The sequence below is a fragment of the Lynx rufus genome, unplaced genomic scaffold (genome assembly GCF_022079265.1).
Source record: "Lynx rufus isolate CCGP_SWC_20201006 ecotype Redwood Valley unplaced genomic scaffold, mLynRuf1.p SCAF_1, whole genome shotgun sequence".
NCBI classification, from domain to species: domain Eukaryota; kingdom Metazoa; phylum Chordata; class Mammalia; order Carnivora; family Felidae; genus Lynx; species Lynx rufus.
The window spans coordinates 15,179,678-15,251,766 of record NW_025814823.1 but is presented as its reverse complement, the minus strand read 5'-3'; the positions used below and the strand labels follow the sequence as shown (position 1 = coordinate 15,251,766).

Here is a 72,089-nt window from a genome sequence, read left to right as displayed (position 1 = left end):
CAACAATAGCACAAAATATAGGAGTGGAATAAAGGAAGTATGCTTTATTTTAAGTCTCTTACTATTGTGATAAGTCATATAATCTTACCTGAGGCTAAAATGTGACAAGTAAACTATGTGTACTATAGATTATAAGGCAACAACTAAAAAAAAAAAAAAATTAACAAAACAAAGAGTAACCACTATTAAGACATCAATGGAGGGGCACCTGGGTGGCTCAGTCTGCTAAGCGACGGACCTCCGCTCAGGTCATGATCTCGCGGTTCCTATGTTCAAGCCCTGCGTTAGGCTCTGTGCTGACAGCTCAGAGCCTGGAGCCTGCTTCAGATTCTGTGTCTCCCTCTCTCTGCCCCTCCGCCACTCACACTCTGTCTCTCTCTCCTTCAAATCTAAACATTAAATTTTTTTTAAAAAAGACAACAATGGAGAGAAAATGAAATAATAAAAAAATGCATGCAACTAATCCAAAAAGGGAAAAAAAAAGAAAAAAAAAGGAAGCAAAAAACAGATAAGACAAATAGAAAATAAATAAAATATTAGAGGCACTCCTAAACAAATCTATAATTACACTCAATGGAAATGGTCTGAACATCCCAACTAAGCTACCAAGATTACCAAAATAAAACAGCAAGACCTCACTATATGCTATCTATAAGAAAAACACTTTAAATATATAGACACAGACAAGTTAAGTAAAAGAATGTGAAAAGATATATTATTCTAATACTAACCAAATGAAATCTAGGGAGGCTACAGGAATATCAGATAAAGTAGATTTGAGAACAAAGAATATTATCAAAGATAAGAATCGTCTTTTCAGAAAAAATAAATGGTCAATTCATTAAGATGACATAAAAATCGTAAATGTTTATGCACCTAATAACAGAGCTCCAAAATACATGAACTGATGTAACTGAAAGGAGAACTGAAAAAATTCAGTTACAGTTGGAGATTAAAGCAGCAAAACAAGAAAAAAATCAATAAAACCAAATGATTCTTCTGGAAGATCAATAAAATTGTTGAATGTTTAGCCAAAATGATCAGGAAAAAGGAGACACAAATTACTACAATAGGAGTAGGAATGGTGAAAAAAAAAAGAAAGAAAGAAAGAAAGAGAATTAAAGAAAGAAAGAAAAAAAGAAAGAAAGAAATCAGGGGAAAAAAAACCCTCAGAAACACAGACACAAAAATTCTAAACAAAATTTAGCAAGTAAAATTCATTAAAAATCCATTATAACCAAGTGAGGTTTATTTTAACATTCAGAATCAATGTAATTCATATATTATTAACTAAAAAAAAAAAAGCATGTGATTATCTCAGTAGATGCATATAAACCATTTGACAAAATTTAATAACCATTCCTAATAAAACTGTCAGGAAACTAAGAATAGAAAGGAATTTTCTCATCCTTATAAGGGGCATTTGTGAAAAATTTTAAACTAGTATCATACTTAATGGAGAAAAACTGAAAAATTTCCCCTTAAGATTAGGAACAAGACAAGAATTCTACTCTCATTACTTCTATTCAGTGGTGAACTGAAGGTTCTAGCCATTGAAATAACATGAGAAAAAGAAATAAAAGACATCAAGATTGGAAAGGAAGAATTAAACTACCTTGATTTGCAGAAATGTGACTATGCAGAAAACCTAATGGAGTGGCTAAAGACTGTTGCAGAATATAGGATCAATTTACAAAAAATAAATATATTTCTATTCTAGCAATGAATAATCCAAAATTGAAATAAAAAGTAAAAAGCTACTTACAATTTCATCAAAAAATATTAAAGATAAATCTGGCAAAAGATATGAATGACCTATCCACTGAAACCTATAAACTATTACTAGAAGAAAATAAAGAGGACCCAAATATATGGAGTGACACTGTATCTGTGTATCAGGAAGCTAAAATTTAAGATGTAAATTCTTAATAATAATTATATATATTGATATATCAAGTTGATTGTTATATAGAGTCAACAAAATTACAATAAAAATCTCAGGAGGCTTTTTAAAAATAGAAATTGACACACTTTCTAAAATTCATGTGGAAATGCAAATGACTTAGAATAGGCATTGTTGAATAATCATTCAAACAACATTGAAAAAGAAAAGCAAAGTTGGAGAGCTAGCAATACATGATTTCAAGAATTGTTACAAAGCTACTATAATCAGAAAGCATGGTTTTGGCATAACAGGCAAATAAATCAATGAAACAGAATAGGGTCCAGAAATAAATCCACATATACATATACAATTGATTTTTTACAAAGTTTCAAAAGCAATGCAGTAGAGAAAGAATAGTCTTCCAACAAATGGTATGGGAAAATTGGATATCCAAATTAAAAAAGAAAAACAAGAACTTGGATCTGTACCTTGCACCATGTGGAAACTGACATAAAATGGGTTATAGACCTAAATGTGAAATCTAAAACTTGAAAATTTCTAGAAAATGCATAGGAGAAAATCTTTGCAACTTTAGGTTGGGCAAGGATTTCTAAGAACAATAAAAGCACAATCCATTAAAAACATTTAATTGAATTTTCTGTAAATTAAAAACTTCTGTTCCTCAAAATATACTTAAAAAATGAAAATTCATGCAACTAATAACTAAGATTGTTGAAGAGCATATATCTGATAATGTACTTATATCCAGAATAAAGAACCCTCAAAACTTAACAGTAAGAAAACAACCCAGAAGAAATGGGAAAATGATCCAAACAGACATTTCACCAAAGATATACAAATGGCAAGTAAACACATGAAAAGGTACTCAACACCATCATCCATTAGGTAAATGCAAATTAAAGCGGCAATGAGATACCATTACACATTTATTAGAATGGCCAAAACTAAAAAGATTACACACATCAACTAAGGTGTTCAAGAGACTGGAACTCTCATCAACAGCAGGTAAAAAACAGATTGTCAGTTTCTTTGAAATGTAAACCTGTATCTACTATGTGATGTAGCTGTTCTAGTCCTAGGCTTTTACTCAAGAGAAGTAAAAACATCTGTCCATCCAACAACTTGTACTTAAATGTTTATGGCTTCCTATGTAATAGTCAGGCACTGGAAAAAGCTCAGATGTCTATCAACAGGTGAACAGACAAACTATGGTATATCCATACCATATGGATATGCATTCCATATGGATACCAATGGAATACTGCTCTGCCATATAAATAAATTAATGCTTAATATATGTTACAACATTGATGAATCTAAAAAAAAGAAGCCAGACCCCCCCCAAAAAAGGGGGTGGGGGGTTACCTACTTTATTACTCCATTTACATAAAGTTCTAAAAGATATAAAGTAACCCTTAGTTTATTAAACAGGTTAGTGGTGAACTGAAGACAGGCAAAGGAGATGATGGGAGGATTTGAAAGTTTACAAGGAAACTTTTGTGGGTGATGGATATGTTCGTTATCTTAATTAGGTTATATTTTCACGTGTGTATTCATATATCAGATTATCAAAATTATATGGTCAGGTATGGGTCATTTATTGTGTGCCAATTATACTTCAATAAAACTTCTTGTAAAAGTTGGTCCCTTAGTCACACTATCCACATTGCAGGCTCTCAGTAGTCACATGTAGCTGGTGGTTTCCAATGGGGCAGTGCTGATGTACAATATTTTCACTGCCACAGAAAGTTAATTTGGAGAGTGCTGCCCCTAAGGTCTTGGGAAGGGGCTTTCTGAAGACAGAATGGAAGCAGATAAAGAAGGGAACCTGAGAAGAGAGAACCCCATGCTGTGCAGCTTGGCAATCTTACAATGCAGCTGAGTAACTTGAGTTACCGTAAGTCAGCTTCAGGACTTCTGGTTCCTTCTATAACTTCTCAGAACTCACAAATCAGCATTTATAACAAATACTCTTGGTCTCTCAGTAGCTCAAAGTACAGCTATCACAACCACTGCAGAACTAGGCAAGAATTATTTGGGTAAAGTTCCATTACTTCAGAGATGGTGTGATGGATGCAGGAAGAAGAATGTGGGGTCCTAGATCTAAGGAGACAATTAAACTCCACAAATTGATAGTCTTAGAGGATAAAGCTTAAGGAAACACTGCTGTGATTAGCACTGTAAATGTATACTGGCAGGAAAACATTTACACACTTTGCCTAAACAAAATTCCCAAGTTTCCAAGACCTGGTGCCAGGTGGCACGTAGCAATAAACTGACATGCTGAGAGACCAGGAATAGCTCAGCCTTTCAATGTATAAGTGATAAATCTGGATTTCTGGGCTGCAGACTTATTTTGATATATAGTTTGCTTCCTCTCTTCAGTCCCTTGTGCAGATTTACTTTCTGCTTGTCAGTATTTTTTTCCAGTTATACCCAACCCTGGAAAGTTTCACTGAAACATCACTACTTAAGGTCTTCCTGTTATCACCTGGGGTCTGAGAGGTGTAGAGTCACGTAAACTCATTTGTTTCCCCTCAGAGTGCAACCTTCTCCCTGAACACTAGCTCCTTTAGAACCCCCAAACCACTGCTGTTTACCTTCCCGTGGCTTCTTCTCAACCCAATCAACCCAAGAACCAAATCACCAATCCTCTGAGAAAGAAAGGATAAGTTATACCTCTAGCTCTAATGTGTCCTTCTCTGAAAAAAATGCTCACTCTCATTAATCAACAGTAAACATAATTGGATGTGGGAAGTGATGTGGTGTATAAGGGACAAGTTGAAAGGAGGCAGACAAGAACGAGATAATTGTGATTTCTGTCCTAATTAACAGAGATAATAAACTTCAGAATTAAAGTTCTCAGGTTGACTTAAAGCTCTGAGTCATTAGATAAGAATTCAATTAAAGGATGAATTCTGTTCCTAAATTTAATGAAGAGATGGTGCTAGATTTTGCTACATTTCATTTCTTGGCGATGTGGACGTGAAAGAACGTGAATGTGTTCCTTGTCTCGTCAGAGTCCATTAGAATGCTAGAAACCTGCCTGCATACTAATGGGGAAGGGAGAAGGTTCTCTGACTCTGTCAACTGAGGTGAAAGCTTTCTCCCTAGTGGGGAGACATTAGGAAAACCTTAATGTATTTTTAACAAATAATTTAAAATTTTAATACTCAGAGTATTTCTGAATCTTCTTCCATTGAAAAGTAGATTCAAATTTTTACTTTGTGACTTGACTACTTTCAGCAATGGCAGTAAACGCATAATAATTTCTGAGGTGTCTGAGGTAAAAAGTTTTTTAAATATGTGTAACTAGCATTTATTGAATACTTATTGAGTGCTAGGCATTGTTGTAAACACTTTATTTTAATTTACTAAATTCTTACAGTTTTTCTTCTTCTTCTTCTTCTTCTTCTTCTTATTATTATTATTATTTTCATTTCAATAATGAGAAAACTGAGGCACAAAAGGTTAAATGACTTGTCCAAAATCACACAAATAGTGGGTGATAGAGCCAGGATAAATTAAATTCTAGTTCTAGTTAATCTCTCCTAAAAATCCAAAATTGACAAAAATTGGTATTAAGCTTTAGATATATTCTGAACCACTTGGAATATCACACCATTTCTCATGACTTATCTGAAGTCCAACTTTAAAAATCCAAGTAGTTTTTCTCCAAATACTTAAGAAAAAATGCACAATAGAGCCAAAGGTTTTTTTCTCCCCCTCAGATATGGACATTACTTGCACATAAAAATTTAAGAATGCAAATGATAAAAATATTGCATATTAAAAAGATTTCATTTTAGTTCAGAAAAAAATCATTGAGCATACAATAAAGACTAGAAATACTCTACAATGTTAATGAGTATATTAAGATTGTGTGACTATTGATAATTTCCCAGTGTTCTGAAATTAAAGTATATATTTAAATGCTTTCAGGACACTCTAAGTTTTTTAGAAATTTTTTACCTAAAACATTTTTTAAAAATCAGATATTAGTTGGAAAGAAGAGGAAATTTTTGACCAACAGAGTTGGAAAACAGTTGGAAAGAATTATAAAAAATCTTGGGAGCCCTCTCGATTCCCAGAGCTCTTCAGGAAAAATACAAACTCTTCCGTCTGTTTGTGTCAGAACTGAGACATTCTCTTCTAATACTACAGTTGTTTTCTAGTGGCTGTGGACATCAACCAGGGAGAGTCATTTTTAGCTTCCGTTGGCTCATGCTAAAAGGCTGATGGAAACAGAGAAATTGCCCCACTGAAGAATAAATTTGGACCCCACTTTTTACTCACCATTTGTTCCACTGACATTAAGCTTCTCACAGTTCCCAAATAAACCATGCCCATCTTTCCTCAAAATACCATTTCTCTTCTCTCATATCCACCTTGAATTTTTCTCATCTTCAAAGCCCCCGTCATATGTCACCTTAACCTACGTGAAGTCTTTTCTGCCTGCTCAAGGCAAAGTTACTCAGATCCACATCTAGGAATCCTCCAGGTCCAAGATCCAGTCAAGATCCCAGGAGACAATATACCAGGGGGAAACAGAAAGTGTACAAAATAGTGGGAATCCAAATCTAGCAAGAGTAGAGAAATTGGGAGAAAATAGTCTCTAGAAACCAAGTAGTGGGAATGCTGAAGTCTATATTAGATAGTCCTAGGAGAATTGCAGAAGTTGTAGAACAAGGGGCCAACATGTCAATGGGAGCAGGAATAAGTGAAAAGAGAATGTCAATTCAATTCACACACACACACACACACACACACACACACACACACACACCCTTACCATAGCATGACTGTTAGTTATTCAGACTCCAATGGATTGTGACTTGTTACTGACCTTAAAGCCAAGGCCTCTGATTCTTGTTGATTGGGTCCTTCCCTGAGCCCCTGGTACTGTGCCTGATATCTGAGTCTCTGGATCTTAACTTTGCTTTACTAAGTCAGAAAAGCTGCCCACACTTCGCTTAGAAAGTCTCCTTGGACTGGAGCTGGGCCTGGACCAACTTACTGTTTGAAGGATGCTTAGCCAGTCCCCCTCTGGACCACCCCTGACATTTTCCCCAGGGTCCTGGTTTATTCTTAAGAAAAAATAATACATAATGTCTGAAAGATTTCTATAAACCATGTGAAATAAATACATAAAGGAAATAAATCCAGAAGATTCCAAAAATACTTTTGAAGAAGTAAAAATATGTAATCCTCCAGTGACCAAGTTCTGTCACCATGACCAAAATATCTTGCCACTATTCTTGACTCTCCATCTGCTTTGCTATCATCTTTTCTTGAAGACAGTGTTGCAATAACTTACCAACTGGTCTTCCCACCTCCAGTTTGACCTTCTTCTGATCCAAGGGTCTAGTAATTCAGATACTTAAGAAGAAGAAAGAAGGAACACAAATGAATGACCAGAGCTGAGTATAATTACATATGCAAACAGTGCAAATGGGTTGGGGCCAAGGAGAAAGCACTTGTGCCATGTATAAGGGACACCCACTCCTCAGCTACAGCTTATAGTTTTCTTCCAGAAATACAGGCCAGTCTTTCTAGAATACCCTATTAAACAAACAAACAAACAAAAAAGACCAAAAATTCAGATTTTCATGTAAAAAACAAATCTAAATGTTGACTGCCCCTCTTTTCTTGATGTAATAAATTCCTCCGTATGCCTGAAACTGTTTGAAGTTGAGTTTCTATCACAAGGAAACCAAGAGTCCTGACTAATAGAGTTCTTTAATGAGCTGTTTACATGACTTCCTCCCAGGGTCACCTGGGTGGCACAGTTAAGTGTCCAACTTTGGCTCAGGTCATAATCTTGCAGTTCGTGGGTTCAAGCCCCATGTCTGACTCTGCTGACAGCTCGAGCCTGGAGCCTGCTTTGGATTCTGTGTCTCCTTCTTTCTCTGCCCCTCCCCTGTTCATGCTGTGTCTCTATCTCTCAAAAATGAATAAACATTAAAATTTATGTGACTTCCTCCCAAACTCGAGGGCAAGTTAGTCACTTCTGTACCCCTGGTGCTGCACAGGGGCTGGCACCAAACTGGAATTTAATTATTTACAAATGAATGGAGAGATGCATAAATACATGCTCTCTGAAGACCTAAAAGCAGGGAATGAAAATTCCAAAATAATAGGCAGTAGGAGATTGATTCTTGAAATTGCAGAAAAAGCTTATAAACAGATACTTGTGTTTCTTATTCAGGCTCTAAGCTCTTTCAGGGAAGGAGGGCTCGCACCTAACTCCTTAAAGACTGCCATCCGTTTTGACCCCTCGTGAGAATGGACAGTCAGCAAACCCAAAAGGTCAATGTGTTCAAGCAGAAGGAACACAAACTCACATTTCCTTAGGGTACACATTTACTCAGAGTAAACAGGCAGATAATGACTGAGTCTTTTTAGATCCAAGGACAAATCAAAGAAGCTTTAAGAAACAAAACAAAAAAGCTTTGAGGTTACTATTTTGAATAATGCCTTGGGTAATAAGAGGCAATTACCCACCTGAGCCATTGTCAGGGGCCACTTCCATGCCCTAAGTTGCTCTTCCATTTTGTTAACATTCATTTATTCATTGCCCACAAGGAAGTGCCTCTATATCGGATGACCCTGTACAGTTTTGACCTTGGACAGTTACTGCCAGACATACACATACCCTTCCTCTGTGTGTGTGAGACATAAATATCTTCTCCATTTCCTTCCCCAAGCCCCAGTTTCCTGCACCTGGCATACCAGAACAAATAGACAAGCACCTTTGGAAAGGTGCTGGCATACAGTTTGTTACAGTGGGAGGGCAGTTATCAATTATCTGGTTGAAACTTCAACTTTAAAATGATGAAACCAAGGTCCAGAGAGGATAGCATCCACCTAAGGCCCACAGCTAGTTAAATGGCTGTGCCTGACCCAGCCTGGCAGTTCTCGGTGTATAGTCACAAAACTGAAACTCTAATTACACAGTTTTGCTGACCTTGAGGTATAAAATTGCCATTCCTCTAAAGGGCGTTAGATACATTAGCCAAATTGGAGCAGTTAATTTGCAAATGAGCAATTTTGGTTTTCAGATCTCGTTATGGGGGGGGGAGGGGAGACACAACTGAACCTTAAAACCAACTGGCCTTAAAACAGTCAAGTCACGAATTCTCTTTTTCTTGTATTCAATCCACACACTTCAGGACATTGCCCTGGGAGGTAGGAAGTCCCCCTGCTCTGCCTGGAGCTCAGAAGCACTCAGGACTGAGGCAATTCCTGCCTCAGCCTGCTGAACCTTGGGGGTGAGAAACAGAAGATTGTTTTCCAAGCTGAGATTATTTTTCAGCACACTGAGTAATAAGGACGGCTCCAGGGAGGCTTGGGAGAACTTTATGAAAGGTTTTGTTTGCATGAAACCCGGAATCATAAGGCACTGGAAAAGGCAGGGTTTCAAAGGCACTGTTTGCTGCTGCTTTCTGTATCGGCCACCTCCTTCTACAAATTTGGGGCATTTCATTTTCAAAGAGGTTATGAACACTTGCGATGTAAAATGGAAGCCAGGGAAATGCTATTGTCTGCTAAGTCCTCAAGCTATTATTTCCGAAAAACAAGATTTCTGCTCGGCTACCCTGCTTGTCAGTGAATTCTCATCCATCAGTCTGCCATAATGCCTTTGGGGATGCCTGGGCGCCTTTGCAATAGGCAGGTACCTAAATCAATCCAGTCTAATGAGTGTCTGTCTTAAGTACAGAGACATCTGCAAAGACATATTCCTTCCTCATCTAAGCTGGCCGTTCACCAATGACAAGAAAGCCTGCCATTCACCGTCACACCATAGGCAGGCCAGCCCTGCACAGTTTAATGAAGAAAGAAGGATCTTTTCCTCTATGTCCCATGTTGTGACCCACCTCATCTTCTATGCCCCCCTGTGGCCCTAAAACATGTGCTGACATGTTTTATCAAATTTCAGGGACCCAGAGACTCAATGGCACCCGCATAATCTAACGTCTCCCCAGCTCTACTCCCACTAACCATACTAACATGTCTTTCCTACATGCTTTCTCTTTGAAGTAACTAATTAATCTGATCAACAAAACTGGTGTCTCCCAAACTTCGGTCATTTGTCAGCCATCCTCACAACTTTTGCATTGTCTGTGAACCACCTGCGCTGTGACTTACCTAACAGTTTTACTTAAATTCACTCATTTTTAAATGTAGATAATTGCTTTAAATTTAACCAGCTATATCTGTGACATTGCAGGTTTGATGCACTATTTATTTTAATGTATATTAGGAACAATATATATGTAGAACTTTTTTTTGTATGTGGAACTATTAAAATAAAAAATACTGAATGAGAAATCCCTTAGGATTTATGTACTTATCTGTATGTAGATTCTAACAATATCAGTTTAAAAATTAGAATAAGAGGGACGTCTGGGTGGCTCAATTGGCTGAGCACCCAACGTTGCCTCAGATCATGATCTCGTGGGTTGTGAGCCCTGCATCAGGCTCTCTGCTGTCAGTGCAGAGCCAGCTTCGGTTCCTTGGTCTCCCTCTCTCTCTCTCTCTCTCTCTCCCTCCCTCTCTCTGCACCTCCCCTGTTTGTGCGCTCTGTTTCTCAAAACTAAATAAACTTAAATAAGAATAAGAAATAAAGCTATAAGTTTTTTGTTTTGTTTTTTTTAATGAAAAGATGATCACTATGCAGGGTTAAGCATGCTTCTCAGGTTGCAGTAAGTATCAGTGACCTGGAGAGCTTGATGAAACACAGATTCCAAACACTCCCTAGAGAACCTGAGCGAGCAGCGGTGGACTGGGGCCCTTGGATTTGCATCTCTCACAGGTTCCCAGGTGATGGCCTTGCTTCTGGTCTGCAGATCTCACTTAGTGGTGTTGAGGGAAAATAAACTGAGAAAGCACCATCCATTTTTAGATTGCCTTGTGTAAAAATACATGAGGTATAAAAAAAAATCTAGAAATAATTTTTTTTTAAAAAGGAAGAAAATATTTCCTACTCATTATGCATTTACTACAAGCATACCCTATCAAAACAGAACTTTATAAAAAAAATTTAAGTTTATTTATTTTGAGAGAGAGAGAACACGTGAGTGTATGTGCTTGGGTGCACATGAGCAGGGGAGGGACAGAGAGAGAGAGACAGAGAGAGAGAGAGAGAGAGAGAGAATCCCGAGCAGACTCCATGCTTAGCACAGAGCTGATGCTGGGCTTGATCCCACACAGATCATGACCTGAGCCGAAATCAAGAGTCAGACACTGAACCGACTGAGCCACCCAGGCACCGCACAGAATTTTTTTTTTTTTACTTTTAATTTTGAAACAATTTCAAACTTAAAGAATAGTTGAAAAGTGTAAAGAGCTCCTGAATAACCACCAAAAATCCCATTCAGATTTCCCCAGCTATCCCAATGACGTTGATAGCATCTGACAGCTGAAGGACCCAAAGTGGGATCACACATTGAATTCAGTTGCCACATTTCTATTTTCTTCTCAGTGACTCTGACCCTCCTCACTTCATGACCTACAAGGTTATATGTAGGTCATTTTGTAGAATGTCCTTCCGTATGAGTCTGTCTGACATTTCCTCATGTTTTAACTTTGATTAATAGGTGAAGAAGGTTCTGTCAGGTATCCCCACTGTGAAGTTCTGTTTCTCCCTTAGTAACTATCTTTCATAGTAAGGCTGTAAGATTTTACCATACTTTCAATATATATATATATATATATATATATTTCAAAATATATATATTTTATTATATCTTGAAACTATAATAAAATCCCTTTCTCCACCCCCCTTGTGCCCACTAGCTTTAGCATCCTCAGCATTTCTTGCCTGAATTAATTATTATTATGATGGTTAACAAGTGGTGTTTCCTTAATTCTGTCATTCCTTTTATATTTATTAGTTGGCACTCTTCTTCAAAGAAGCTTTCTCTTTTTTCAGCCACTGACTTATATCAGTGTGAATTCATGTTTTCTTCTATTATTTAATGAATTATAATCCACTGCTGTCTTTACTTATTCTGATGCTGAGGTTGTCCCAGTTTTGACCAGAGGACTTCTTGACCTTCAGGAAGTACTTTGTGTCTTTTCGACATAGCCCCATCATTCTGTGAGCATTTATTTCCTTAACTTTCTGGTACAAAAAGTTGCTCCAAGCTCTTGTTCTTTCCCCTGCCCAACTCTGGAGTCAGCCAATTCTTTAAGGAGTGCTTCCTTTCAGTGTTTTAGTGGAGAGTGCTATTTAGAAACCAAAATGTGTCCATTGCTACGGGAGCATCATTGCTACCAGGTTCTTTCTTTGTGTATAGTTGTACTATTTAATTCTAGCCACTGCTCTGAACAGTATTCCAGTTACTACACAATATAGTTAGCTTTATGTAGGGAAATGTGTGGCTTTTGTTTGTATTTTTTTAGTATGGGTGTTGGCCAGATCTAGGAAATATAGGTACACACACACACACACACACACACGTAAATACATACACATATACACATTTGTGTATACAGATGATGTGTGTATATATGAGTATGTGTATACACACACATCCATGAGTTCACACAGATACATCTGACTGAACACCACAGGGTTCATTCTAGCTCTCCTCCCTTCCATACTTGTACCTTCTCTAACAGTGATAAACCTGGCTCCAGTGTCACCAGTATATTTACTCATTTGTTTAATCCCCCTCATGTAGCCAGTCTCCTGATCCCACCAGGCTGCCTCTCCACAACGTTCTTGTGTAGACTCCAGCCCCGCAAGGCCCCCTATCCCCTAAAATACTCAGCCATGAGGGCTCCAGCCTCTGCCCAACAGCCTTCCCACCCTGCTTGAAAGGAAAAAAGGAAGAGAGGAAGGCCAAGAGGGAGGCAGAGAGGGAGGAAAAGAGCAAAAGAGGCAGGGAGAGCAAGGTAAAACTCAATTGCTCTCCGCTCCAACCAAATATCCAGCTGCTCCAGATGCTGGAATCGTCCTTGAGTCCTCTCTTCTTCTTGCACCACGTCTTCCCAAATGGATCTCGAGTCAGCTTACTTCGCACCATCTCCTATTCTCCCACCATCATCTGTCACCTGGATTGCTGAAAAACCCTCAAAAGTGATTTATCCACTTCATTTCTTGTTCTCCTGGAAGTATTCAGTTTTTGGTTTAGCTTCAAACATTAGGATTCCAAAAATGGATTAAATGTGCCAACAATAAGGAAGTTTAGTATCCTTGCCATGCTAGAAATAAATTTCTTTTCAATGGCGTATACTCTCCAATCAAATGTCTTTTCTCATGTCTGAATAGCAGAGTTAAACTCTTTTTACTATGTTCTCTTTTCAAGATCATGTTTCTTTCTATTTATATAGTCTCATGCAGTTAGGATAAGAACCTAAAAGTAATGGATCAAAACAATAATACAGCTCCCAAGATGCAACTGAAAATAATCTGTTCATAAAGTTAAGTGTGTATATCTGTTTTAACAAGCACATATTAAATATCGTAGAATGCAACCTTTGTTTCTTATGCTTAGGTTCTCTTATTCTTATTACTAACTTCTTGTTCATTCAGTCAAAGTAGTACAGTTAATGAAAAGAAAGGAGAAAGGATCATTTATCCAAATAGCAAAGATCTAACAGTTGAAGCTCCTTTCATCTTAGAGAGTGGTTTAGAAGTGAGCGCTACTCTTTGGAATGAAATGGATGGCTAGCTTAGGTGGGTACAGTTTCCTGTACATGGACTTACCGTTTCCTTTCTCAGCACAATCTTCTTATTTTTAGTAAAACTCCAGAATGGCTTCCTTCCTCCTCGGAACAGTGTTGCAACATTTGCACTATTAGACTTGTCATCTTATGAGACAACCCTTCTCAGATAGTATTTATATCTGGCAGCACGATGATTGGGATCAGCATGTAATTAGTTGTGCATATTAAACAGCTGTAATCACACATAGATTCTATTAACCTGGAAGGCTGCTGGGATGCTTACTATTTCAGAAGCCTAGAATAAAAAGAATGCACAGATGTCCCATTTTATTATCTCATTTTCAAAGATAACATTTTAAGTACTTTTAAAATGTGCTAGAAGCATAATTTGTGAAGTTAGATCAGTTTTGCTCTTATCCTGACTGGAATAAAAAAAAAAAAACAAAAGAAAAAAGAAATTTGGAACGCCTGGAATACTGGGAGCTGTATATAATATAAACAAAATTCCTTATCACACATATCCCTTGCCTTGCCTCAAGATCTAAAAAGTTATTCAAGGGAAGAATAGAGCCTTTCCTGAGAGGGCATTTTAAATTTTGTCAAAATACCAAGTGCTCTTCAGTGGTTATGGCAGTGGCTTTCTTACCTCATGTAATTTCTCTGAACAGCCACATAGACCTTTATCACAGCTTTCAGTACATATTAAACCGAGTCACTATAATTCCCTGATGTTTTGCCCTCCACAACATAATTGTGCTGAATACTATATCGTTATGTGTGTTAGCAGGTGGCCTCCTTTCAGATCAGGCTAGGACTTGAGTAGACAAAAATTTGAGCAGCCATCTATCCACTGCTGGGGTAGAACCTGGTAGAATCAGAAAAGCCTTCTGGTAGATACTGAGGATCAGAATCCTATGCCTCTAAGGATAAAATCTGCAACCTGGAGTCAAGAGGCAGACGATAGGCATAGACAGAGGAGACTGGACTACACACGTCTTTCCCCCTCTCATTTCGTGTAGATATGGAAACATATGATAACATCAGCTTTGACTCTAGAGCATCCAATCTATTCTTCACACTGCAGCCTGGATGAGGTTTCAAAACAGATGCAATCATGTCCATCCCCAGTTTAAAATTATTCACTGACTCTCCACTGTCCTCAGGACAAAGTCCAAACCCCTTATCATTGCTTAAAAGTATTTTACCACTTGACATGGCCTGTGTCACTGGCCTCAACTCTTACTTCTCCATTCCAGCCAAACAGAAAAACTCGGGGTTCATAAACCTAGCCAGGTAGGCTTTTTACCCAAATTATTCATGTCACCTGGAAATGCTTCCTACAATCCCATGTCTCTTGCTAGGATAACCCCTGTTTATCCTCCACATCTCAACTCTTCCTGACTCCCCAAGCCTGAGTTTGGGGCTTCTTCTCTGCACTCTGTATTTGTCCTTGTAAGAGCAAGGATCACATTGTATGTAATTCAGCCTGTTCAGTTTTCCATATCCTTGATGCAGATCTCATCCTGCCTGTGTAGTCTAGCCCTCTGCACAATAGTAGCACATACCAGGTCCTTAGTCAGTGTTGACTGAACGAACGGAATGACTTCCAAACCCAAGAGCATGCCCACCAGTATCACCTGCAGTGATAAACATAATGCCCTATTCGTTTCCCATTCAAAATAGTCTGATCCCTCCATCAGAACACTGATGTTGAATAAACAGTTTGCTGACCAACTTTCCAAAGTTTACCAAAACTGAAGAGATTTTCACCTGAAGCCTTGAACTCTCCCTTCTCCCCCTTCACTTATCCAAACTGTCTCTGTCTTTAAAGGATTCTTAAAGCACTCTCTTCCCTGACTATTGACACCATATTACCTGCTCTCTTTCTTTCTTTCCAGTCTTCACAGGTCTTCATTCTGCATCTGTAACTTAGCTCTTTATAGTATCCTACTGTTCTCATTGTTTTATGTTTAGTTCATCTCCCAATTAAACTGCAATTCCCTAAGCACAGAGATCAGTTCTCATACTTCTTATTAAATGTATCAAGACTCTAGGATAACATCCACTAAAGTGGCTATTCCTATCACTCTTACTGTATAGTACTTCCTGTTGAAATTTATGTGTTGTTGCCTTTGAATCGTATCTGTTTTCTCGTACTAAAGTCTAGATTTTTGATCTTCTGTGCCCTAATCCATGTCTTACGGTTCTTTTGCCCTTAACATGGGTAATGTGTGTGTTACGCACACAAAATAAATGTTTGTAGTTGATGACAATGATGATGACGGTGTGTCTTCAATATATATTTGTTGATTATTTCGTTGATTTTCCATGGCAAATACATTTCCGGTTTGAGGAGAGAAAATGCATCTTTGTGCCCACTCATCTGGTTAGTGGAGCCCCAGGAGCCTGAAAATTTCATGTCCCATTTATCTTTCACATTTGAGCCTGAGCATCTCCATCTGGGAAGCCAGGGACCCTAGGGATGGTACCCTTCCTGATAAGTTGCTCCTTGGGGCAGAAGGAGCAACATTTCTACTGTGGAACATTTACCTGTAAAGAATTCTTTTGTAATGAAGAGCACATATTCTGCTTAATGCAAGTCTCGGCATAGCAGAAGGCAAGTCGTATTTAATTACCCCAGCTGCTGATGCTTCCTTGTAATTATTGTATTTATTTTGAGATTTACAGCTGTAACGAAGACATTAAGAAATGAAATCCTGGAACTCTGCTGCAGTCCCAAGATATTCAGGATTAAGTTTATGATTAATAATATTCACGCACTGACAGCCTAAGAAGATAAACACCATCATCACTCTATTGTTAGGTTATCTTGGGATCTAAAATTACTTGTCCTACATTGATAATGAAAACTAGCAATATTCCTCTTCCCATACTAAACACCTCACCTTCTCTAGATATATAAGCCCTTTTGTGGAGGAGACAAGCAGATGCAGGATGTGCTTACCCCACAGAACATGACAGCAATGACAACTGTATCCTTTATTGATGAAGGAGAATGTGCCCAGAAATCCTTGATTAGTATTAGTGTCAGTATATTATAATAGCAATATCTGTTCTGAGAATAGTGTTGACATTTATCTATAGCACTGATAATTCTTTTACTTCTTTGATAATTATCCTATAATCATTAGGGACCTCGAAACCCGGGTTCCTGGTCATGCCTAAAATGGAGAACAAATTGTACCTGATTCCTCCCTACTCCCCCCATCCCCCACCCATCAATCATGTAATACCAATAAAGACAGCAGCAAGTTATTCAGTATTCCAGTGTTGTGCTGTTCCAGAAGGGACCATTCACGCTGAACCATTAGTGTACAACATAGGATACTGTATAATGTGAATTGACCCCCTCAAATTGTGTACCATGGCAGACGTGGACATCTCTTTCCTCCAGGGAGGTGAGCCTCAAGCTGCTTACATTGTAATTCGGAACCAAACCTTGAAAATGTAAACAGGATAAGGACTCCAAATTCTCCCTTTTTTCAAGTTAACAATGAAATTTCCCACGTTTTCTTGCTAGGTTTAGGAGACTCAGAGCAACAGGAAGAGATCATAGAAAGATATAAAGAGCTGACCTAAAACAATGATCAGTACTGGTCAGTGCAGTGATATTAATATACTGACAGTGACTGGTGGGAATGATGCATGCAGTATAAGTTCGTGCTTGTGTAGAAAGTCAAAGAAACCAGTGCTTGCCATGTACCTACGAAGTATCAGGCAGCTTAATGTATGTTATCTTACTAAATGCTTAAAAGCACCCTGTAAGGAAGGCACAATTACCCCTATTTTAAAGCCAAGGAAACTAAGACTCCAAAAGTTTGAGGAACTGGGATAAACTCTCAGAGCTTTTTCCACAACACACTGTCACCCTAGAAAACAGAGATGTTTCAAGGGGATCACGAGTATGCTGTATAACAGAGCTGCCAATGGCAACATAATGCAAGCCACGTATGTAATTTTAATCTTTCCAGTAGTCCCATTTAAAAAATTAAAATTGGCCGGTGATAATTTTTATATTTTGTTTAACCCAGTATATCACAGACATTAGAATTTCACCATGTAAAACAATTACTGAGATTTTTTCATACTAAGACTTTAAAGTACAGTGTATATTTTACACCTATAGCACATTTCTGTTTGGACCAGTGAACATTCCAAACTTAGACCACGTTTCGAGTGCTCAATAGACACATGTGGTTAGTGATTGCCATGCTGGACAATGCAGCTCAATAACGTGCATAGTCTGCTGCACAAAAGGAATATTAAACAACAATAATAATAAATGGTGAGAGGTTGTCTTTACCATGTTTTACTCGTTCATCCATCTCATATTGGCCGAGCACCTGGTGCACAGGCAACTGTAGGGGATAGACGGAAAACTAATCATGCTCGCAGGGAATTCAGAATCAAGCAGGAGAGATTGGAGAAGCAACAAATAAGAATAATTAGGGTGGGAAAGCTAAAAGTGCCACAAGAAAAGCGCAGATAGATAAAATGCTGTGGAGCTTCAGCAGAGGGAGAGGCTCTTTCTAGCTGGGAGATCAAGGAAATTTTGGGTCATTTAAACTTAAAAAAAGAAAAAGATGGATAGAGAGCAGGCACGCAGAGTTATAGAGAAGGGCACTCCAGGCAGAGGAAACAGCTTGAGCAAAGGCGTGGAGGTGGGTCAAGCATGGGGTATATGTGAAAAATGGTGAAAAGTTCTGTCAGCTTAGAGCTTAAAATGAGTGAAGAGGAGGAAGAAGGGGGGAGCTTTGAGGAGTGGGCAGTGGGCAGTCATTACAGCTTATGAGCAAGAGACTGAAGTTTAATCCAGCAATACAGTATGTAATTTGGAACGAATACTGTAAGATGGTGAGGGGACTTCTGAAATCATCTGAGTGAGAGGTAGCAAAGCCATGAACTAGAAGGAGAATGAAAAAAAAAGAAGGAGGCACAAGACGTACTATTAGAAGTCCCATTAGCAGGACTGGCAGCTGTGTAGAACGAGGAGGAAAGTCCAAGATGCCAGGGTACCTAGTGCAGCGCTGATACCAGTAACAACAGAAAACACGTGAAAAAGAAAACAGAGGACCAGGAGATTTGGGAGAAAAGATGGTGGTCCAGTTCGGGACATACTGAATTTTATTGATAACCTTGTATTGGAGAGATAAATAAGTAAGTAATAAAGTATAGATACTTGTCTCCACAAATGCCACGTAGAAAATGAGCCAGTGTTGAGAGAAGTTGGAACGTTTAATTCTCCACACTGTAATCTTGGCAAACAGCCTCACACCTCCATGTCTCAGTCTCCTCAAATGTAAAATGGTGATGATGGAAACTCCCTCTTGGAGTTGAGTGACAACCCAATGAGCTGGCGCAGGTAAAATTTGAGGACAGAGCCTGGTCCAGAGTAAACACTCAAGAAATGCCAGATATTACTATCATAACAATTTTTCCATTTGGGAGGTAAGTCAAGCCCCAGTGTACCTGTGTCAGTGAAGGTTTCCATCATTACTATGTGGAAGGCAGAATCAGCAAAAGCGTCTTAGATGGGCTCAGGGCCTAGGATTCCTGGTGCTCTCTCTGCTTTGTGGGCAATTCCAAAAGGCAATTCTGCCTCTGTGGTAGAGGAGTCAGTGTTAATGTGGGAATCTCAGCGTCAAGAGCTGCAGTATACCCTAGAATATTAAGCGCTACATTTAGTGGTTTGGCGAGGCCAACTTGTACCAACTTGCAGAAGCCGATTGTAAAATTTCTGAGAATTTTTCTAGTTGTTTGTTGCCATTATTAAAAGTGAAATTATATAATCTTACAAATAAGTTAATAACATAAAAGTAAGGTAACAAATACCCAATACTCAGAATTTCTAATTATTTTACTATTATCTATGCTCTTGAGGTTCTTTTTACCTATTGTGTATCTATTGGGTGGAAATACATAATGTTGTACTACTCCCCATCTCTTCCCAACATTCAGTGGTATCACATTAGCGTCTTGAAATCAGCCATAGTAGTAATTTTTATGCCACGGGACTGGCAAATGCTACAAATCAGGGCTTGAGTTACTCTTTTGTTGATGGACAAAAGTTTATAAACCAAATCTAGCCCACTGCCTATTTTTGTATGACTTAAAAACTCCAAAAGGCTTTCATATTTTTAATAGTTGAAAAAAATCAAAAGAAGATTTCATGATATATAAAAATTACATTACATTCAAAGTTCAGTGTGCATAAATAGAGTTTGACCAGAATACAGCCACGCTCATCTGTTCACATGCAGCCTGTGGCTGCTTTCAGACTGTGATGGCAGAGGGTCGTACAGATAGAGAGACAGTTAAAATAGAGACCTTCTGGCCTGTAAAACGTAAAATGTTACTCTCTGGTCCTTAGCAGAAAACGTTTTGGCCAATTCCTGGTTTGGACTTAAGAACATAGTAGAGAAAATTTAAATAATGCAGATCAAACTTTTTAAATGTATCATGTGTTTGGCTATTATATTGTGAATAAAAACATGAGGAAATAGTCTCCCAATATTCTTACAGTACTCAAAGTCATTGACAAACAAGTGAGTTCCAACATACACAGTTGTTGTTTTACTTAGTCTTACTCACTGACTTGAATGAAAACATCTACTAACATTCATGTAAGAACCATATCGGGTTGTCAGCTGCAACTATAGATTGGCTATAGATACAACAGTTTGGCAAAAATCAACAAAAGTATTCTGTAAGAATCAATTAACTATATGGGATTTACAACAAAAGGTGTGTATTTTATTATTATTGATAAATTGTGTGCTACATATTCTTTACAGCAATATAATTGACAATAAACCTATGTACACAAATATAGTAAAACCTTGGATTGCGAGGAACTTGTTCTGTGAGTGTTCCGCAAGATGAGCAAATATTTCTAATAAATTTTAACTTGATAGACAAGCGATGTCTTGCAATGTGAGTAGTACATGACACTGAACATCCCATGATCACAACTGAGCCAATGGTTCCTATAATTCATTTCGATATACAGTGCTTTGGATTACAAGCATGTTTCTGGAACAAATTATGCTTGCAAACCAAGTTTTTACTGTATAGGCATACTCTCCCACCCCCTCACTGAGCTAATTGTTACACATTTAGTAGCACATCACTGGGTTAAGTCTTTTTCTCACCTCCTCACATTCTTACCTCCCCTAGGAAATAATGGGAAAATCCCAGCTTATTCAGTGAGCTGTAGCAATAGCAGTTTGGTATTCTACAGTGACAACAAGGCAGGAGTCTAGGGACAAGATAGGTCTAAAATGAAGATTGAATCATGGCTCCTCTGAGAGTCTTTAAGACTAGGCTTAACAGCAACCTATTATCATACTTCACACAGATTTCCTGAACTGTACCCTTGACTTTCCATCAGGGCTTTGGCCTAAATTATTTTCATTTGGATTTTTTTTTCATTCTTTATTCTCCTTTCTCCAAATTGGCCTACAATCCAGGCTTCCAGGACCCCTGAAACATGGAACTCTTTTGATGGTCTCCCAGGTGATTTAAAAGCTTAGACATCTTGGGACGCCTGGGAGGCTCAGTCAGTTAAGCGTCTGACTTCAGCCCAGGTCATAATCTTATGGTTCATGAGTTTGAGCCCCGCGTTGGGCTCTGTGCTGACAGCTCAGAGCCTGGAGCCTGCTTCGGATTCTGTCTCCCTCTCTCTCTGCCCCTCCCCTCTGTGTGCACACTCTCTCTCAAAACTAAATAAACATTAAAAAATTTGTAAAAAGAAAAAAAAAAAGCTTGGCATCTCTTAAATCTGCCTGATGGGGTGCTTCTTCCGTCTTTCTCTTACCTCAATCAAAGTTACATCGACTGAGACCCCAGGAGCTCTCACTCAAATGAAACCTAGCCTCTGGACAAACATTAGGTAACAGACAACCAGAAGGATTTCAAGCAGCTCTCGTTCTCATTGCAAATTCCTCTAACCACACGGTGAAAGAAGGGGAGTGCAGGACTCGGGAATTAATGCTTTCAGCATTTCTTCTGAGACCGAGGGTTGTTAGAGTCGCTCACAGAAAATAAATGACTTCTTTTTTTCTCGTAGGGCAGCTAATCCGGTATCAGAAATCAGGTGATAATATATTTATGTAAAGAGAAATGGATTAAAGCTTTGGGTCGGTAGAGTTCGTAAGAGAAGAACATATTGTCTTGTTATTTTCTAAAGTGAAGACAATGTATGCTGCGCATTTGAACACTGTTTGCTTCACCTGAATGTGCTTTCTGAGCACATGTGTTTCAGGCACCCAATCAATGCTTTTATGTAATCATTTTTAAATTGGAGAGCCAGTTTAAATTACAACCATAATCAAAATTAATGGCATAACGTGTTTTGAAACATGAGGTGTCTGAGAAAATTATCCCTCGACTTCACCATGGGACTGTGTTACCAATTGATTTTGAAACTACTCCGATGATCTCATGGTTATCTTGGGCTGTCATTGACTAGCATGTCACATCCCACCTTTCATCAGCTAACTATGCTCTTGCCAAATAATGTGAAGTCAAATCTGCTTATATTTTCTCAAACTAAGGAAATGCAGGGGGTGTGATGTTTTAAATTAAGCAAGATTGTTATTCTCATAAGGATAGAAGAACTTAAAAATAGTTGTACCAATCCAGAAAGCCTTTATTTGTATTTCACATATTAAAGTAGCTCTAAATCTTATATCCCATCCTTTTGGAAGTTTCAAATTGAGCAAATCGCTGTTTCACTTTTTCCTTCTCAAGGATGGTGTGCAAAAAATAGCAGAAACGGTTTTTTTCAACATATTGTCCAAAGCAACACGATTTTGCTGTGATCTGTTTAATGAATTGTTGCCCTGAAATACTCCCCTAAGCTTATGAAATTCCTTCTCACAACTATTTAACTTATTAGAATGGAGGTCCATTTCATAGATGGCTAATGGTCACGATATTCAATGCGTTGTGTACAATAGCAGTAGCTAATGCTTGGGTTAGGGTTATGACCTTTACTACCTCACAGTAAGAATTTGGAGTAAAATAACACCAGTTAAATGACAAGATGGGCTTGTATATCAAGGCTTCGCTACATAGGATGAAAATGCATATCCACATGTGTATATATCTCTGTGCATTCATACATGCATAGTGTGCAAATCTGAATTTGACTTGTTCAAATACAACTCACTTTCCCCAAATTAAACAAAGCAAAAATAAATAAATAAAAGGCCACTCTGGGTATCATCTAGTGGTTTAAAGTCAGAGTTTCGCGCTTCCTTTTAAGCACCTGACATTTTCGTCTTGTTCTGGCAGCCCCATTTTTAGTTCCTCCCTCCTGTTTGGCCAGAAATGAAACCTTAACAACAAGCCACATTCTCCTGAAATCTGATTATAAAGCGCATCTGTGTGTTTTCTCAGCAGCAGGCAGGAGCTTCATATTGGGTTGTAGAAATCTACACAGCTGGAGCTAAACTGTAATTTTATTCAAACTCTGCATGAGAATTGGAGAATTATAGACATAGATCATAAATAGGCCTCTAGGAGAAGAGGTAAAAGATAAAAAGGCAAAAAAACACAGGCAGAGGGATACAGTATGGTCTTGGCTGCAAAGACTGAATGCAAGACTGCTTCCTATCAAAGTTCCTATCAGTGAGCCATACTGGAGTTCAGATTAACAAACACTGTGCTTACTATGTGCTGGCAGTGATTTAGCTCTGGTGATACCAAGATGAATGAGGAGGCATGGTCTCAGCCCTGAGGGAACTTAGAGTCGGTGGATTCATACACAACGTGGAGAGCTAGTGATGTACCGAATGCAACTGGGAAAGAGAGTTGGGGCACTCTGCCAGGGAAAGGATGGGATCAGAAAATGCCTCCTGAAGGAGATGATGCTGGAAATGTGCTGACGTATAATGAAAAGACCGTTGGACTTAGAACATGAAGAAGATGGTTTGAGCCTAGGCCTATTAATTTTTTTTTTTTTTTTTTAAATTTTAAAAAGAGGCTCCTGGGTGGCTCAGTCAGTTAAGCAACCGACTTCAGCTCAGGTCATGATCTCATGGTTCATGGGTTCGACCCCTGTGCCAGGCTCTGTGCTGACAGCTCAGAACCTGGAGCATGCTTCAGATTCCATGTCTCCCTCTCACTTTGCATCTCCCCTGCTTGTGCTCTGTCTCTCTCTCTCTCTCTCTCTCTCTCTCTCTCTCTCAAAAATAAATAAACTGAAAAAAAAATTGAGTCCTAGATCTAATGTGGTCACACATTAGCTGTATGATCTGTCAGTAATCATAGTGGCTAACAGGTATCACCTCTACCTGTGTGCAGGCAGGCACTAAGCTACAGTCTTCACGTATACCATCTCCCTTGTGGGCAAGACCGAATTATTTTCCTTCTCATTTGCAGATGAGGAAACTGCGTCCCAGAGACATGAAGTTAGTTAGTTGCTAATGGTCAAGGAATGAGTGGAGTGAGTGAATTTGAGCCACTTCTGTCAACTACCACCGCAGACTCTAAACTCGCCAAGACTTGTTTTCTGTAAAATGGGGCTGTAATGACTGCCCTATTTACTGTTGCAAAGTCTTGTGAGGATCAAATGAGATAATATAATTGAAAGTGCTTTGGAAAGTGTGTATCCAATAAACGTACAAGATACTAATTCTTTTCCCAGCATTGAATTGCCATGTGCTGTTGCCTTGTCAGCACATGCAATGACTATCTTCCCCACCCCAGAGCTACGAAAGCTCAGTGTGATAGTGTAGCATGTTTAACACTCAGAAGGTGTACTAATTGTTGACTTCTCCAACCATGGGTCGCACATCCGTAGATACAAACCAATCTTGCCTAGATACCTGGAGCTCATATTAGTCACAGGAACCATCACAAGGGGGGTTGCTCAAGGAGAAGACTTGCTGGAAGATTCCATATGAGGCCTATTAATCCACCATCTCTCTCAGACCCAAGCAAGGTGCTGTTCCAGGAGGAGGAGCTGGGAGTGCTCCTGGATGTGAACTTGATCTTTTTATGGTTCCTTTCTAGTTAAGCATCCTCCTAGAGGAGGCAGTTGGGTATATAGTACTGTGATATGGCCAGATCTGGCAAGCTTGGCCTCTGAAGTTTAATGAGAGAAAGAAAGGGAAGGAGGAGAGAAAATCTTTGAGGACCTCCCATTTGTAAATTTTTTTTTAACGTTTATTTATTTTTGAGACAGAGAGAGACAGAGCATGAACGGGGGAGGGTCAGAGAGAGGGAGACACAGAATCTGAAACAGGCTCCAGGCTCCGAGCTGTCAGCACAGAGCCCAACGCGGGGCTCGAACTCACGGACGGCCAGATCATGACCTGAGCCGCAGTCGGCCGCTCAACCGACTGAGCCACCCAGGTGCCCCGAGGGCCTCCCATTTGTAATCAGAGGTCTCACCCATGGTCCTTCACCCTCCACTGAGAAGTGGTAACTGGAGACTAAATGCTGACCTTTCTGCACATTCCTCAGAGTTATATTGCCACACAGAGGTCATTAAGCGGTCAGAGAAAGTGGGAAGGTGGCAGAGATGGCTCCATCTTCAAATTAAGTGTTTGTTCTAAGTGCAAGATAATCATATAGAAGGTAACTTTTTAAAAATCCCACTTTAAATGTATGTAAATCTTGGCTCACTGTTTATTTCCAGCAGATGTGTAACGGTGAAGTCTAAAGTTCACAGCAACCCTGGAGCAAAGAAGTTAAATGCAGCTATCAATTTTTGAAGGTTTCTAATCTTACAAACAAACAATAGCCAAACTTTATTCATCTCTGAGTATTTCTGAGTTGGTGCTGTAGGACAGTGCTTCTCAAACTTTAAAGTGCATGTGAATCGCTCAGGTGTCTTATTAAAATGCAGGTTTAGGGGTACCTGGGCGGCTCCCTCGATTAAGCGTCCGACTCTTGGTTTCTGCTCAGGTCATGATATCACAGTTTCGAGAGTTCAAGCCCTGCATCTGGCTCTGCACTGACAGTGCAGAGCCTGCTTGGGATTCTGTCTCCTTCTCTCTCTGCCTCTCTGCCTCTCTCTCTCTCTCTCTGAACAAATAAACAAACTTTAAAATGCAGGTTTATATTCAGTACACCTTACAATTTTTAACAAACACCCAAACAATGCTGATGTTGTGACCCATGAGCTACACTTTGAGCAGCAAAGCTGTAAGGGATAGAAAGATAAAATAAAATAGATAAAATAGTATTTCTGCTTTTAAGGAGCTTGTATTTTGCCTCAAGCTGGACTAACCATATGATTGCCTAAAAGTATCATTGTAAAGCTTCTCAGATTACAGATCACTTATTTAATTGTGGGGAGGTACACATGTAAAATTTACTATGTTAACCATTCTTAAGTGTACAATTAGTGTTAACCATATTCACATTGTTGCCCAACAAATTTTTTCAGCTTTTTCTGTTGTAAGAAACTATATCCATTAAACAACTCCCTGTCTTCCCCCTTCCCCCAAGCCCCTGGCAGCCACCATTCTCCTTTCTGTTTCTATGATGTTGACTACTTAGATACCTCATAAAAGCAGAATCATGTAGTGTTTGTCTTCTTGTGACTGGCTTATTTCACTTAGCATGATGTTCTCAAAGTTAATCCATGGCGTGGCATGTGTCAGAGCTTCCTTCCTTTTTCAGGCTGAATAATATCCCATTGTGTGTATAGACCACATTTTGCTTATTCTTTTATCCACTGATTGACATTTGTATTGCTTCCACCTCTTGCTACTACGAATAATGCTACCACCAATACACATGTATAAATAATTCTTCAGGATGCCGCCTTTTAGATAATTGTAAGGATCTTTGAATAATTTCCGAAACATAACGCCTGAAGGATTCTCTTATATGCAATACTAATAAGTGCTTTGGGGGCTCAATTCTTTTCAAAAAGCCAGTGCCATGGAGTTATAAATTTTAGCATTCCATACTGTCAGATGTTAGAAACCAAAACTTCAGTTTCTCCTGAGTGCGATAATAAAATCTCTAAATGCCTAATAACCTAGTAGACATTCTTAAAGATTCCCCAAATCCCTCTTGCATCAATATTTAATATATGGTCACTAACTTGGTGATTTGCATTAACAGCATTCAATAGAATGCGCCCAGGGGAAGCAGAAGGCTGCTGTTTGCCTGGATTGGTCCTGCCCTAGGCCCCCGGGGCAATAACTATGATGGTGATTGGGTCCTTAATAACACCTGAAGGATTATTTTAATCCAGAAAACTGAAATAATAAGAAAAGACTATGAAAGACTTACACAAATTAACACATAATTTAAACATATGTGTACAAATCAAATTATAAATAACATACAAATTAAAGTGTAGATGGCTTAATTATTAATTAACTGCCCTTTTCTCTAAGGCAGCATTTCCAATCGTGTTCCTTGAGATATTAGTGGCCTTTTTAACATGACAGGTTTGTGTAAAGAACGTTTTCTCTGGCCAAGTGCATCTGGGAAATACTGTCTATCCCCTCTTTTGGGGGGCCACCCAAAAGCAGACACCAAGGCAGGATTAAATGTGCAAGAGATTTACTGGGCAAATTGCCTGGGAGACAAAAAGGGGATGGAGTTGGAGGAGGCCGGGGAGCCTTCAGACCACAATGCAGGCCCCATGAAGGAGAGAAGGGAGATAGGAGGGTCGGAAATGAAGAGACTCAGACTGTGGCGTGATGCTAAGAAAGTATTCAGAAGACTGTTAGGAGTCCTGGAGCCCAAGTCAGCAGTCAGAAGAATGCCAGATCTCTTTGTAATGATCTTCCGTTAGTACCCCTGCTGTGCCCAGTCATGGGGAGCAGCCAGAGGAAAGGGCAGCCTTCCCTGCAGACACAGCAAGGGATTGCAGAGCACAACAGCTGGACCCTGGGTCAGCTATGTTCCTCTCAGAAGGAGATGTGAGGGGTGCATTATCATGGCCAGGTAAAGACTGCGAGAATTCCAATAATAGAGAAATCATTTAAACTGTTTAACCACCAGGCTTATTTGACTGAAAAATGCCTCCCCACCACACACATGTTACGCTTCCCCTCCCGGCCTTCACGGTCTTCGTCTCGAGGAGCATTAGGGTCCCCCAGAACACAGCCTGGGAAATAGCACACCAGGGTAACTATTCCATTCTTGTTCTGATTCTTTTGTTGTTCTTGCCTACCATCCTTGTCTGTAATAGTTCAAAATTCCATGCTTGAAGAGTAACCTTTTTGCTTTAACTGCAGTTCAGAATGCAGTTTTACTGCCCAGGCTGTTTCTGTTTCTAATTCCTAACTCTCAAATTCAACAGAGAATCTCCAGAAAGATGTTAACTGTTATAGCCCTTGGTATGTGTTCATCTAACCATTCTCTCTTCCCAGGTCAAAAAGTTAAGCTACTTTTTCCAGCCCCTGTGTCAGCAGAAATATGTGCAGTTCTAGCCTGAGGGTGGTTGAGTTCCTTTGTGTCTTCTCCGTGTTCTCTTACCCATGGATGCATCTGAAAGCATGGATGCATCTGAAAGCAGGTTGGCGGAGCTGAAAGATGGAAGCAACCTGGAGCCCTGAGTCGCTGTTTAAAGCAAGTACACAGACAAGCTGGCCAACTTGTTTTAAGCCACTGGAATTTGGGCCTTATTTGTTATTTCAGCATAGCTTAGCCTAAGCTGACTAACATAACAATCCATACAATACAGGATCCATAGGAAGATGTCGGTTCTGCAAAGCTTCTTTCAAAAACCTAAAAGCTTAGCTCTATGCTGTTATGGCAAGAAGGCCTTTCTCCACCTCCCAGGATTTAGGGAAGAGGTAATATCTTCCATGATGAATGAGCTCTAGAAGAATTTTCCTTATCGCTTAAAAGTCCCTTTGTCTGCACCTATTTCCTGCCCACCCACTATCCCGTACCCACCACCCTCGCTCCCTAATCTGAGCTCAGTACCTTTGCTTTGGCCTTAGCTACTGAAGTGCTCCATAAGCACAAACAATCTTGCATTCATCATTGTTTCTGGTGGGCCTTGATGGTGTTCCCCTATCATTCTGCCATAAAGCCAAAGTTTTTTTTGTTTTTTTTTTTTTAAGGGATCAAAGAATAAACCCTTCCATTAAAAGGGCTCTTCTTTATGCATTTCAAAAGCAAATATGATTTATGATAGATCACAGCACATGCAAAATAAAGCTGTTGTTGCTCATTAAATGGCAGCTCAGGAAGACCTCTTTTGACGGCAAAAATCTTCCCTGTAAGACAGATGGAGAAATATGTAAAGGCCAAAAAGATAGCAAAGCCCTAGATCTGTCTCTCAAAAAGCCACTGTATTCCCAGTTCTCATCTAAGAAATGCCTTTGTTTCAAGACCCTAATGAAAGTTTTCCCTTTATGTTCTAGTTTCTTATGTTACAATAAATGAAAGAATTATGAGGAGAATGAACTTTGTATGACAGTACATTGACGCCATCCACTCTTACCTTCTGTTGAAGCTTCTTCTTTTTTTTTTTTTTAATTTTTTAATGTTTATTTATTCTTGAGAGAGACAGACACAGAGAGAGAGACAGAGCATGAGCAGGAGAGGGACAGAGAGAGAGGGAGACAGAATCTGAAGCAGGCTCCAGGCTCTGAGCTGTCAGCACAGAGCCTGATGCGGGGCTCAAACCCACGAACCGTGAGGTCATGACCTGAGCTGAAGTCAGACGCTTAACCAACTGAGGCACCCAGGTGCCCCACAACTTCTCCTTTTAAATTCATTTTATCCAAATGTACTTTGAAAGGTTTTATACTTCTCAGCAATATCACTTTATACTGGATTAAACTGAGGGCTAGTGACTTTCTATAAAAAGAATAATGCATTCATTCATTCAACAAAATATTATTGAATCTCTAGCATGAAGCCTGATGCTAGGAGTATAGGGATGAAATGTGTACTCTAGGGGAAGATAGACAAGGGCAAACAATTAATAGCCAGTGAGAGACACTTACCCTGAGGCTGATGGGGAGGTAAAGCCAAACACTGGTTCTGAAAAATCACCTCAGAAGTAGCCAAAAGGTTTTGGGAAGTGGGAAATGTTTTTCAGATAGAGAGTAGTCTGTGTGGGAGAATACGGGAAGGGAGAACATGGCCTATTCAGGGAACCACAAGTAACTTGGCAGGGTTAACTAAAGCAGAAGCTGTTAGTTAAGGGTGGGCAGTGTCCGGCTAATGAAGGGCCTACATGCCCCCTATTTTACTCCAGTGGTGATGAGGCATTGAAGAATTAGATGCAAGAAAGAGATACCGTCAATTTTACTTCAGAAAACTCTGGAAATGGAAAAGGAAACTGAAGAGCCATTAGGAGGTTGCTACAGGGATGGGTGCATTTGAGAAATGACGGGGGCTCAGCTAAGGCAGTGACAGCAGGGGGATAAGGACAGAGATGGATGCAGGCATCGGGAACATAATCCCTATTATGTTTTATTTTCGTGAGAAATTCTAGTGTGATGTATCATCTCAACTTTAGGCACCTTTTCCAGCCCTTTTCTTCCCCTAAATGTCAGAACTGCCACATCAAAGTGTTCATTCTAAACAGATATGTCAATCTTCCGACTTCCCTGGCTCTTGCTTTTAATGCTTGAGGAGGAAGGATAGGGTAAAGGCTGAAAAGAGATGCTATCCCATTATTGTAGAGGCCTAAATCCATATCACCCCTCTCTGTGGCCCTTGATCATCCTAAGATAGTGCCATTCTCAATGCAGTTCATGACCAGCCTTCATATTTCCTGCCCAAGTACCATCAAGTTTAAGACACATAAAAAAGTGAATTCTTGTTGGCATTTACTTTTTGAAGCATTACAAATTTACCACAGAACTGGGAAGAGTTTAAGATAATTGAATTTGGTGTTTCCCAAGAGGTGACATAGCACCCAGAATTTTAAGTGACTCACGTTCAGTAATTATATATTGAGATGCATATTAGAAAATACGTAACTGGCGTATCACATCCATTATTAAGAAATGTTACTGTTCAGAAGTGGTTGGTTTAAAAGGTCAGTCATTTTAAAGGCCATATTCAGATTGGAGAGAAATAGTAAAAATGGATAAGTCACTCAAAATCAACAAAGACTCATCCAATCAAACTCTGAGTTCATGATGGGATTAAAGTCAGGACCCTAAGTAAAATGCCCACAGGCAAGGACTGATTGTTTATCCACACGCCCTTCCCCCAGAGTTTACAGCTCAATTACAGTTCCCAGGCCTTTGCAGTAAGAATAGGTATGTTTTCTCCATGTTTCTATTCCCTCACCTGCTGAAAACAAGAATTCAGTGGGTGACTCCAGGGGAAGGATGGTCATGTGAAAACAAAAGCCCCCTTTTTCCTAATACACACTGGAGAGTGACATGAGAGAGAAACCCATCGTGTGATGAGCCACACAGGTTTGGGGTGGTTAAAGCAATCAATGCAGTCAACTTACCTAGTACCACCAGCATCACTCAGTTAATAGCCAAATTGGAATTAGGACCCTGGTCTCCTAAGGGTCTTTGTGAAGGATAAATTCCTGGGTGAAAAGAGAAAGGCAGTACTGGCCTTTCACTGCATTTGTCTGTGTCTTAGTTTCAATTCTTATAAAAGAATGAGCTGCTGTTAATCACCAGAAGAGCAGAAAGCACGTTTTTAGATGACAAAAGTTTGAAACAAGTTGTCCGAAGACTGACATACCCAACACCACAGATTGGTATCTGGTTGTAGTTCTCTCTCATTGTTAATTAAACTGAGGAGAGAAACCCCTTCCCAGTAGGTTAAGCTTAGTCTGATAAGCGGAAGCCAGCCCCATTCCCTCCATCTGGCATCTGTTCCAGACATTTCACTCACTGCTTATCTCCGGTTCAGTGTGGGACTGGCATAGCAGAGCAGGGACCCTGATAGCACTTTCCTTTTATTTTTGAGTCTGTAACTGCAGCATCAGCTGCTTGGAGAAACAAGGGGGTACAGAAGACACGCACAGCTCCTGCAGCTGGTGGTTCCAGAATCCAGGCTTCCACTGTGGGATTTGAATGTGATAACAAACATGTCCCGACCCACTGCCTCCATGAACTGAGTCAGGGCTTTATCAGAGTGAGTTCAGCTGTGTTCTGTTTTATGTACTATATATGCACTGTCCATGCAGCTAAAAGGAAATCCGCAGGGACTTGGGCATGTATATAACAACTGCAGATTCCCTGCTGAGATTGTGGCTTTTGGTATCCTCTTTCTCCCTTTGCCTACCAACCAGTGGGGGGAAAAGTTGGTTGTCTTTGAATGTGATAGTCCATGCACTGGGCATAAAAGATGGGAGGTTGGCATGGATGTTACATGGAGGATGCCTCTACAGGTAACTCTTGATGATGCAGGGAAAGAGCAATCGATGTGAAGATCAACCATTGGGGAGGGTGGGAGGACATATACGATGAAAAGTTAATAGGATTATGAATCAGTTGAGAATATATATGTATTTGTAGCGTGTGGCTGAAACTAAATAGTAACCAGCCAACATTCCACTGTGTTCACTGCAGTGTGTAAACAGCCACACCAGTCATCTGGTTGATCAAGTTTAAAGGAGCAAATAAATTGATGCAAATAATAATATCTTGATTGATGTAAGCAGGAAACCTAGTCAGTGAAGGAGAGGAGTGAAGGGGAGGAGACAACTAAGGAGAAGCAAACATGTATAGCCTGGGTGAACACCTACCCCACAAGGTGACTAGGACCATGGGCCCAGTCACTCAACTACCTGCCCCAGTAAGCTTCATCCTCATGACAGACATTCAATCCACAGATCCTGGTTTGACTTGTTTTAACTTCTCTGTGTTACCTATGATCTCCTTCCCATAGCCCCTTTCCCCCATGCCTTTCCCCGTGTGCCTCTTCGCATCATTACACTAGTTAATTGAGCATTGGCCATTCAGTTTTTTAAGAATACCATCAAGTCCACAATCACTAATAAAAGTCATTTATTATTTCTAAGGGAAAGTCCTCCCTGAAGTAAAACTTTAACGGTGGACCATAGGTTTTGCATGCTGGTCCTTGCAGGAGGCTAAATGGGGTCACAGCCATGAGCCCCAAGGAGTATGTCCCATCCCCTCAATCTGGACATAGGAAACAGAAAGCCTGAGAGTACCTAGGCAAGGGAACTCTCAGCCAAACAGTGTGGACTTCAATTTCAAGGTTTTAGTGCTAAATCAGGTCTAGATGTTTTAACGCTCTCATGGGGAAAGCTTACTGGAATGACAGAAACAACAGAGCAGCTTGGGTATATTCAATTTCTTTCTTTGGCTCCTGATAATGGGTGGGCAAATGTGGTTCCCATTATCCTTTCTCATGGCCCACTTCAACAAAGGCCCCTCAATTTGTGGGAAAGGCCTGAAGCCACAGGCCAAAGAGACCACAGAGACGGGTGTGATACTCCCACATCCACAGCCCTGTCCCAACCAATTGCCTTCACTGGCTGGCAAGTAGCGGGTGGGGTGGGGCAGGGTAGGGAAAAAGATGAGGGAAAATCAAGAGAACAGAAAAACCATGGTATATTCATTTAACCTTCCACAATAGTATATAAATAACTAGGATTCTCCAGATAGTCTCCAAATACAGAGAAGCCTAAAACACTTATCACTGAAGGATATGCAAGATAGTCAACAATCATTAAATTTTAAAAGGAAACGTTATTGTTTATGCACACATTCTTATGAAGTATAAAAACCCTGTGTGACCAACACCAAATTCAGGGGAGAAAAAAGAATGGGATGAAAGGAGGGCCACTGAATGAAGGCTGCTATTCTCTCTCCGGCTGGCTGGGAGGGCCACAGGCGACAGTTGTATTCTAGTTTTAAATAAAGTATTTCAGGGACACAAAAAAGTAATAAGACAAGCAAGTCAAAACTGAGAACCAGTTCTTTGCAATTGGCGGGTGTGTGTTGGGGGCTGGGAATGAGTGTGTGCAAATCGCTGGCAGCAAAGAACATAAGAATTATGGGTTCAGACCTCTATGTCCCTTAGTATGGTTTTGTGACCCAAAGTCAGGGTTAAATTTTGGACCCAGTTAGCAACAAAATCCTCCTTTGCAAAATAATTCATAAGGAAGGACTATTTCTCAGGTCTCTTCTAGGTGAAGCAAAACATTCCAGAACAAGAATATCGCTAGCAAAAGAAAATGTTATTTTGTCAGGATTCCACATGGCCGCAGTTCGAGACAGGCAGGTTTCACAGGGAGTTGGTTGGCCCGTGTAAACTGGCAGAGGATGAGAGGAAGCTTCCCTGGCCAGGTCCCTCAAATCTTTAAGGCCCGAAAGGGACAAACACGGCACTTCTACCACGAAAGTCTTAGCCTGAATTAGCCTCCCCCACTGCCTCCTCAGGAGAGGGCAATATTATGGCTCACCTAATAGTGCATGTCTGTTACGCTGCCAAGTCCACAGGGTAGTTGGAAGGTAAGCACATCTATGCAGTGAACAGAAAGGTGCCCAGTCATAAGTCAGGACGTGACATGACAGGGGCGCCCCGGTGGCTCAGTCAGTTGAGTGTCTGACTTAGGCTCAGGTCACGATCTCACGGTTCATGAGTTTGAGCCCCGCGTGGGGCTCTGTGCTGACAGCTGAGACTGGAGCCTGCTTCCGATTCAGTGTCTCCCTCTGTCTCTGCTGCTCCCCTGCTTACACTCTGTCTCTCTCTCAAAAATAAATAAAGATTTAAAAAAACTTTTTTTTAAAGAAAAAGAATGTGACATTACAAATTGTGGATTATAGAACATAAAAACAGAAAACTCGGTAGTGATATAGGTCCTGTATCCCCTTGGTGAAACTCATGGAAAATAATTCACAGAATACTTAGGGAAGTGTTGATTTCTTCAGTGGAACCAGAAATGGAGACACCTTGAGAATGTTTATCTGCAGAGGGAAAAAAAGGCAATGCTAAAACCTTTTTAGAGTTTGTGGGTACTTGAAACAAAAAAGTCTTCACAAAATTTGAAAATACGGCTGTATTTCTATACTAATAATTTCATTAGAGCTTGAAACTTAGTATTTGGAATTAATTTCATCTACTACCATTTTACCAAAACTTACCTGGGTCTAATCTTCTCTATGTAAAGGGATCTAGAAAACACAAGTTTCCTGTCCTTCTTGCCTCCACAGAGCCATGGGGACTGAGCCCGGGGACAGGTCTAGAGACGGGGCACACAGCACAGAAAGCTCATGTGTGCCCACGGCCTCCTGGTTTGACATTTACAAAAGTTACATTCAGTCCCCAGTAAGTACCACCCTGCATCGGGTCAAGTGTACTCTTGATTTTCCTTCCAATCTTTAAAACAAAGTTGCAACAAATGGATGTTTTGGCAGTTTTCCTCACCTTGCATACTATGTGAGTGCTGCTGCAAGGGGCCATATAGGACTGTGTATGAACTGTAGGATAATTGGAGCTATGGCAGAGCTTAGCACGGACATCTCCCCAGGGACAACTATGAGGGGTCAGCTTCATTGTTCTGAAGTCCCACCCTGTGGTGAAATTTGCTTTTTCCATCTCTCTGAGCATCTTCTAAGGCTGAAATATATGCTTGATGGGTGACTAAATCAAAACTACACACTGACATAACCTACAAAATGAGTGTCACGTCCTTGGAGTAGAATTAAACGTAAATCACCCTTCAGAGGTACCTTGACCACACTCAGTCCTCAACTCACTGTCTTTACTCCATAGGGTCCAGGAGGGAAGCTGGAATAGATAGTGCCTGTTTATATCCCTGAGCTTGGGGTTCCTTCCTTTTCCCATTTATGGAGAGCTATGTGAAAAGTAAAGAGACAGGAAGGAAAAACCCTCGGGGTAGCCATTTACCAAACATGAAAATCTCTGAATTCCTCAGAACACTTAATCCTAATAGCAGGCCAGATTTATGAAACCAGCTTAGGAGAACCCTTGAAATAGAGAGGACATTTAGAATGCTCCCCACTAAAACTCCAGGCAAGTACATCAGCCATCCTAATTAGTAAATAAGTCTAACTCGTGATCATAAGGCAAGTTCTTTGTTTATTCTTTAAAAAATGTTAGATGACAGTACAAGCTACCAAAGTCTAAGAGAACCTAAATACAATTACATTTTTAAAAATATGTCATCTATATTGTAGCAACACTAGTTGATCCAACCTGCAGAAACCTATAAAAGTTAAGACGAATTCTGTTGATCTGGAGATTAAGTTCTGAAAGTGCTTCAGTAGGAAACTTATTGCAGAGGGAGAACTGCGGGTGGTTCCATGAGAGACACATGCATGTACCTGAAATGAGACCCAAAGGATTTCAGTGTTGTAAAATCTTGGGCCACAGAAAACTTTCAACAGTAATTGAACAGAAGTAGTTTCAACAGAAAGGAAGAAAGCTGTCCGACTGTATGTACTACAAGCTGACAAATTATACATCTGGACCTCTCTCAACTGATTTCCCCTGATTTAACATGCAAGCCTAGTACTAGAGATCCGACTTGTTCTATTTTTAATTCTGACATTCCTATAACCTATTAAAGCTTTAAATCAGTAAGCCCAGATAAGAAAATCTCAGAAACTTACTTTGAAGCCTTATACTTCTCCCTAATTGCTTGCTGAGGTCGATGGGGTATATCGAGGCATGCTTTATGTAGCTCACTCAGGCAAGGCACAATTTCATTTAATGAATAGCCTGTAAATGCAGCCAGGGTTTCTGGCTAATCAAGACAAAAGAAAAAACTGCATCATATAACTTCATAAGATTATCAGAAAGCTGAAGATAAAACTGTGAAATAAAGGAAATTGATCACTTAGGAAGTATCCACATTCATCTCAAAAGAAACTGTAATCCTCCTTCAGTGACTTTAGAAAAAAAATATTAGGAAGAACACTCAGAGTTCTCAATTTGCTCATATTATATTATTTATAATGCTCGGTTTGGGACAAGTTACTTTGACCTATTCCCTCATGAGCAGGATTTTTACTGGTCCCTAAAGAGCCTCTACTTACCAGACACCATATTTACATAGAATATGAAAGATTCTTAGTGAAAAGCAGGATAGTAAGTAAGTATTCTAGAAAGTAAAAGTAGACATGCCACTTCTTTCAGCACAAAAGGAAGCCTTCAGAAGCAAATCAAGGGATCCATTTTCAATCTTGCCTCTTCTTGGACCGACAGGCAATACTAACTGCCCTGTTTCCTTGAAAACTTGCTACAACCTTCTGACCATTCTAAGTGGATCCAGGTTGTTTTACACAGAGGGGAAAAGTCAACAACTTTTGCTCACCTTGTGTGAGGGGGGCATTGGGGGTTCCAGGCCTGCTTCTTTTCAATAAGCATGCCAACACCATCTCCTTGACTTCCTGCAATCTCTACTCCAAGTCACTGAGTCAAAGTCATAAAGGCTGACCTGTAAGACTCAGTGGCATATTGGAATCTGCTGGCATGACAACCAGTTCCTTATTAAACCAACTCTCCCTCACTCTAAGCCTTGGGAGTTACTGAACAGATTTTTACATAGGCCTTGAATCTCATCTAGAAAGAAGTAGAATCTTACCCAGAAGTGCCTGTTCACAGTATAGTTTGCCAGGCAATATGCTGCTGCAGCTATCAATGAAGGAAGATATTTCAAGAATGGGTCAGCTTCAAGTAGACTCAGTTCTGCTACATACTAAGCACAAGAGAGAAAATCCCAGTGGAATTAGAAATGTGACTAAGGTTACACGTAAACCTAGAAATGTCAAGGGAAAAAAAATTGTCTTATCTCTGTTCATCCTGTATCTAATGATGAGCAGACAAAAACAGATGCTCAAAATTATTCACTTTATTAATTACTCAAGTTATTAATTGCTATGTCTTTCCATAACCGGAATAACATTTATGTTGTAGTAAATGTCAGTATACAAGTATTTGGTCCACTTGCACATTATATATGATAGATTAACTTATCTTATACTAGTACTACAGACTTATGCTAGTCAGGTAAAGTAGCACTGATCTGGCCACTAGTGTGGAAGAGTCTTTGGCCAATGGCAAAAACACAACCATATTGAAGCTATTAATTTGTCAGGCAAATGCATTCAGTTCAGAGGCTAGAACAGTACCTCTGAGAACTTGTTAGATTAGAAGAAACATACTGTGAAACTTACACGTACCCATATTACTTTTTGCATAGCATATACATACCGGATATACTAGCTCATAGTATCGTGGTTAGAAAGCAAGTTTTCTAAATCAATACTTCAGTGCCTTCAACTCAAGTACTATAACCTCAGGTGACCAAATAATGCTTCATCACTTAATACGTCAGGATAAGATCAGAGCCAAATCAAACCGCATTTACTTTGTTCCCATGCTGTAAACCTAAGAAGAGGTATTGCTCGCATGTGGTCTGTATCCGACAAGGGAACAGCTTCCAAACTTGAATTTCTTTAAGAGTTGGGTGATTAGACAATCCATGCCTACCAAACATGATCAACCATAATGTCTTGGAACCACAAATCATGGTCCTAAGATTAGCTCTCTTGAATTCCTAAAGAGTTTTTCTGTGCCCAAGACAAAGAACTAAAAAAGAAGGAAGAACTGAAGGATGATCAGGAAAGACTACTTTTTACTCTCCTTGGCTCCCAAGTTCCTGGAAGTCACGTGGCCTACCTTGGCCAAATTTTCAGTCCTGACGCACACTCCTTGTCTCCTTAAGTACTGGAGGAGAAACTGGTTAGTGGTTGGCACGGTCAGATCAAAAGCTAGGACTTTCAGGAGCAGGTGTTCCATCCTTAACAGTTGTCGTTTTGTGTAAGTGTCATCAGTTATATAGACAAACTCGTCTACTTCAGGTGGATATATTTCTTCATATTTCCTGTGAAAGGTAGAGAGTTTTTGGAAGTAAAGCTTGGAACCTGCATTCTCACCACCATGCCTCTTGTGTGGCCCTCGCAGACTTCTTTACTTTTTATCCAGATACCCACTTAAGTATCACTAAATGGTACTGGCCTGGAAAATATTAGGGCTTGGTGCCAGAACCAGAACATGAGTATTAATGTTGTACTTATCGCTAGGAATAGTAACAGAAACAATTTCTAACTGAGGATTTTAGGTTTTGGCCTCTGATAGGCTGAAAGATTCCGAATGACAGACACACAGATAAATTCGTCTTAATTCTAGAGACCTCACTCACTCATCTTGTGGGAAAGAATGTTATATTGAACACAATAGTTGAACAAAAATTCCTTAGAACTTAGGTCTTTAAAAGGATCATGTTCAGAATTCCCTAATGAATTAGCAAGTGAGGCTATGTATCCAAGAATAAAATAATGATATAATTTCATTATTACCAACTTTTGTTTTTGTTTCTGCTTTCTGTAGGGGAATTTTGGCAAGTTTCTAGGCATATTAAGTAGAATATCTGAGACAAAAAGATAGAAGAAACTACCATCCACCACAGGTCACTTAATTAAAGGCAGCTCAGCCACAAGCCAGCTCTTTTTTGTACATAATGAGCTATTATTATGAATGACTGATAGTAACAGGAACAAGCTGAAATTGTAACCAAATAAACTGTGCTATTACCATTTGCTAGATCCTGAAGATGGCTTTTCTATAACCAAAATCTTCTATATAACCAAAATATTTTTGTATTAGAATGCAGTCAAAAGACCACCCTGCAAAAGTTAAATTGGATCTTGAATCTGAGCTGATGGCTGCCTCAGTCATGATACTGACCTTGTTGCTATAAATCTTAAATACCTGATTTGAAGAGTTAAGATTCAGTTTGTCAGTAAATACTGCAAAAAATGATGATACTTTATCAAGGAGGTATGAGTAAGCTTTAGTTATAAAGCACTGCATTTCCTCAATAAAAGGGAAACAGAATCAAGCGTTTTGACAGGCTGCAGTCTTACATTAAGCTGAAAGAACACTTACGAAGCCAGAAGAATAGCTGCCGTTCCCACAAGCTGCAATTTCCCTCTCAGAACAGACATGCACGAAAGAAACCTGTCCAGGAAGTTGACGGCCAGGTAGAGAGTCTCTGCTCGAAGCTTATACTCTTCGCCGACCTCAACCAGCCAGTCCACCAGAATTGTTCGCATGCCTTCTGTGATGTCTGGTTGCTTCCTCATGTAGTATGCTTTGGGCCTGTGTCTTATCTGTGTGGAAAAAAGAGTTTTGACACTTAAATCGTTGCCCTATCATAACGATCACTCCACAGCACAGTTGCTATTTCAAAAAAGAATCTCGTGAGCAAAGGTTAAGAAGACACTGATCAAGAGCCAAAGAAATCTTTACTATGGAAAAAAGTATGTAATCCAATTGATAACAAATAACTTAAAGGAGGGGTGGAAATAGCAATATGGCTTATTACTAAGAGTGAAATACTTAATGTACAACCCCTCTGAATCATGGAGAAATAGTCCAGGTAATTGCTACTCGCTTCACAACTGTTATTTTTCATAGATCTTCCTATGTTTAGATGTCGTAAGAATGCTCTTCACTAATGGTTATGGCCAAGAGTTTATAACTATCTTATTATTAAATGTTTTGGGTGCTGGAAATTGAAATAGAATTTGGAAAACTCACTTCAGCTTCTCTAAGGTACTGATGAATTTCTTCAGCATATTCAGTCACATTTATCACATCTGTACCAAAATCTGATGCATCTTCAGACTGGGAATGGAGAGATGAATCTACCAGCATAGGGGAAACTGTGGGGGTTCAACATTATCAGGTAAAACATTGAATTTAAAAATTCATTCCAACCACTAACCCTCCACAGGCAGTTGTGAAAATAAGTCATTACATCATGGATTTCTCCTGCTAGTTACATGCTATTGAATGCTGTAGGCAATTATGAACACGGGGTACCATCGGCCTTAGGTGAGTCAGATTACCTGTGCTAAAATCCAGCACGAAGTGAAGGTCTGACTGGAGTGTGCTGGTATCTACCTCATACACATCCTCAAATGCCATCCCCTGTCTCCCTGTGCAGCTGTCTCCGTCCCCCTGCTCAGGCTCATCCATGTAGATATCAAATCCTTGCTTGGCTGGCACCTGGCCCCCGTAGTCAGCGAGCACTTTCTTTCCAGCTGGAGGGAAGACATTTTCTGATCCAGAGAAACACCTGATTGTTGTAATCCCCTAGAAGAGAGTTAAGTTTTTTGTCAGAGGTCACCCCAAAAATTGTATAGGTGATGTAAGCCTGTGTGACTCAAACCAGGAGTCTGGGAAGATGAAAGGAGGCTTAAATTGAAATATCTAGGTCTGCAATTTAATTTCAGAAAATGAAGCTTCGAAAGTATGACTTCTCCCTTATCTTTGTCTATATCTGACATTTGGGAAAAGAGCTACCTGTAATTTGTCATCTTCCTCACGTATTTATCAAAGGGGACTCAAGATTATAGAAAAAAGGGAAAGCATAGCTTTCCTCCAAAATGAAATAGGTATTACAAGGGGAGAAGGGGATTGTTAATTGCCTTTCATACTTGTAGCTTTATGGGATTTCGTAAGTACCAGCAAAGCTCTCACACACAGTCACTGAGTTCCTGTAGTCTTCCTCCTTAAATAGCTTTTAGTCAGTAAGCTCCTCTAAAGTTCCCATTTTATACCCTGTTATTTAGAAACATGATCATTTTAGAAACTCATACTACTAACTTCTCTTACAAAGCCATAGAATCTTTTGTATGACATAATGTAATGTAATTACCTCGGGGAAATCTATCTCTCAATCCCTTTTCTTTATCCCTGTAGCATTGCAGTGTACAAACCCTCCATGAACAAGCACATTACCGTGAGTCATGCAGGAAGGCCTGAATGCAGCTGAACCAGGGTAGGTGGGCAAGGTTTATGAATCTGAGTTATATTTATGAAAATGTTAGGTCTAGCTACTGTATTAACATTTTATTGTTTATAATTAATCTTGGTGTTTCCTTTAGAGGCTACTTTCAAGTTAGTATGTGTTTTCCATAACTTTCCCTTATATCTAGCAAATTAAATATCTGGCTTATTTCTAGTAAGAAAAAAAAAAAAAACTCCTTAAGATAGTACTAGAAAAGAGATAACGGAATATATAAAGGACCAAAATCATAAGTTACTAGAACCATGACTCCAAGTTACTACCAAGTTTGACTTTTGCTCAAAGATATATGTATGTGGGATGAGACATATATTCATTAAATAAATATTTACTGATCATCTACTATGTACCAGACACTGTTCTAGGTGCCCAGAATTTAGCAGTGAACAAAATGTTCAAGAAGGTTTGCCCTCATGGAGTTCATATTCTAGCTCAGAGGGTAGGGAAAGATAAGACAAGATCTATTATACTGGATAGCGTTAAGTGCTTTGGAGGAGAAGAACACAGCGAAAAGAGAGTCCTTGCCATTTTAAACAGTGTGATCATGGAAGGTCCTAATGAAGAGGACAGAGTTGAGCAAAGATATGAATGAGGTAAGGGAGTAAGTCACACAAATAGAGGGGGGAAGTGCATTCTGAGCAGAGGGAACAGCATGGGTAAATGCCTGGATGTTCAAGTATGTCTTAGAGACACAGCAAAGAGCAAAGAGCAAAGAGCAGCAAAGGGCAGGGTGAGAAAGAGAGTAGTGTAGGTCACAAAGTCAGAAAGAAAAGAGAAGCCAGATCAGGTAGGCCTTACCACAGACCATTTAAGACTGTCTGCTACTCAGAGGTGGGAAGCCACTGGAGAAGCCACTGGGCAGAGGAGTGGTATCATCTGATTTGTTTTAATACGACCACCCTGGCTGTGTATATGTACAGAGAACAAGTAAGATGAGTAAGATGACCAGTTATGAAAGTTGCAAATTCTCAGTGAGACACAAGAGGGATCTGAACCAGTGTTGACAGCAGTAAAGATTAAGAGGTAAAGAGATTCCAGACATTTTAAAAAGGAGCCAATATTATTTTCCCAGAAAATCTGATGTGAGGTGGGAGAAAAAGAGTCAAAGATGACAAAGGTTTTGGGGCTGAATAATAGGAAGGATGGATATTCCATTCACTGAGATGAGGAAGACTTTTGGAACAGTTATTTGGGGCTAGGGTTAGTGTTTGGTTTTGCACAAATTTGAGATGTCTATTACATGGTCCAAGAGAAGATGTCAAGTAGGCTACTAAATACGTGAGCCTATAATATAGCTAAGAGGTCCAGACCAGAGATAAAAGTATACGTCATCAACAGATAGATGGTACTTAATGCTAACAGGCTTGAGAGATTGCTTAGGGAGTACATTGCAGATTCAGATCAAATACCAAGCCCTGAGTATTCTTTTAGAGATTGGATAAAGAAGAAACAGGATATTGAGGCTGAACAGCCAATGACCTACGTAGACAACAAGGAGAGAGTGGTGTTCCCCAGGCGGAGTGAGAAGAAATTACCTCAAGAAATAAAGAAAAATCAACTATGTCAAATGTTGCCAGATCAGTCAAGTAAGGACAGGACTAAGAACTGAGTCAAAAGAGAACAAGTGAACTTGATATCCTAATCCTCCTCCTGTTGGAGTTTATAGTCTAGCAGGATAGACAAACTCAAGAATTATTGCTATAAAATGGGTAGTCACTACAAAGAGCTGTGAAGTTGAAAGGTTAAGATGGAAAAAAATTACAGTATATTTGTATGCTTGAGTTTAACCGAGTAGACAAGACTAAGGATAGAAAGATGAGTTGCTGGAATGACATCCTAGAAGAGGCAAGAGGGCATAAGGTATACTGCACATGTTGGGGGAGTGGGGGGGAGTTCACCTTGCATAAGATCAGGGACACATAAGTCATACAGTAGGATGCAGATGGCAGGGCACACTTTTTGAAGTAATTTCGCCTAGCCTTATCCCATCCGGATTCTAACACCATCTCCAATGAACACAGCAAAGATTTTTCAGGATTGCCTCAGGCACAACCTATGTCAGTCTGAACACCACTCTGATCTGGAGGAACCCCAGTTCCATAATTTATTTTGGTGCATCAATATTTCCTCTTAGCCCAGTGCTTAAATGGCTTTACGTATACTTAAAAGATTCAAACAGTTCCTAGAGCTATTTCCTTGATATTAGAAAAATAATAAAATAATTCACTATTTCTGGTTGGAAAGGGGACCAAAGTGATCTTTAACAAAATCAATGTCCCTATCGTCCAGATTCCAGGGCTGGAATACTCATGGGTATTTGTTGGCAAAACTGCAAGAAAAACCCACCTCCCACCATGATGTAATAGCCCTTCTCAACAACCAGCTTCCACAGCAGTTCTCAGTCATTACCTGGCCACAGGACCTCCTGTACTGTCCATTCTCAGTTAGCACCCCTAGCACTGTTCTTTGTGGGGGATCCTGGCCAAGCTGGGCTCTGGTTACCATCTGACAGCCATCAGGACCTCGAGACAGTGGAACTAGGGCTACTCCGCTTTTGGAGCCGCTGCAATGCATACCCTCGGTCTCCACAGGGTGCAGCTAGAGAAGCAGAAACAGACAAGCCAACGGTTAGTAACCTATTCCACCTTGGGCTCCAAAGCATGCAGTGAATATCTAGGAGGGAGAGCACTAAGATATATGATTTTCCCTACAATTATTAGGGCTGAAAAGAAAAGCGTGAGCCACTATGGAAGTGATCAAAGCTGCTTTGAAACAAAACAGTGATTTGAATCTCTCAAGGCTTTCTTCCAAGACCTGGTGTGACGGCTGGAGGGAGAGATTAATCCTGACAAACCTCCGAGCCAGGATACTAAACGCCAGGTTAATCGGGAGTCTGAAACCACAAGCTCGAATCTTCGAGTCTTTCCCGACTGCTATGCTTATCTTATCCCGCACCACCCCCCACCTCCCTGCAAACAAAAGACCCAGGATACATCACTGCGGGAAAGTACGTCCCCTTCCCAAATGAGAAGCAGGGTTCTCCTCCGCGGCCCTCCTTACACCAGATAGAAGGCCCCAAAACCTGCTTGGAACCCACAGAGGGCCTTGCTCTTCTCAGCTCTATATCTTTATATAAATCTCGAACAATTAGCAAGTGCACACGAGGATTGGGAATGAGGGGCCGCCGGAGGGGGCGGGGCGGGGGCGGGGAGGGGGCGGGAGGGACAGAGGTGTTAATAGATTCCAGCGGGGGCGCTGGCCTCCCAGCGGCGGCGGCCGGGGCGCTCAGCGCTAATTACTTTCAACCCCCCCCCTCCCCCGCGTCTGTTGAATCGGCCAATCAGCGGCGCTCCCGGGCCCCGCGGGGGCCGCTTCCATGCCAACCGCAGCGGGCGTGCGCGCTGTGGGGCCGCATCGCCATGACGACCTCCTCACCTGACACGCTTCGGGCGGACGCGCCGCGACCCCTGGGCGTTCAGAGCCGGGCGGGGCCAACGGGCGGTGGTCCCCAGCTGCCCCAGCACCGCCCTGCCCGGGCGTGCTAGGGCAGGCGGTCGCGGTCTGTACACGCGCCCCTTCGGGCCAGCGCCCCCGGCCTGGGAGGGAGGAAGGCGGCCCACCCCGCGATGGCCAGGGCTTTGGAAGGGACTGTTTCCGTGAACCCGTTCTTCCAACAGCCGCTAACTCCTCCCGCTAACGTCTTTTCCCCGGCCCGCTCCTGAGAACCTTGGCTCGGGAGAGCGACGCGGGGCCCTCGGGGCTGCGCAGGCTGTGGCGCCCTGACCGTGCCCGCCCGAGGGCGCGGCTCGCTCCCAGTCCCCGGCTCACACACCTACGCTTCCTCCTAGAGAGAGGCCGGGAAGCAGCGGGCTGGCCCCAGGTTTCAGCCGGGGCCTCCAGTCCATGGTGGCGGCTTGCCTTCGGTCATTTTGGATCCTCGTGCACCAGAGGCCGCACCTGGCCGGCTCGGTTCCGGTGCATGAGACCCGGCAGGGCGAGAGAGATGGGGGTTTTAGGTTCGCAAGTGGTGTTCGCAGTCCCCTTTAGAGGTGTTCCCAGTCGGGTTCCGGCAGGCACTGCGTGAAGCGGGTCTAGGAACAGCGAACTAGCGGCCCAGGAAGAGGAAGGAACACAGGTGGCAGCACTGGGGCCTGGGACGTTGAGAGAGCCTCGGAAGTGGGGGCTAGGCAGGTGGCCTGGGCACGTGGGAAGAGAAGTCCCTGAACTGGAAGCCCATGGCCAGGTAGTGAGAAAGCAGAGGACCTTACATGGGGAGAAGGGGGCCTGGCCACGCAGGAAGGGAGGAGAGGGTCCTTGAACCCGGGGAGCTCTGGCACCCAGCAGAGGTGACTGGCGACTGGCAAAACAGGTAAAATAACCTTAAACTTTATTATTATTTTATAAAAATGCGTGTACACCCAAACATATATTGCATAGTGTTACTGCTTTCGTCGTTTTTAATTTAAACACACGTCCCAAATTTCTAAAGCAGACCCCTAAAGGCCATTTAAATGACCACTTTACGAAATGGTTAATTACGGCTTCCTCCTTATTTTGAATGGAAATGATGGTTAATCTTACCAAAAAAAAAAATCTTTTAAGTGGTTTTCATTAGCGAGCTGGGTATGCATTATTTTAATAGGAAAATTGAAGTATTCTACCGAAAGTGCCTCCGAAAGCATTTTATCCAGTCAGCTGTGGAGGAAGTTGGAAAGCATCTTGGAAATCCGTGCAAAAGGAGCACGGAAACTGCCCTTGCTTAGTATGAAACTAGTTTTAATCACGTTTATCACCCACTCTCCACTGGGAGGCAGCATTCCCCTCGAACCCTGGAATTCCTATGTCTTTGAAAATGAAGGCAAAGCAGGATCCCTGGTAACCTCTTGATTGTGGCAATGGACGAGTCAGATGCAAGCAGAGACCAAATGGTCCACTTTGCAAGGTGCCTCTACCTGGTGGAGGAAAAGAGCCTTTCTGCCCTCTTGGGGACACTGTCGTGACTTCTGGGGACACTGAAGGCCTCATACGATGAATTCTGTCTGGGAGGGGGTAGTTGGTAGCAAGTCTTGCCTAGAACGATGGTTGCTTTGGTAGATTCAAGAGTTCCCTGCACTCATGTGACCTGACCTTAGGTATGCCCCTTCTGGTTTCTTAGACAGAATTGACCAAAAAACTTCATTCCTTGCCTTTCTTCCTAAACAAAGGAGCCAGTGCAGTGTTTGTTCTGGCAGCCTGTGGTTTTGATCCTCTCTTCTGATTGGAGCTTGAGCAGGGAAAGGGTAGTGCTAGGCTCTTTCAGAGGCAGCTCTTTGAAGTTGGGTATACCCCTGACCTTAATCTAGTCAGGACAAGAAGACAGGCTACTAAGGTGTCTAGTGTGTCTTAGCTGTCCTGGGTCTGAAAACTGCCGTTAGATAAAGAAAATAACTTGTAACAAGGTGGAATCCTCGAATTATTTTCATAATCCTTTCCCCCTACCTTTTCTCATGTGAGTAGCTGCAGCCTAATTCTGCCTTAATACATATGAAATATTATTATCATTACATCTTACCATCCTCTCTTTCCACTTTGATAAACTTGGCAAAGGGAAGTGACACGTGGCTTATGATTTTATTGTGCTGCCTTAGAATTACATATTAAATCACGGTAGTCTTCTGGTCAGATCTTGAATTGGGGAATAATTTAGATGAACTGATATTTATATATATTTTTTATGTGTAGGCATATAAATCCAAACATTTGTATAACTTGTGCGATACTATGGCTTTCTTGACCTAAATCTTCAGTAAGTATTTGAACAAGTAATGATTTATGGCATAAAAAACAAACAGCTGATAAATAAGAGCACAATTTTCATTAAAAATTTAAACAAACAACTTGGCCTTGTAATTTAGACAAATAGGAGCAGAGAGAATAGAACAGACTTTCTCACAAATTATATGTTTTTTGTGAGCTGTGTAGTTACAATTTTGCTGTTATAGCAAAATCAGAATTAGAACTCAAAGTTAAGTCAATTTTAAATGTCTGCATGTTTTACATGAACTATATATTTGTTAATATATTGAGAAGTGAACCGTACATTTAACTGTAAATACATCTTTAATGTCTAAAAGACTTGGGGAAACTTACATACTGATACCACGCTTTTCTTAGCTTAAAAATTAGCTGGTCAGCATTTCTGCCTGGTATTCAGTACTCAGCTAGTTTTGACATGGGATTAATTTCCATAATAAGGATGACAGCTGAATTCTTCACTAGGAATTTTGGAAACCCAACAGTCCTTTTAAAATCAATTCCTCTCCCCTCCAAATTACAATCTTTTCTGTTTGTCAGCAATTACCTTGCATTTCAGAAGCTGTTATTACTTCTATTACATTTGCTCATGGTAGCTAGTAATTAACCTCCTGTTCAAACATTTCAGTTTTCATTAATTTGTGTGAAATCAAGTTGATTTTCTGCATAGGGCTGAAAAATATATGAAAAAGTAGAAGAGCCTTTTTTTTTTTTTTTTTAAGAACAGATGTCCTTTCAGAGACCTATGTTGCCTATTCATAGACCTACCTTTGCCATGATACATTTAATTTCACATTATGGCTATAATAGTGAGGTGAGGGACAGATGTTGGGACTGGTGGGCAATTTGTGACCTTTTAGCCCACATCATTCCGGGGAAGATGACCAAAGGGTCAAGGAAGCCCAGTTTGAGAAGTAGTCCAAAATGTATAACCTTAGGAAGCAGGCATCCTTGGGTGGTGCAAAGTGGAGCCCTTCATACATAACAGGTGAGGTGAATTTTCCTTAAAATTTGTGAAGTTGCTTTCTCTGAAGGAAAATAGTTTGGATACACGAGACTAGCCAAAGTCTACTATTCATTCACTCCTTTTACAAATATTTTTTGAGCATCCATTTTATACCAGGCAGTAACTGGGTATGGAACAGCAATTAAAAATGATACCTGCCCTCAAAGAGCTTTTTGTTCCAGGCAGAGAGATGGTAAACAGGTAGTTATGGTGAAGCATAATTAGTGTTTATTTCACCGTGGGGGACATAGATATATAAACAGGGAGTGTTTGGAGCTTAGAGAAAAGGAATAAAACATGCTGTAGAGATTTGGAAGCAGCATCCAGATCTGACAATAAAGATGATTAAAGTAAAAAAAAAAAAAATGGCAGGGCAGATGGTATAGTCTACATATATCCTAGAAAGGGGGAGCCCAAAGAACAAGAATTTTCAGCTGTGTTTATCCAGTACCTTCCAAAGGAGAGCAATAAACTGTGATGTCCAAAAATAGCCCATAAGTATGTCTCTACTGGCTCTGGGACAGACTCCACAGTAACTATCTCATGAAGAAATCAACCTCCCAAGAACTTGGGTAAGAGGAAGAAGGTTCTAGTGACTTTAGTTACCAAGACCCAGTCCCTAATAATGTGCTCAACTAGAGGTACACAATTAAAATCAGATACCTCTGACTGCAGAGTTGAGCCTCTCCAAAATTCTACACCAAGGGAAAAATAAGTTTCAATGGGATGATGGAGCCATTGTAGTTTAAATAATTTTTTAAAGTTTTGAGTTGCCAGATCTTTGCTGAAAATCTCTTATTAGAGGAAGTCAAGAACTTGGATTTTACACAGTCTTTCATAGGTCTAAAATTCATTTCACAACTCATGTTAATATGAAGTCATTGCATCCTTAAAATTAACTGTCATTTACTGGTTATATCCTTTCCATTAATCCTATTTGTACCAGTTTTTCTTTGCAAATCAATTGTACCATCAATTTTGTGACACAGTAGATTCCATAAAATAGTTTTCCTGTGTTTCACATTTGTCTCTAATTATCTCAGTCCCTAATTTGAAAGTGTTATAGAATTTCCGTGTCAGCTGCCTGTGTCTTATTGTCTAAATACTGTATCTGAGGACAGGCTCATTCTGTGTTAACGTCAGCAGCCATTAATATTATCTGCCTATTAATATTTTTGTTCATTCAATCCTATTGTCAGTAAATCACAGAACATTTGTAAAATTTGTTTTGCACTGCCTCAGTCCCTTTATTGCTCATCTATAGTAGTATCAACCGTAGTCACAGCAAATGACATTAGTTCCCTTTCTAAACTTAGATTCTTAGCAGCGCACCTGGGTGGCTCAGTTGGTTGAGCTTCCAGCTCTTGGTTTCAGATCATGAACCTTACAGTTCATGAGTTCAAGCCCTGCATTGGGCTCTGTGCTGACCCTGTGGAGCCTGCTTGGAATTCTCTCTCTCCCTCTATCTCTCTGTCCCTCTCCTGCTCATGTATGCAGGTGTGTGTGCACTCTCTCTCTCAAAATAAGTAAAAACTTAAAAAAATTACAAACTTAGATTGTTAGAAAAACAAAATTTTCCATGCTAAAGACAAAAAAGAAAAAATCCAAACTTTGCCGTAGAACTATTATGCCATTTTGATTACAATCAGAACTATTTAGCCTAAAGAATTTATATAGTCCTCACTTGTGAAAATTCTATCTGGATAAAAGAAATCTCAAATTCATATAACTTTTCCTATAGCAACAATGAGTCATAAAGTTGTCTGCATGTATGTATATGTGTTCTGTTTTAGGCATTTGATTATTTTCTGACTAAATGAGGCAGCTTAGTTATTTGTTCATATTGCCAAAATTGTTTTATTATCATTGATGAACCTTTTCTCTAGTCAGCAGTCAAAACCACTGTATCCATCTGAAGTGCATTGTGTTCTGTATATGAAGAGCCTTAGCTAAACCAACCCTAGGATTATAAAAGGCCCTTGTCACTGCTGTCCTTCCATCTATCTGACCCTTATGTTGCAGAGTAACATCACCTAGACATGTAACCTCCCATCTCTGATTCCTCTTTCCCCCTGGAGTTCCCTTGCTTTCTTCCTCTTTTGGGTGGTGGCCCCAAGCCACTGAAGGTTTCATAGTTGGAGAGACTTTCCCATCCACCCCTCTCCCTTCCCCATGCAAACCTCTCAAATGGAGCTCATTGTGTGCTATTGCCACCGTGTGGTCATATCTTTTCCCTTGATGAATTCCTGAATCCCTGATCCTACAGATCATGTAAGTGTACAAGAGGAGAAACACATTCATTGCTTTAAATTGCTTTCACAAGGCTGTATGGGGTTTTTTTTCTCTTAATTTTAGTAAATTCAGAATTTGGCACTCGTTGAAAAATATTCTTAGACCTGGCAAGCTAGAAGAATACTTGGAGGTCATGTCATTAAACCCTGACCTATATAGGTGAGGACACTTGGGTTCAGACTTCTCTTTTCTCAATAAAAAAAGAAGTCATTATTAAAGAGAGAAATTATCATGGCACGTTACAGGATCATACCAACAGTACTCTCCAATAAAACTCTGCAATGATAGAAATGTTCTGTATCTGCACTGTCCAGTATAGTGATCAGTGGCCAGATGTAGCTATTGAGCATTTGATATGCCAATGCAACTGAAGAACTGCATTTTTAATTTAATTTACATAGTCACATGTAGCTGTTGGTCAAGGCAGGATAAAATATTTAGTGGTTGGGAACAGTCATAGTGCATTAATAGACATCATGGACAGTTTCATTCTACAGTATGCAAATGTGAGTGTTTTTCTTGACTAACTTCCTCCTAAGTTATTCTTATACTTCTTCTATAAATTATTCTTACATTTCATATTTTGGGGTAAAATGCACCGATAATTAATGATATGAAAGCATGTATTCATTGTAGGTTCTTTGAGAGACATTGAGTTCATGCAGTTCATAAAGAAGACCCATTTATAAATGAACAAGGAGAGTTTATCCAGAAATTACATGTTCCTTGTCAAAATGAAATGCTTATGCTTTTCCCTGGCCAGACAATTGTCTAGAGATAGAACCAGAACAAACTGAAAGATCAAGTTGGATTCTGTTAATCTGGTGAACTAATCAAATATTCACCATTTAATTTTATAGATGTAAGTATACTTAGATTTGCTGGATGCTGGCCTTGTATAACAGTTAATATAAATTGAAGCTTAAGCTTCATTTTTTTACTCAAGTTGTATGTTGAATTTTGTGAGCAAATCCATACTCTCCTTCCCTAATTTAAGAATTCACCTTTCTGGGGCACTTGGGTGGCTCCTTTGGTTAAGTGGCTAACTCTTGATTTCCACTCAGGTCACGATCTCACCATTTGTGAGCTGGAGCTCCACTTCGGGCTCTGCGCTGACAGTGCGGAACCTGCTTCAGATTCTCTCTATCCCTCTCTCTCTGCCCATCTCTGGCTTGTACTTTCTCTCTCTCTCTCTCTCTCAAAATAAATAAATAAACTTAAAAACAAAATTCACCTGTCAGACTGATCCCAGTGTTTGTGAAATCTTCATCCCTCCACCAATACTTCATCAGCACCCAAGACCTGTCCTTATTAGGATCTATATTTTTGTTTGTTTGTTTCTTCCTGACTGAGGAGACACTTAGAATGCACTTCTGCTTTCCAGAACATATGTAGTTGATGTATGCAGCATTGTGTTCACAGTTCTGCTTCTTGAGGTTACTGTAAACAAATAATTTTTATTATGAGTTTCCTTGATTGAAGGGTTGCTTTTTGATAGATTCCATAGTGATTCCCCTCATATATTAACTTACTTGATAAAGCAAGAACACTATAGTGATTAAGAATTCTAGAGATGTGCTAGGGATACATTAGGAACGTTTTTAACATGATAAGTTTTTCGGGTAGAACTTTTCTGGCAGAAATCTTTATAATTACAATGAATATAGAAGATATATAGCTACAGTTATGAGTTTCTTTGGATTTCAAATCCAAGAGAATTCATTTAGAACAAATTATAAATTTTTACTGAAGATGGCAGAAACAGTTGCTAAAAAGAAGAGAAACAGAGAGTTTGTAATTCAGGCTACAGGGAGAGAAAGGAAGCTGGTAAGCTAAAGAGATCAGTCTAACAGTGTGCTGCTATGCCAATTCTTTGGGGAGATAATCCAGAAACTTATTTACCCAGTTAATGAAAACAAGTTCAGATAAACAGTGATGAAGTCATGTGTACTTTATAAATGGGATTTGAAAATGAGAGAATACTGTGAGCAATTTCTGAGGTGATGAAAATAATACTTTCTTTGTTTCTGTTTGCTGGCTTTGAATCCACAGGTAGTATGTTATCCCACTAGAGTTGAACCATTTTTTTTAATTTTTTTTTTTAACGTTTATTTTATTTTTGAGACAGAGACAGAGCATGAATGGGGAGGGTCAGAGAGAGGGAGACACAAAATCTGAAGCAGGCTCCAGGCTCCGAGCTGTCAGCACAGAGCCCGACATGGGGCTCGAACTCACGGACCATGAGATCATGACCTCAGCCGAAGTCGGACGCTTAACCGACCGAGCCACCCAGGCGCCCCAGATGAACCATTTTTAAGTTGTCTTTGTTTTGTAAAAAGCTAGCTTCTGATCCTTTTACTAAAGGAATACAGAAAAAAATAGTTTTGTTGGTAAGTCAAGAGGAATAGCCAATATGAAAACTTGTCAAATCCTGATTAAGATTTCTATTGATTTCAAGCAAAGATCAAGGCAATAGGGAGAAACACTCCATGATAATTGAAAACCATAGAGAGAAATAAAGGAGGGAAGCTTCTGAAGCTAGGAGGAACAGAGCTGGGCGTGTTCTCCAAATATACGCAACACACAGGGTGCAATGCTCTGCCTTCCTGCTAATGTTAATGAACTTTAGTCTGTTCAGGATTAACCAACCATCTGTCAGTTCAACAACAGCAATGCTTTCTGTGCAATGAGTAAAATGGAAATTCCAACACATAAGAGTGAATTAATAATCTGTAGTAATGTATTCTAAGAGTATTTCAGGATAGAACTGATTTAAGCATATTTGTTTAAATTTTAAGTCATTAATCAAAAAGACTTAATCATTTTTTTTCCTATAAACTATATAGGGCCTATTCATTTTTCACTTTGAAATTACACTTTTGGGAAGAGAACCTGAGTTATTATATACAATCAAAATTGCATACCACTTCTTTTCCTGAACATTGTTAGGTTCCTTTGGGGGGAAAATGTATACTGCATGTTATCTTTGGGAAAAATCTTGTAATTTAAGAGTTGAAGTCCATTATTTCTGTATATATATTAAATATATATATTAAATAGGAATTATTTTGCTGGGGGGCACCTCATTGACTCAGTCAGTTAAACATCTGCTCTTGATGTTGACTCAGGTCATGATCTCATGGTTAGTGAGTTCGAGCCCCTTACTGGGCTCCATACTGACAGTGTGGAGCCTATTGGTATTCTCTCTCTTTCCGTCTCTCTCTGCCCCTCCCACACATGTGCACACCCTCTCTCTCCCTCTCTCTCAAAATAAATAAACTTTTAAAAAGGAATTATTTTGCTGATACTACTGGTTTTCAGAAATAAAATAGGCATAAATCCCCCCCAAAATTCTGATTTCCATGGTGCCTATAAATTAGCCTCAAATCTGGCTTCTACTACTGTCTTTGATTTGTTTAATCTATATGTAGAACTTTTTAAAGCTTAGATGAATCTATTCTTATACCTTGCCATGATAAGTTTAGTCGCAATTTATAAATTGATTATTTTGTTGTAGTTGTTAGGAACAAAATAATAAATAGTACCAAACACTTTGGTTTACATTTTTATATCTGATTTTTAAAAATTAACCTGATATTTATTTTTGTTGGGCATCTGTATAAGTAGTTTTTAGAACTTATTTATTTATTTAAAGTAGTCTCTGTACCCAATGTGTATAAGTAGTTTTTAGAACTCATTTATTTATTTAAAGTAGTCTCTGTACCCAATGTGGGGCTTGAACTCACAAACCTAAGATCAACATGCTATACTGACTGAGCCAGCAAGGCACCCCTTTAGGACACATTTAGAATAAAAGTCAAATAATGATTGCTATTTTCTCTCTAACAACCTGTCAGACCCTTCCTATGGTTCAACTATAAGCAAGCAGAGTTTGGATTCATGGAGAGGCTCTTGGCTGAGAATCAGAACTACATAAAGCTATACAGTTTTATTGTCCCTTCTTTTTTGTGTATTCATTCTGTGGCTTTTCAGCAAACATTTATCAGGCACCTAATATGTGCCAGGAACGATCTTAGGTATTGCGAATGTGACAGTACCCAAGAAAGACATAGATTCCTGTTCTCACAAAATTTTCAATTTACTTCCTGGTTTTTTTTCCTAATAGTGGCTGTGGATCAATCCTACCAACTTTTAAAATTCCATATTACACTCTAGATTTAGAACAGTGACATTTGGGGGCTCCTGGGTGGCTCAGTTGGTTAAGTGTCCAATTCTTGATTTCGGCTCAGGTCATGATCTCACAGTCATGTAGCCTGCTTGGGATTCTTTCTCCCTTTCCCTCTGCTCCTCCCCGTCTTGTGCTCTCTCTCTCAAAATAAATACATAAACTTAAAAAAAAAAAAGTGACATTTTGCTCTTGCACAAGGGCCCAAGCTCATCCCTCTGGAGCACATTTGGTTGCCAAGACCATGAGCATCTTGGCGATGCCTAACGTGACAGGGTATGGCAGTGACTTCACTCTGAATCCACTCCCAGAGGGGGGTCACCCACCCAGAAGCCACGTGTACAGGTCTTCTCATCCCTGCCTCAGTCAGTTAAGAAACCATCTCTAGTCTAGATCTAAGGTCTTCTCTCTGGCCAGAATTAGCCAGGGATATTTAGAGACATGATAGAGCTGCCCATTCCCATGCTGTAACCAGAATTTTAGGGTAACTCTGTGCTCTGTGAGAACAGGACTCGCTAAGGTTCTATTGGGGGCCCCTCACCTCTCATCACCCTGCGTTCTCTAGCAGCCTCAGGCCGTAACTTTCTGCTGCCTGTTGCCTGATCTTCCTATAGTGCTTAGAATGCCTTGTGGTAAAACTTAGAATGCTTTTTTGCAGTATCACAAATATATATTTTTTAACTTTATGAGGATGTTATTTTTTCCTTCATCAATCTGAAATTATGCATTTAAAAAATTCATTCAACATTACTGAGCTGCTACTTGGTGCCAGGAGCGGTTACAGGAACAAGGATAGCAGAGTAATATAGAATCGGCAAAGTTCTTCCCATCAAAGACTTTATTTCCTCTTGGGGGAAACAAAAACAAAGAGATAAATATATAATGAGAACGAGTGATAAATGCTAGGAAGAAAATCTAAAGCAGGGTAAGAGGTGAAAAAGTCAAAGGAGAACCCACCCTTTACAAGGCAGTCTGGGAAGACTTCTGATCAGGTGACATGTGAACAGAGATCTGAATAAAGAGACAGTAAACCCCATGGCTGTCTGGAAAGAGCTCTAGGCAGAGGAACCAGCAGGTACAAAGACCCTCAGAGGGAATTTGGCACGTGTATTAGTTTGCTGTGGCTGCCATAACAAAGTCCCACAGGCTGGGGGGCTTAAACAACGGAAACTCATTCTCTCACTGTTCAGGAGGCTCCAAGTCTGAGATCAAGGTGCTGGGAGGTTTGGTTTCTCCTGAGGCCTTTCTCCTTGGCTTGCAGATGGCCACCTTCTCCCGGTGACCTCACGTGGCCTTTTCTCTGTGTGTGCACTCCTGTTGTCTCTCCCTCTTGTGAGACTATCTGCTTAGATTACAGCTTCATCTTTATCACCACGTTGAACCGTAATTACCTTTCTATCGGCCCTGTCTCCAAATGTGGTCACAATATGGGGTAGGGCTTCCACATGTGAATTTTAGGGGGACACGGTTCTGCCCGTACAGAGTGAGAAACAGTGATGTCAGAAAAAATTATGTATCAGCATTGCATTCAAAAAAGGACGTATGATTTATTATAACTCATATTCGTGTGTTTATTCAGGAATTTTTTTATTAAGCATTCACTCTACGTGAGATACCACGTTTAGCACTGGGAGCTAGAGTCTTGAACATGAAGAATTTGCTGGGGAGCAGGAGCTGTGATACCCACACACCGAGCCACAAGACACATCAGATAAATGTGGCTTACAGTAGGAAAAGACTTTGCCAGTTTTTAATTTGATGCCTTTAACCTTGCCTTTATCTTGTTTTCTTTCTTACATTGCTCTTTCTCATTGATTATTATTCTTTACTTACACCCATAGAAGAATAGAAAGAGTTTTATTTTTCCTGATAAGGAACAACTTTCAAAAGAAAGACATTTTATGTTGTTGTAGGTTTTTTGTTGTTGTTGTTATTTATTTAATTTTTTTTAATGTTTATGTATTTTTTAAAATGTTTTTTAATGTTTACTTATTTTTGAGAGGGAGAGAGAGTGTGAGCGTGGGAGGGGCAGAGAGAGAGAGGGAGACAGAATCCGAAGCAGGCTCCAGGCTCAGAGCTGTCAGCCCAGAGCCCGACGCGGGACTTGAACTCACAAACTGCGAGATCATGAACTGAGCCAAAGTCGGACACTCAACCGACTGAGCCACCCAGGCGCCCCTTTAATGTTTATTTTTGAGAGACAGAGTGCGAGCAGAAGAGGGGCAGAGAGAGAGAGAGGGAGACAAAGAATCAGAAGCAGGCTCCAGGCTCCCAGCTGTCAGCACAGAGCCTGATGCGGGGCTGAGATCATGACCTGAGCTGAAGTTGGGTGCTCAACCGACAGAGCTACCCAGGCACCCCTATTTATTTTTATTTAAAAAAAATTTTTTTAATGTATGTTTATTTTTGAGAGAGACAGAGCAGAAGCAAGGGAGGGGCAGAGAGAGAAGGAGACACAGAATCCAATCCAGGCTCCAGGCTCTGAGCTGTCAGCACAGAGCCCGATGTGGGGCTCAAACTCATGAACCATGAAATTATGACCTGAGCTGAAGTTGGACTCTCACCTGACTGAGCCACCCAGGTTCCCCAAAGACATTTTATTTTGATCCCTAGAGCCTTTAACAGAAATTTTATCTCCTTGATACTTTTTAAAAAATATTTATTTATTTTGAGAGAGAGAGTCTGTTAGCAAGGGAGGGCCAGAGGGAGAGCGAGAGAGAATCTTAAGCAAGCTTCCATGCTCAGTGCGGAGGCTGACATGGGGCTCCATGCCATGACCCTGGGATCATGACCTGAGCCGAAACCAAGAGTCGGCTGCTCAACTGACTAAGCCACCCAGGCAGCCCAACAAATACAATATTTTTAAATATTAGCACTCGTTAATTTATTATCTCTGATCCAAATCCATAAATAACACCTAGTCTGTGTTTTTGCTAAATAGATTTCATCTCACTTTGTATCGTTGTGTGAGCACTAATACATATTTTTATGGAGTAAATGCATTATCAATATGATTAATCTTTGAACACAAGCAATATAGTACCATACATATAAAGGCCCATTCAACATAGAGTCCACTGAAGTAATTCAGTAGGTCTAATTTAGATTGTCCCAACAAGTAGCACAAAAAATTATAGGACCCTTGGTAGAGAAAGCTCTCTTCTCAGTCTGTGAGATGATAAGAGCCCAACAGTGGATGCTCCTGGCCATGTTCAGAGCTGGAAAGGCCCAGATCCAGCACTCGCCATCTTCTGTTGGAAAAGAGCTAGGGCTTACACGTCTGTGCAAAGTCAGGTAAAAACATAATTTCTTCCATGTAGACTGACATCTTTCTTACATTGAATTAAATAACTTGTTATGCTTTTTATGCATTTTAATATTTGTTCTGTATCTATTATAATGAAATTAAGGAAAAATATTGTTATTTTTCATTGTACTGTTAGATTTTTTTTTTATGTATACCTTTTGTCTCATAGGTAGTGGTTATGTCTAATGTTTCATTTGTCCAATACTTGGATTCTTGAGATGTCACGCCATCACTAATGCACCATTATTCTATTTGGTTATTTTCCATGGTGCCCAGAATGTTAGGAAGAGCTGAAGCTCAGCCCTCTGTGAACCAATAAAAGCAGTTACTTATTTCTAAAAATGGAAGGATGTATGTTTCCTATTGTGGTTAAATATGACTGTTGACTCACTAATAGGGTTTTCACTTAGAAATTCTATACAATACTTTATTATTCAAAATAAGTAGACAACATTATTTCTTTTTTTTTTTTTAATTTTTTTTTAACGTTTATTTATTTTTGGGACAGAGAGAGACAGAGCATGAACGGGGGAGGGGCAGAGAGAGAGGGAGAGACAGAATCGGAAACAGGCTCCAGGCTCTGAGCCATCAGCCCAGAGCCTGACGCGGGGCTCGAACTCACGGACCACGAGATCGTGACCTGGCTGAAGTCGGACGCTTAACCGACTGCGCCACCCAGGCGCCCCAACATTATTTCTTTGAGATGAATAAATTGAAAGTGAATACCTGTTTTGAATTAGAATGATTTTAAGATCAGGTCAGATTAAGATCTGTTCAAAATGAGGAGGTGTTGGGGGCACCTGGATGGCTCAGTCGGTTAAGCATCCTACTCTTGATTTCAGCTCGAATCATGATCTTGCCATTCATGAGATCATGGCCTGCATAGGGCTTCTTGCTGTGTTGTGCTGGCAGCACAGAGCCTGCTTGAGATTCTGTCTCTCCCTCTCTATCTGCCCCTCCCCAACTTGCTCACTCACGCTCTCTCTCAAAATAAATAAATAAACATTAAAAAAATGGGGAGGTGTTGGTCAAAGGGTACAAAGTTTCAGTTATACAAAATGAATAAATTCTAGACCTCTGCTGTACGCTATTGTGCTTATATAGCTAACAATACTTATTGTATTCTTAAACATTTGCTGTGAGGGTACATCTTAGGTTAAGCATTATTACCACCAAAAAAAAAAAGAAGAAGAAAAAAAAGGAAATTTTTGGAGGTAATAGATATGTTTTGATGTTGATGGTGGTGATGGTTTCACTGTTTATACTTATTCCCAAATTAATCAAGTTGTATACATTAAATATATAAACATTTTTGTATGTTAATTATACCTCAATCACGTGGTTATTTTTCTTTATTGGTCTCCTTTCCCTGTTATAGAAGGAATGTGAATTAGTATGATACTAATACTAATAATTAGTATTAGTAATTAAATAGTATTTCAGTATTAATTAGGTTTGAAGCTTTGTCTTCCCAACTATTCTGAATCAGTTTTCTTCTCATATTCTGCTGGTACAGTTTATTGAAGTATGTCACCTGTTTGGTCTCACTGATAGACTCATTGCTCACAGTACTATTTAATTTTGTTATTATTCAACCAGTATGTAAGGATTACATGACCTTTATGAATATTTCATATTTATCTTTCAAGCCCTAGGTGGCTGAATCTTTACCTTATGGGAATATGTACTCCTCAACAATGAAAATATTGAAAAGGTGATTGAAGTTTAATAAAGCTGCCAAGTCAATGAGATTGATCTCTTTAGAGATAATTCCCTTGCGAGATTGTAGAAATGATATAAAATTCAGAAAATGTATAGCCAAGATCATACAAAAGTAAGACAATGCTGAGGGATCTTCTATAAAGAAAAGACTAATATCTGAGTGCTAATCTAGCTATGAGGTCTTAGTTGACCTCCAGATATCTGAACAGCAGGGAACTAGAGCTTTATTTTTATAGTTGTTGTTGTTATTATTATTGCATAGAGTCTGTTTATTAATAAGCACCCTGAAAATCTACATGCGTTTCAGCTTTCATGTTTACAGAGAAGGAGCTTTTCACCATGGCATGTTAGGATTCCCAACAATTCCCTGGCAAGTTCTACAAATACTGAAATAGAGAAGTTGCTTCAAGGGACTCTAGTTTCCCTTTGGTGCACATGCATGAGTTAGTGGTTCCCCAAAGTAAATCTAAACTAGATATCCTTAGGAGGTTCTGTTGGTTAATCAATCTACTGCTGGACTCTATCCTCAAAAATGAACTCCTGCTGAGGGCTATAATTCTCTACCAAAATACTTACATGAAAAGTGGCTGAGAAAAGTGGCTGATTTATTCCCACTTAATAGCAATCTGAAAAAAAAAAAAAGTGTTAGTATCTAAAAAGTGGCAGGGGCACCTGGGTGGCTCAGTCAGTTAAGCATCTGACTCCGGCTCAGGTCATGATCTCGCGGTCCGTGAGTTCGAGCCCCGCATCAGGCTCTGTGCTGACAGCTCAGAGCCTGGAGCCTGTTTCAGATTCTGTGTCTCCCTCTCTCTCTGACCCTCCCCCATTCATGCTGTCTCTCCCTGTCTCAAAAATAAATAAACGTTAAAAAAAAATAAAAAAAAAATAAATAAAAAGTGGCATGCACTTCACCAATCTATTAATAAGAATGGAACTTGTATGAAACACCACAGATTAGATAGAAATCAGGCAGAGCTTGTATTAAATGACCTTTAAGAGACAGGCAGTTCCTTTTTAGTGGAATTTTTTTCAAAGAACTGTGTTGACTTCATATGGTTTAAACTATAGTTTTTCTGTGGGTTACTCTCAATGTACACCTATATACTCATGTGTCAGAGCTTATTTCCTTTAACAATATATAAAAATATACATTTTTAGGGTGTTAATTGAACATGTCAATCTAATATTTATATTAAATTTTTTTAATGTTTATTTATTTTTGAAAGAGACAGAGACAGAACATGAGTGGGGGAGGGGCAGAGAAAGAGGGAGACAGGATCTGAACCAGGCTCCAGGCTCTGAGCTGTCAACACAGTGCACGACGGGGGCTTGAACTCATGAGCCGTGAGATCATGACCTGAGCCGAGGTCGGATGCTTAACCAACTGAGCCACCCAGGTGCTCCAGTCTAATGATATTAATTAGTAAGTATCAAATTGCTGTATTAGCCTTATGGCTGTCCTACTAGGATAAAAACTGTATCTGTGTAGGATGTATTTTATCCTAAAATACGACTCTTCTCAGAATTTCATTACACAAATCAACTTTCATTATACATCAATTTATATTTTTGTTCTCTAATAAAAAAATGCTAATAAGAAAATTGTAACCAGACTTTATATGATTTACTAATAATAATTCCTCATTTTTTTTTTTTTACATAATAACGTGAAAAGGTCCAGGAGCTATGTCCATTGCCAAAGACCTTAGTTCTTTTTAGTGAAATGGCACTGCAAAAACTATTCCCACACAAAAACATCTCTAAACATAGTAAAAAGAGTCTTAGGTTTTAATGACTGTTCTGGAATAAGAAAGAAGGGCCTTAAGCTTAAGTAAAGCAGAGTTAGAATCAAGGCCCTGGCAAATAATTGGTGCACTCAAAAGACTGTACCCTCCTTAAAATAGCAAGGTAAAAGAAAAATTTTGCCCTGGGAAAAGGGAGAAAACCAGGAGACTTTGTATTTTAATTCCTGCTATAGGTAGAAAAGTAAAGTAAAAACTGGAACCTCTTATGTGAGAATTTTAAACTATGACCCTTTTACTTGGATATGTTGTTCAAATTATACTGACTACAGCATCTAGGAAACACCAAAATGTAAAGGAGTATCAGGTTGGTAGTGTCTGAGAGCACCTGACTGAATCAAATACACGTCCTCTATGGAGAAGTATACCCTCAACACAGAACTCAGGATTTTCCAAATCAGCCAAATATGAGCTCCCAATATGAAATGGTAATTCACATGAGGAAATAAGCCACCATTGACAAAAGTCATCAGAAACAAAAAGTATGAATAAAACATGAAAGGATTTCAGATACTGAAATTATCACATGGATAATATAAATACACAGGCCAGCTGTCAATTTCATTGTGGTTGCTTTAAAGGTATCAAAAATATGAGTAAATAATAAAAAGCTTCTGCACAGTGAAAGAAACAATCAGCAAAACTAAAAGGCAACCAACAGAATGGGAGAAGATATTTGCAAATAACATATCAGATAAAGGGTTAGTATCCAAAATCTATAAAGAACTTACCAAACTCAACACCCAAAACCCAAATAATCCAGTGAAGAAATGGACCAAAGACATGAATAGACATTTCTCCAAGGAAGACATCCAGATGGCCAACCGACACATGAAAAAATGCTCAACATCACTCATCATCAGGAAAATACAAATCAAAACCACAATGAGATACCACCTTACACCTGTCAGAATGGCTAACATTAACAACTCAGGCAACAACAGATGTTGGTGAGGATGCAGAGAAAGAGGATCTCTTTTGCATTATTGGTGGCAGTGCAAGCTGGTGCAGCCACTCTGGAAAACAGTGTGGAGGGTCCTCAAAAAACTAAAAATAGAACTACCCTACGACCCAGCAATTGCACTACTAGGCATTTATCCACGGGATACAGGTGTGCTGTTGTGAAGGGACGCATGCACCCCCATGTTTATAGTAGCACTGTCAACAATAGCCAAAGTATGGAAAGAGCCCACATGCCCATCAATGGATGAATGGATAAAGAAAATGTGGTATAGACATACAATGGAGTATTACTCGGCAATGAAAAAGAATGAAATCTTGCCGTTTGCAACTACGTGGATGGAACTAGAGGGTAGTATGCTAAGTGAAATTAGTTAGAGAAAGACAAAAATCATATGATTTCACTCATATGAGGACTTTATGAGAAAAACAGATGAACATAAGGGAAGGGAAATGAAAATAATATAAAAACAGGGAGGGGGACAAAACAGAAGAGACTCATAAATATGGAGAACAAACTGAGGGTTGCTGGAGGGGTTATGGGAGGGGGGGATGGGCTAAATGGGTAAGGGGCACTAAGGAATCTACTCCTGAAATCATTGTTTCACTATATGCTAACTAATTTGGATGTAAATTTTTAAAAATAAAAAATAAAAAATAAAAAACAAAAAAAACAAGTAAAGAATAGCGTATTATAAATGATTAGAAAGTTTTAGAAAAGAACCAAATATAACTTCTAAAAATTAAAAATATTATTGATAGAAGCAACCTAAGTGTTTATTAATGGATGAAGTCAGACAAAGATAAATACCCATACAATACTCTTAGAAATGTGTGATCTCACTTCTATGTGGAATTTAAAACTAACAAACCAACCCCGAACTCCTAGATACACAGAACAGATCAGTAGTTGCCAGAGGCAGGGATGGGGGTAAGGGTGGAGGGTGGGCAAAAAGGGTGACTGCGGTCAAAATGCACAAAATTTAAGTTATAAATCCTGAGATGTAATGTACAACATAGTGACTATAGTTAATGATACTGTATTGTATATTTGGAAGTTGCTAACACAGTTGAAAGTTCTCATGACAAGAAAATAATATCAATTCTGTAGATGGGTTAAGCAGAATAGTCATAGCTGAAGAGAGATATATTGAATTCAAAGATAGAATGGAAGAAATTGCACATAGCACAAAGAGACAGAAAATGTGAAAGAGATATAAGAATCATAGAGGATAAAATATGAAAATCTAATATAACTTGGAGTTCCTGAAAGAAAGAATAGGGCAGAGACAATATTCCAAAATACCAGAGACCACTGAATTGTTCACTTTAAAATGGTTAATTTTATTATATGGATTTCACCTCAATAAGTTATTTTAATATGTATTTCTTAACATATATATATAATTATCTTTTACATAAGGAATTTAATATATTTGATATATATATCTTAATGTGTATGTGTATATATTTCTAGGATGGATTAAATGCAGGCATCCACCTTCAGATTCAGTAATCCCAAGTAAGACAAGTAAAAAGAGATGTACAGTTAAAGAAAAAACAGATGATCTCTGAAGCACTGACAATCAACTGACTTCTTAAAGTAATAATGGAAGTCAGAATAGTGGGAAAAATCTAATATCCTCAAGATGTTGAGCAACAGTAACATCAAAGTAGGATAATTTATCTGGCTATACTGTGATTCAAGAATGTGAGCAAGGGGCACCTGGGTGGCTCAGTCGGTTGAGTGTCCGACTTTGGCTCAGGTCATGATCTCACAGTCAGTGGGTTCAGGTCCCGCATCAGGCTGTGTGCTGACAGCTCAGAGCCTGGAGCCTGCTTTGGGTTCTGTGTCTCCCTCTCTTTCTGCTCCTCTCCCACTCACTCTCTGTCTCTCTCTGTCTCTCAAAGATGAATAAATGGAATATTAACAGTCACAAAAACGGGATGAACTCATGCCATTTGAGGCAACATGGATGGAAGTACAGGGTATAATGCTAACTGAAATAAGTCAAACAGAGAGACGAACACCATTATTTCATTCATATGTGGAATCTTAAGGAAAAATGAATAAATGAACAAAAAGCAGAATTGTGGATAAATATGCACAATTATAATTGGGGAGATAAAAATGGTAGGGTTATCAGAGCCTTCAATCTACTTCAAAAATTTCTTCTCCATCATATTTATTTCTCTAGTCAGGGGAATTTTCCAATATTTGAGCAGTTCTTGACTTCATCTTTCAAAGATTTTAACATGTAACCTCCCTCTTTCTCCTTTTTTCTCCTCTCTCCTTTCAGTGCTGTAGACTGGAAATGTATAGATTTAGGACCTCTGTTCGTGTTTTCAGCAAATATTCATTGAGTGCTTGCTATATGCCAGGCACTGTTTCAGGCAGGAATGATCCAAAACATCTCGCTGTCCAGACATATGTATGAATAAGAACATGAAATACAATGCTAAAGATGTTGTGATAGAAATATTCAGATCAAAGAAAGGAATGACTGATTCTGAAACTTGAGGAGACTGAAAAGACTTCATAGAAAAAGTATTTCCAGGTCAGCAGGGGAAATCAAGGGCATCCCAGGCAGAAGTATGCATGTGTGTGCAGGGGGGATTGGTGTGAAATCATATGACACGTCAGGGGAACCTCGGAAAAGTTTCACACGGCCTTAGCTTGAAAAAAGGAAGGGTTGAGTCCATAGCAAAAGATAAGACTGGAGAGAAAGGCAGAGGTCAGCCCATGAAGCACTTGTCTACCACCCTAAGCAGTTTAGGCTTTAGTGCATGGACAACAGGAAATCATTGAAGGGTTTTTAAGCTGGGAAGTTACATAGTTTGCCTTTAAGATATCATGTGCTATTGGTGTGGTCGGTAAACCATAAGTGGAGATTTACAGTTGAACATCAAGATATATAGCCCATCTGTAAAGCAATACAAGAAAACATCTAAAAAATGAAGGTAAGGTCAGAAGATATGACCATCTAAGATGAAAACCAGAGAATTAACAAAATGCTGATGAGGTCAGCCAACCTCAGAATACTTTAAACATATCTATGCATCGGGTAGATAAGCTTAGTAGAGATGTAACATAATATATCCAGGAGACCAAAGAGGCCCTCAACTACTTGAGATACTAGCAGGTTAGCGAGGAGGATCCGACATACGGATGAGTATGTCTCCAGAGTTACGAAGAGCTCATTCATCATTGGTCAGTAACTCCCTGCCTTTGTTACATCTCTGTGGTTAGCGTCTGATTCACTCTTCCGAGCGGATACCAGGACACAGCGCCCTGAGCAAATGGCAGGTACCAAATTATTCTGCCAGCTATTGCTCCCATTATAAACATTTTCCAGGTTTATTAGTTTCTTTTTTGGTTTGAATAAATCAACCCTTCAGAATTTCATCAATCTCAAACAAACCAGGAATATTTATTTTTCTGAGCCTAACAAAGCTGAGGACTATGAATTTATCCAAGATAATGCTCATTTGCCAGAAAGTTTCTCCTTGGCAATGTCTCTATTGAAATAATAGGTATGATATCTAAATGTCCTTTAAAAAAAAACCCACCTATCTCCCTCTTAGCTCCTCCAGGCTATATATCCAACTATGCAACAGGGAGTGGTAGACCTCTGAATTTTATTCCTGGAGTATTGTGCTTAAGTTTTGATTCATTGAACATCTAGTTGCCTTTTACCCCATGAACCAATGGTAACGTTTTATAACTCACTAAAAGATTTTTAAAGTAAATATTTTGAATTTATGGGTTTTGGACCTGAGGGCTTCAAAACGAAATAGAACCAGGTTTATCTTAACAATTTCTGTTCATTGGCAATGGTGTGGAATTCTGTACATTAGCATTCCATAGATTTTAACAAAATGTTTATGAAGCAGTTTTAAAATTTCCATTGACTCATATGTTCAAACAAATTAATGCTTTAAAAAACTTTTTTTTTTTTAATTTCAGAGAGCATATGAGCAAGGGAGAGGGGCAGGGGAGAGAGAGAGAGAGAGAGAGAAAGAGAGAATCCTAAGCAGGCTCCACACTCAGCTTGGAGCCCAATGTACAGCTTGATCCTATGACCCTGGGATCATGAACTGAACCAAAATCAAGAGTTAGACCCTCAATCAACTAAGCCACCCACGCACCCCTAATGTTTACTTTTCAACACCCTCAGATTTGTCATACTATAACAAAAAACAGATTTTAAAAATAATTGGAAGCATGTCAAACACCATCAATCAAGTTCCCAAAAGAAGTTGTAACCTTTGTGTGTAATTATGTTTTCATTAACTAAATTTACATTTTTTTAAAGTTTGTTTTGAGAGAGAGAGAGAGAGTGCTTTTGCACACACAAGCATGAGCTGGGGAGGGGCAGAGAGAAGGAGAGAGAGAATCCCAAGCAGGGTCTGTGCAGTCAGCACAGGGGGGCTCAGTCTCATGAAGCGTGAGATCTTGACCCAAGCTGAAGTCAAGAGTTCCACACTTAACCAACTGAGCCACCCAGGCACACCTACATTTCTTTTCAGTTACAAGATATATATGGTACCAATTAATTATCGGCTTCAGACTGTACCTAAATCTTGTCACCTTTTAAAGTTGTTATGAACGGGGCACCTGGGTGGCTCAGTAGGTTAAGCATCCAACTTCAGCTCAGGTCATGATCTCACGGTTCATGAGTTCAAGCCCCGCGTCGGGCTCTGTGCTGACAGCGAGCCTGGAGCCTGCTTCAGATTCTGTGTCTCCCCCTCTCTCTGCCCCTCCCCCACTCATGCTCTGTCTCTCTCTCTCTCTCTCTCTCTCTCTCTCTCTCAAAAATAAATATTTAAAAAATTAAAAAAAATAAAGTTGTTATGAGCATGATATTCTGTAAAAAAATACTTGAATAATTATTATACTAGCGTTTCATCCAAAAATAATCACTAACTTGCTATAACATTCTTTTTTCCCCCTTGTTTTGCAGCTATAGTATCAATTGGCAAATACCAGCTGTACAGTTGATCTGTACCTCACTGAACTTTTAGTTCTTTCTCCAACCCACATCCCATTCTCAACTCTCACTCGCTTACCTCCATGTCCCTTTGTTCCATTCTGTTGTATCCACCCTCGTGTTTCCAAACTGAATCAACTGCTGCTGATTTTAGAATTGTTGGCAAAGTGTGGCAGTGAGAATAAAAATTTGTTCTGGGATATCTGAACATGTGGGTGAGGTAGAAACCAAAGGATATTTTCCTGCCCCAAGCACATCTTATTGCCTCGTAGATTTCTCGCTCGCCCCTCATACCATGACTCCCCCATGGGACAGGGCTTGGTTGTAAAGAATCAGCTGATCTGAGTGCAAGCAATATGCAGTTCCATGCATACCTGCAGCTGCAGGTGTATACTGAGCCCTACCTTCTGTGCAGCTTGCCCCAGCATTATGGGCTATGAGTTGCAAGGTTCTCTTTTTCAGATCAAGCATAGACACCCTGTCACCCAATCTTATGCTTTTGTTAAAACATAAAAGTTTTAGGAGAGTCTCCAGCTGAGAAGGAATACCTCCTTTCCTAACAACATGAGTGAATCTAAAGGGCATTATGCTAAGTGAAATTAGCCAGACAGAGAAAGACAAATTCTGTATGATTTCACTTAAATGTGAAATCTAAAAAAAAGAAAAAGTTGAACTCATAGAAACAGGATGGTAGAAGAGTTGGGGAGATGCTGGTCAAAGGTACAAGCCCTCAGTTATAACATGAATAAGCTCTAAGGATCTAATGTACAGCGTGGTGATTAGTTAATAGTATTGTGTTGTGTACGTGAACTTTGCTAAGAGAATAGACCTTAAGCATTCTCAGCAAAAAAATAAATTAAAAATTTTAAAAGTAGCTTTATATAACTTGGTATATATGTTAACCTAATTGTTAACCTCATTTCACAAAATATGTCAAATACTGACATTATATTGTACACTTTACATATAAACAGTTTAATTGCCAATTATACCTCAGTAAGATGAAAAAAATCACTGATGCAGACTCTTCTTGTTGGGGTGAGATTTCCATAGATACACAAAGCTAGAGATGGCATAAATATTAATATGGGTATCATCCTTCCAGAGTTCACAAAATATATTTATTTTTTCTCCATTTGAGAGGTTTGCAGAAGTTAAATAACTGACTGAGGTTGCTCTGTGTGGTAGGCAAAGTAATGGTGTCCTAAGGATGTCCACACCCTAATCCCTGGCCCCTGTGAACGTTACCATACATGGTGAAAGGGACTTCATAAATGTATTTAAGGTAAAGACCTTGAGATGGACAGATGATTCTGGATTATCTGGGTGAGCCCGATGGAATCACCAGGGTCCTTATAAGAGAGAGCAGTAGAAGATTCCATGAGAGAAGAAAAAGATTGGAGTGATGGTAGGGAATGGTTATGAGCCAAGGAATGTGGGAGCCCCTAGAAGCTGGAAGAGGAAAGGAATGGACTGTCCTCTGGAGGGTCCACAAGGCACCAGCCTTGTGGGCAGTTTGATTATATCCCTGCAAGGCTCATTTTGGGCTTTTGAGCTCCAGAACTGTGAGAGAATAAAGGTGTACTTTAAGACACTAAATTTTTGGTAATTTGTTAGAGCAGCAACAAGATTACTAATGAAACCAGAAAATGCTCGCTTTCAGTGTTTTCAGTGCCAGGGTAGGCTTGATATGCTTGTTACTCAGCACTCATAGTACTTGTGCTGTTAGGGTCTTGCTGAAATTTTTCAAAATTCCACATCACCAGGTAGGCGTTATATCAAGTCCAAGTCTTTTCTTAAAGAGGAAGCAAGAAGTCTTTGTAAATTATATAGTTTAGAAATTTTCTTTCCAAATTATAGCTACCAAGGGAAATTTCTACTTTTTTCAGTTGCCCGCATAGGCAATCTCTTTGGGCTTGGACAATTTTTTAATTATTCCTTGAGTAATTATCTTTATCATATTAAGGATGACTATAATTTCATAGAAACTATTTTTTTAAAAGTTCTCAAATGGAATGGACTTAGTAGATCCTAAAAGTATCCTGCAACTCTAAAATCTTATTTCCAGCAGGGATTGTCCTGTTTTACACAGTTTCACTGAAAGTATAAACACCAAAATATAGTCTATATTATAGTTTCTAACCAATGGTCCCATTTTGCCTCCAGTAAATCCTAAGATGATAATGATAGATTTGCCTTTTGGCAAAATCTCTTCAGCCAATTTGCAATTTATATGGCAGAGACTAAAAGAAAATTGATTTTTTTTTCTACAAGGAAGATTGTAAAGCTAATTTCTCTAATGCTTTATGATTTGCATAAGCCAAACTTAAAAGATTATACATATTCAAATTTCAGAATTCTAGTGATTACTTAGGTTTCCTGAAAGAGTTTCAGAAAGAGAAAAAAGGAGCAGTCAGTCCTATTTCGGGGCAGACAAGTGTTATTACAGTTTAAAGAAGGTGTTGTTTTTTTTTTTTTTTTCACAAGACTTCACCCATGGATATTGTTTTGGGTAGATGTGGGAAATTGTGTCAGGAGTAAGAGAAACCATCTAAGAAGAAGAAATAGGACTGTTTGGGCTGAGAATAGGTTTTCCATTGTGTATGTCCTTGTTGGCCAGCCTCGCACAACTTCCAGAGCAGTCAAGTTTTAGGAGTGCCTGGGATCAATAAACTCCAAGAGTAGAAAGAAGAGAAAGACAAACGCAGACTCACCCTCATATGTTTGCCACTATAGTCAGTTCCTAGAACAGTGCTTGACACATAGTAGACACTAAAAAGTATTTTTAGAATCCGTGTATGAGTGAGTAAATATAAAAGGAGTCGTGGGGCACCTGTGTGGCTCAGTTGGTTAAGCATCCAACTCTTCAGCTCAGCTCAGGTCATGATCTCATGGTTCCTGGGATCGAGCCCCACATTGGGCTCTGTGCTGACAGCATGAAGCCTGCTTGAGATTCTCTCTCTCTCTCTCTCTCTCTCTCTGCCCCTCCCCCACACTCTTTCTCTCAAAATAAATATAACTAATTAATTAATTAATCGAATAAAAGTGGTTGCTTCCCTGAGTGTCTTTCTAGTAACTACTGACATGTCCAAATGGCATTAAATTTATTTACTCCTAGTGGAATCCCCATTACTCTACACAAATATTTAAGATGATAGAGTGTATAGGATACTTTGTCAAGAATACTTTCATTATACAAAGATTTTCCTCAGAGAGTAATGCCTTCTCCAACTGAACATACAACAATTTGTTATTCTTAAGTAATGAAGAATTCTGTTATGGTTGGATATGTTTCATAACAACTAGTTGTTTTTGAGTCTGTATTGCAGACTCGATGGTCTAAGTGGGGAGAGAACAGAACACTTGGATCCAGCAGTTTCTATCCCTAAAATAGAAACATGTCACCAGAATGGGGATGTAGTCATCTCTAAGCCAGTATGTATCATGTAATGTTCTTCATCATAAGTGAACTGAGATTTTTGATTGGCATTTGATATAGATGAATATGGTAAATACATAACTTCCTCCTAAAGCATAAGTATCGATTTTCCACAAAAGTCTAAATCTATTAAAAAGAAGAGAGTGCTACTGGAAGCAGTGCCTCCAGCCTGACTTCACAAATGTGGCACATGTGTACTGGGACCTGGGGACAGGAATAAGGCAGAGGAAGTATGTGGCAAATGCATCTGTTCTGTCAGCCCTCAAACAAACAGCAAAGTTGAGCCCCTGCGGGAAAGAATCTAAGCCAGAGGGTGAGAGTAGAGCAGGATATACAGTCTCCTAATCACAGGTGGAGGGACAGTTAAAGGCATAAATGGAGGGTGCAAGTCACAGGCAAGGTAACCTTCCAGGGAGCTGGGGAAAGCCAGATGCGGAGGGAGAGAGCCTGACTAGTCAGGCAGCTATGGGCTCAATTGTGATTCTGGCACAAGCATGGTCAGGGTGGCTATGTAGAGTTCAGGACACAGGCAGGGAAATTGGTTAGGAACAAATAAGGAGCAAATATTGGGAAGGGCATTTTAGGTTTGGAAATGGCAAGCTGATTTATAGGAAGACAGTCCAAGTTGATCTTAGTTTTGTAATTTTTTAAAAAATTGTGATATAACAAGCATAACGTAAAGTTTACCATTTTAACTATTTTTAAAGTTTGTTTATTTTGAGGTGGGGTGCAGAGTGAGAGAGAGAGAGAGAGAGAGAGAGAGAGAGAGAGAGAGAGAATCCCAAGCAGGCTCCACACTGTCAGTGCAGAGCCCAACATGGGGCCTGAACTCACAAACTGCGAGATCATCACCTGAGCCAAAGCCAAGAGTCAGAGGCTTAACTGACTGAGCCACCCAGGCACCCCCTAATTATTAAGTATATAAGTCAGTGTCATTAAGAGCATTCACAATCATTTGACACCAAAAGCAAAGGCAACAAAAGCAAAAATAAACTATTGGGACTACATCAAGCTAAAAAGCTTCTGCACAGCAAAGGAAACCATCAACAAAATGAAAAAGCAACCTATTGAATCGGAGAAAATATCTTCAAATCATATATCTGATAAGGTGTTAATATCCAAAATATATAAAGAACTCCTACAACTCAATCGCAAAGGAAAAGTCTGATTAAAAATTGGCAGAAGATCTGAATAGGCATTA

At 39.7% G+C, this 72,089-nt stretch overlaps 1 protein-coding gene across 1 annotated transcript; it reads right to left on the bottom strand.

Annotated features, from left to right (window-relative positions):
- Positions 1-35,783: 35,783 nt before the first annotated feature.
- Positions 35,784-43,976, bottom strand: CCNA1 (cyclin A1). The gene is made up of 8 exons (XM_047076171.1): positions 43,800-43,976; positions 40,429-40,675; positions 40,118-40,242; positions 39,464-39,687; positions 38,195-38,399; positions 37,098-37,211; positions 36,124-36,257; positions 35,784-35,835 (listed from the first exon to the last, which is right to left on the bottom strand). The coding sequence occupies exons 1-8, from the start codon at positions 43,962-43,964 to the stop codon at positions 35,784-35,786; spliced, it is 1,266 nt and encodes a 421-aa protein (XP_046932127.1). The 5' UTR covers positions 43,965-43,976.
- Positions 43,977-72,089: the final 28,113 nt, after the last annotated feature.

Coding starts and splice junctions, on each gene's coding strand:
- CCNA1 (XM_047076171.1), bottom strand. CDS start 43,964: ATGCATTGCAGCGGCTCCAAAAGCGGAGTAGCCCTAGTTCCACTGTCT. Junction 38,400..39,463: donor GCAGCTATTCTTCTGGCTTC/GTAAGTGTTCTT, acceptor TACCTTTCACAG/GAAATATGAAGAAATATATC. Junction 35,836..36,123: donor GAGAAGTATAAGGCTTCAAA/GTAAGTTTCTGA, acceptor GTCTCATTTCAG/GTACATGCATGTGTCTCTCA.